Here is a 71,829-nt window from a genome sequence, read left to right as displayed (position 1 = left end):
CCTCCATGAAGGGAATCTGTCTCACTTGGCCCAAGCTGCCCACCATGCCCCTGCTGCTGACCGGAAGGGGCAGAGGAGAGAGAGGAAGCATGGGGTGCCCCAAGTTCATTAGCTTCCTGGAGAAACGTCTCCAAGTGCATGTCCTGTTTCAGGGCCACTAGGACTATCTTTTCAGACCCATGTGGAGATAAACAAAGACCAACCACAGGAGAAAAGCAAAGGCCATCTATTCAGAACTTGCTAGAACAAGGGAGTCAGCCAACATCACTTGCAGTTTGGAGGAAACTCACTGGCAGGGGAGCAGAAAAGCTTTCTGATGGAAAAAAGGGAGGGTTTCAGGTAAGCTCAGATGGGGGACTGTGGGCCTGGGGAAGCTGGAGGTGGCCAGTAGGAAGTGGGGTGTCCTATGATCGGTTAGGGGTACATATTTGATTCTTCTGGTTGGTCCTAAGTTGGAAGCAGGGACAAAAATTGGGGAAGTTGTCAGCTATTCGTCATGTCCTGGCTGTTTTGATTGTTACAGGTGTTGTTTGCCTTCCTGCATTGTCAGTAGAGACAGCAATCCGACTTCCCCCAGGTCTGACATAGTGCAGGCTGCCTTCCTGGGCCGGTTACCGTAGCTAAGGGCTTGGTTTCCTGGGCACGTTGCTGCAGGTTGTAGGTGAGAGCTCTATTTCTATATATGGTCTGGCCAAATCCTTTTATAGATTCAGTCTCTCACTGTGGGCAGCCTGCTGGTTGGTCCCCAGCAGGGCACTTAGGACGAGACCCAGGTGCTTCGCTGTCTTGTATGTACCCATTCCAGCCTCCCACACCTCCGCTTCTTACAAGATTTGTGTAGGGAGTGGCTGATTCTGATTTTTGTTTTCAGGGAAATTGTGGGTATAATGTAATTCTTTGCATAAATCTCTAAAGCTTCAAGATTTTACTTCGAAACTGAAGCCAGGGCTTCCCTGGTGGCGCAGTGGTTGAGAGTCTGCCTGCCGATGCAGGGGATGCGGGTTCGTGCCCCGGTCCAGGAAGATCCCACATACCGCAGAGCGGCTGGGCCCATGAGCCATGGCCGCTGGGCCTGCGCGTCTGGAGCCTGTGCTCCGCAACGGGAGAGGCCACAACAGTGAGAGGTCTGTGTACCAGAAAAAAAAAAACAAAAAAAAAATCCTGAAGCCAAAGTAACATTTGGGGCTAGAAGGAAACATTATTCCCCATTTTAGAGTTCCAGAAGGAAAAGACTTTAAGTGGAGGTAATATGTATAGATGAGGGCTTATTATATGGGTTTGGTTGCCATGAGCTCTTGATATGCAAATATATGTCCACGAAGGAATATGAATTTGGAGACTGGGATGTTCTTTCTGGCTGCATGATCCAGAATAAATGACTGATTTTCTTGAGGTCTCATAAATTAATGAAAGGCAACACTACTTGCCCTCATTGATTTTGCAGAGTTGCAACCCTCCTGGAGATTTCAGATGTACAGAAAGTGTTCTAAGTATTTGCTATGGTTGCAATGTCTTCATTGTGCAAATTTCTCCTTTGTGGGCTGCTGGCTCTGCAGAGTTCCTATCAAATACTGCTACGCAAGGCAGGCCCTGTCCTGGAAAGCCAGGAGTTCTATTCACGTTAGTCAGACGGGGAATAGATGAGAACGTTCTGGGGTGGGAGTGGGGTAATCTTGTTCTCAAGAATAAGGTAAAAGCCCAGATATTCCAGGCCTGAGTTAAAGGAAGGATAAGGAGTTTGGCAATGCTGCATGGGTGTGATGTAAGGAACCAAGGAGCAGAGAAGCAAAGTGATTTAAGTACCCGAAGTCATATTCCTCTTTGGCAGCAAATCTAGGCTTAGAGCCCAGTTCATGTGATTCTCCAGTCCAGAGGTAGAGTGTTTGTTCCCGCTTATCAGGGTCTTCATGGGAGCCCTCCATTTCTAGGGTGGCACCCTGAGGGCAGTTACAGCCGTGTGCTCTGGGAGCAACAGATTAAGGAGGAGGCGTGTAATGCCGGCAGATGTGCCTTTTCCTGTTTATTACTGAGGGGTTCTAGTAAGAGTTTGACTGAAAAATCTGCAGCTAAAAGAAAGTCTGACAATGACAGTGACCATTACAATTTCTATTCCTTTCTGAAGAGCTGGAGAGTAGAGAGAATAAAAGCCTGGAGTTCGACAGTGTGACCATGCACAAAAATCCATCAGAACAGGGAAAATTCTCCACAAAGGGTGACAACACAATATGCAGGAAAAAAATTGGGCCTTCAGCAAGGGATTTCACAAGGAGCTTCGGCATTTTCAGTTCTCAGGGCGTGGCATCGTCGTACCTCCATTGTGGTTTGCCCTTTAGGAAAGCAGTAGCACTTAGTGTGCTTCTTCAGGGTCCATTTTATATACTTTCATCTCTAGGAGCCAGAATAAAGGAATAGAAACCTGTTTAAGCTAGCTCAAATAGTAGAGGAGGGTGTGATATCTTTAGAACCCAAGGACAGAAAATGCAGGGCATCTTGGTGGAATCAGAAGTCCAGGAACCCAGGTTGCTCTCTGTCTTGCAAGGGCTTCCGTGGTCCCTGCTTCTCTTTGCTCCTCTCCAGCCACTCTCTGTCTCTTTCTTCCTCTCATCTACACTCCGACGTGGCTGACAGGTCGATTACATGCCATCACGCTGGGACTACGTTCTCTGAGAATCCCACAGTTGGATTTTTTAAGAGACAGACGCTGATGGACACAGCACAGCCTGCAGAACGATTTTCCACGAGGCAGACTTCTCCCAGCCCAGGCAACTCTGATGGAGGAGGAGGTCGTAAGGAAGCAAGGAAGCGAGGTGATGGTGGGGTCCACCCCCTGGGGAGCACTGCAGGCGGGGAGGCAGCAGTTGGTACCTCTACAGCAGACTGGCCCAGAGACAGCAATGACGATGTAACCGTGGCTCCCCAGGCTGCCACACAGGGTGCCATTCCCTGCCGCGCGTGCCTGAGAAGCTTTATCAGGCTCCCGTGCACGTCTTACCATTTCAGTGGACCCCATCCCTCAGCAATCCCGAGATCCCAGCGACTTCCTGGGCTGTCTGTCTTCCAGCTCCTTAACAACAGAAACAATTTTCCTACCAATGGGGTCCAGTTGGTCGGACAAACGATACTGGTTAAAGAAGAGCTGGGAGAACTCATCCATTTGGCCTTGCATTTCCTCCTCGTAGTTGTTGAGAGAGCGGGCTCTGGCATTGTACGCCTAAATCCAAATCCTGGTCCCACTGGGCAATAATCGTACAGCCTTGAGTGGGCTATTACTTATCCTCTCTAAGTCTCGGGTTCCCCATTTGTGAAAAGTGCGTAACAAACCCCGTGGTGGAAAATAAAACATACTCCAGTCTTAGTGAGGAGTATGCTCTGAGCACAGTTTTTGATCCCTGGGAAGTACTTGGTAAACGTCAACCTCGATTGCCGTCGTTATTGTTAGTCTCCCTTTCATGTCTTAGGGACCCAGATGAATTCAAGCCTTTGCATCAACGGGTTCCCCCCACTCCTCACAGCTTTGGCCCTAACTTCTCCCTCAGAGCTCTGCGTGCATTAAGTGTTAACACGGGTTTGACGGCTAATCAACTGACTTTTACCATGCTGTGCTTTGTGCTCCGAATTGAGCAGAAGTTCTCACAATCAAAGACAGAAAAGGATGCCTAAGGAGTAAAACTTTGACCTGCTTTTGAGCAATTTGCTGAGTACTGAGAGTATATCTTTCAAACCCTCCTTTTAAACGATCTGAGCATATGTCTAAAGTTCTGATTCCAATTCTGGCGGGGGGAGTCCACCCACCACAACCAAAGCAATGCTCCAACACCAGCTGGGTGTCCTACAACTCAACTCGGTTCTGATACTATATGTCTAGAGATAGTGTCAAATCCCACAGGTTAAGGGCTCAGTCCTACAAGACTATCCCCCTGCCACCACGCCAGACCCCAACTGCAAGTACATGTGGTCATCTGTGTTTCTGACTTGCACCCTCTTTGGGTTTGAGTAATTTGCTAGAGGGGCTCACAGAATTCATAGAAACATTTTACTTACTAAGCTCCCAGTTTATTATAAAAGGATATAACTCAGAAATGCATAGGGCAGGGCTTCCCTGGTGGTGCAGCGGTTGAGAGTCCGCCTGCCGATGCAGGGGACACAGGTTCGTGCCCTGGTCCGGGAAGATCCCACATGCCGCGGAGCGGCTGGGCCCGTGAGCCATGGCCGCTGAGCCTGCGCGTCCGGAGCCTGTGCTCCGCAACGGGAGAGGCCACAGCAGTGAGAGGCCCGCGTACCGCAAAAAAAAAAAAAAAGAAAGAAACGCATAGGGCAAGGTATGGGGAGGGGCCACGAAGCTTCCATGCCCTCTCCAGGCGAGCCACTACCCCTAAATCTCCACGTGTTCACCAACCTGGAAGCTCTCCCAGCCTTGTCCTTGGGGTTTTTATGGAGGCTTCGTTACACAGCCGTGACTGATTAAATCATTAGCCATTAATGGCTGGTTCAACCTCCAGCCCCTCTTCCCTCCCTGGAGGCTCAAGGAGGGGGGTGGGACTGAAAGTTCCAACCATCTAATCACAAGGCTGGGGCCCCTGACAACCAGTCCCCATCCTTAGGTGACCGAGGGGCTTTCCAAAAGTCACCTCATTAACATAACAAAAGACGGTTGTGACTCTCCTCACTTAGGAAGTTCCAAGAGTTTTAGCTTTGTGCCAGAAATGGAGCAAAGACCGTATATATATTTCTTATTATAAATCTTAATATCACAATGTCCCTCCCCTGAAGTGAAGGGAGAACTCCTGATGATTCCTCCAGTTTCCCTGATCCATGTCAACACTCTCTAAAGGTGTCATCGTCTATACCGAAAAACGGGCAATCTGTTCCTTGAGACTGTACACAAGGTCAGAGGGTCAGAAAGCCACACAAGAAACTTTAACACAGATTCATCCTTTCTCATTCTTTTCTCCTGCAGGATCCAAGTGCCCCCAAAGATCATGAACTTGTCTTCCGAGCACTGCAGCGCATCAGATTGGCTGAGGCTGGAAGCAACAGCGAAGGCTTCTGTATATGTGGTGGCTTTCTCCTTTGCTACATGTCATCATTATCACAATCGTGTCACAGAATTCAAAACTGAGGACAGAGGTCCGATACGTCCTCCTTTGCCCCCATCTGCTGTGCATGTCATCCTGTGGTCTGGGGGTGGTTTTCCAAGGGATGTGGGCCCTCCTGGCCAACAGCCCTGTGCTGGGTGGTGTTTGGGGCACAGCGAAGTGTTGGAGAAGGGATTCTCTTCACTCTGGGCTTGATGGCTGTCAACACCTACCTAGCAATTTGCTGGCCCTTGAAATCTCTGTCGTTTGTAGATTCAGTTAAGTAGAGGATTCTGGCTGGGACTTGGATAATTATTATACTGAAGAATGCTTGCTTATTGCTCATAGAGGGCACTAGCTCTACTCAGGGGGCTGTTTTAAAATCTGAACCCCTTTGCCCAGTGGTCTTGAATGACATTCCTGCCAGAGCCACTGGCATGGTTTTCCTTTTCTTTCTTCTGTCTATCATTCTAAGTTACTCTCTGATATACCAAGAAGGGAAACTGGCTGGCCATTTTAATAGGTCAAATATCAAAGCAAGGAAAACAGTCCTTATTCATTTAGTGCAGTTTGGCTTACATGTAATATCAACCTTGTTATTCGTAGGTTTGGGAAAGATGTGTGGAGTTTTTCTTTGCTCTAAATCTGGTGCTTTTTGGAGTCTTTGCATTTGCCCAGTGTTTTAACCCTCTGATCTATGGGCTCTGGAATAGAGAGTTGCAAAGCAGATTATACCATTGGATGTGCTGTCAACTGTGGTGTGGTCACACAGTGACCAGCAGAGGGCCAGTTTAAACAAAAACTCAGCCATTTTGAATCAGTTAACGCTAGTCCTAATGGACCATCAGCTAGGGATGGGGATTTGCTGTTTACTCAAGCTAATATTGATGCCTTGATTTGATTTTGAAAATAATATGAGTAAAACAAAGTCATCCATCTGGCTTACAAACTTTGCTACTGTATACACTGAATCGGCCTCAGTGAAATCATTTTATGTCTTTAATTCTAAACCCAGATTAGCATTTTGGGCAGCGTGCCTTACTGTGCTTCAGGAGTTGGGCAGCTTTTGAGAATGCACTTGTTTTTAGAAGCTGAGAAATAGTCCATGGCTGATAGAAAAAGAAGTTTGGCTGTTCCCCTTTATTAATTAGGGGTAGGTTTGTCTAATGTAATAACAACTCAGCAAATAACAGTGACTTTAAAAAGGTAGAGATTTATTTTTTTTTTTCTTATGTAAAAGAAATCTGGAGGTACACAGTCCAGGCCTATGTGGCAACTCTGTAGGCCACAGGCTCATTTTCTTCTACTCTGCCATGAGTACTGTACTACCTCATGACCCAAGATGGCTGTTAGTGCTCCTGTCACCACATTCACACTCCAGCCAACAGGAAGAAGAGAGGGGGAAAGAAGCCTCTGCACCATCCTTCTAAAGACACTTTCTAGAAGTTACAAAACACTTTTTCTTATATCTAACTGGCCAAAATTTAGTCATGTAGCTATGACCTAGCTTTAAGGGAGAGTAGCAGGGTAGCAATGTCCTCAGTTAAAACTTGGGGTTCTTAACACTAAGAAAGTAAAGAAGACTGGATATTGGGAGACAAAATTATTTCAGGAACCGATTTCCTCTCAACCAAATAAAATACAAAGAAACACAATGGATGGGTTATGGTCATCACAAAAATACAGTCTACCTTTTAATTTGATATATAAATACAGAGTTATCTGTTCTGGATCCCAGAAAACTTTAATTGTGTTATGTCAAAGAGAATGGCATTAATAAAGAGATCACTGAACTGCTTTAAACATAGGAACTCATAATTTAAATCTAAGTAAGTTTGGGGCAGTAGTATGAAATAAATTCTTTCACAGGAGTTTATATATGATATTTCTTTAGATAAAACACCCATTTCTGAATCGGTCAGGATTCAGTTCTAGAAACAGGAATCATTACTTTATATATTTTGAACAGACAGGATTTAATACAGGATTTTGATGTGTACAAAATCACTGGAAGGGCTAAAGGAGTGGAAATCAGGGGACATCTTTGACTGATGTCAAGAGCAAACCATTGCAGCTGTGATCTGGAGGTCAAGCAGGTGCTTCCACCACTGCGCCCCTCCCCCCCTCCCCCCATGCCACTTGTGTCTTTGTGACTTTATTTGGGAGCAAAACAGCGACAGGAGGATGGCCTCCATCTCCTCCATCTTCCAAATCTCACGTGATTGCCTCTAATTGGTAGAGCTTAGCTGGTACCCGGATCCTAAGAGCAAAGGGGTCTGGGAAATGTAGTTCCTAGTTTCACAGAATTGGCAGTACAGGAAGGTATCCTGAAAGGAGTGTAAAATGAGGATTGAATGAGCCAATCCATGGGATCCACCGTTATGATATTTAGTTATATTTACAGGTAACAAAAACAACAACAACAAGGACAACAGATGCCATGTATTGAGCAATTCTAAATCTCCTGATATTATGCAAGACGTTTTAACTACCCTAGGTCAAGTCCTCCCAACAATTTTATAATGTAGGTGTTATTATTCTTGACTTACAAATGAGAAAAGCTGAGGCTTATAAAGGCCTTACAGGAGCTTAGGAGGTCAGGACGTTCCCTTTAAATTTGCCAGATACATGACTTTGCCCAGGGTGATAATTTCATTGCTGTTGAGAGCTGGACAAATTGCTTGGGAACTTGGGGCCTTGGTTCTCCACTTTGCTTTGAGTGTGGAAAAGAGCCTTTTTTCACCAGTTGCTTTGACTATTCTCTCCATCCTTAGGCCGTCCTTGGTTTCAGATTCTAGTGGTTTCTAAATCATGTCTGGACTCCATTTTGGCTTCCAGTCCTTCTTGCCTCCTCTCTGGCTGTTCATTCTACGACTTCCCTCTTCCTCCAACCTCACCTCTAAGAATTCAAAGCACCACCTTCTCTTTTCCCTGCACAAGTCTCTCTCCAGGGCAGGCTTTTACCTTTGTCTCCCGGCACAGTATGCAGAGCCTGATAGACGGCAGACTCTCGACAAATGATAAAATGGATGCATCGGTCAGTAAGACATGCCTTTGTACAAACTACCACCCCACAAAAACCAAGCTCCTTGTTTTTGTTGAAATATTAAGCAATCTGAGAGCAGAAAAAAGAAGAAAAACTCAAAAAATTGACCAAGCTTAATTGTAAGTCCTAGATCTAATACTCAATTCAATTTATCCTTAGAACTTTTAAAACTCTATTTTCTGATATCAAAAGGTAACTTCTACTTGTACCCTTAATTGTTAGAATGGTAGTTTTATACTTTCAAATGTAAAGTATTACTTTTTAAAAATTAAATATTTTAAATTGGGAACATATAGTGTAAAATTCAAAAGGTTCAAAATGGTATTTAGTGAAAAGTAAGTCTTCCTCCTCCCCATTTTTCAAGGTCTTCCTTCTCTTCTAAGAGTCAACAACTGATCAGTTTCTGTGTTTTCCTCAAGACACGATCGATAAAGGGGAAATTATTCAGGATTTCTCATTTGTAAGATAATGTTGGTTTTGATATCCTAGACTTGGATTTGAAAGTTTAAACTGATATTAAGAATGATAGTTTATATCATGAATGACATCAACAATAATCTTTCTCATGATGTGAAAATTCTTTGAGAAACTTAAACTTGGGCAAGATACAGAAGGAAAGGGGAGGGAGGCAATGGTGGCTGAAGTTACTTGCAATTACTTGAGAGTTCTTGTAAAATGATTTTTTCCCCTATAGAAATGGTGCAATGCACCAGTCAGAATGGCCATCATCAAAATATCTAGAAACAATAAATGCTGGAGAGGGTGTGGAGAAAAGGGAACACTCTTGCACTGCTCGTGGGAATGTGAATTGGTTCAGCCACTATGGAGAACAGTATGGAGGTTCCTTAAAAAACTACAAATAGAATTACCATATGACCCAGCAATCCCACTACTGGGCATATACCCTGAGAAAACCAAAATTCAAAAAGAGTCATGTACCAAAATGTTCATTGCAGCTCTATTTACAATAGCCCGGAGATGGAAACAACCTAAGCGCCCATCATCGGATGAATGGATAAAGAAGATGTGGCACATATATACAATGGAATATTACTCAGCCTTAAAAGGAAATGAAATTGAGCTATTTGTAATGAGATGGATAGACCTAGAGTCTGTCATACAGAGTGAAGTAAGTCAGAAAGAAAAAGACAAATACCGTATGCTAACACATATATATATGGAATTTAAGGAAAAAAAAATGTCATGAAGAACCTAGGGGTAAGACAGGAATAAAGACGCAGACCTACTGGAGAACGGACTTGAGGATATGGGGGGGGGAAGGGTGAGCTTTGACAGGGCGAGAGAGAGTCATGAACATATACACACTAACAAACGTAGTAAGGTAGATAGCTAGGGGGAAGCAGCCGCAAGGCACAGGGATATTAGCTCGGTGCTTTGTGACAGCCTGGAGGGGTGGGATAGGGAGAGTGGGAGGGAGGGAGACGCAAGAGGGAAGACATATGGGAGCATATGTATATGTATAACTGATTCACTTTGTTATAAAGCAGAAACTAACACACCATTGTAAAGCAATTATACCCCAATAAAGATGTTTAAAAAAAAAAAAAAGAAAAGAAATGGTGCAATGATATTGACTTTAAAGTCAGAAAGGATAGGGGTTCAGGGAAAATGTTCAAATAGCTCTAAAAGAATAAATTAGTTAAGAAAAAAATGTGAATTATCTCAAAATTCCTGAGTTCTTTTGAACATTTCATTTACTGTAACTGTAACCATATTATCACTGCATGAAACTATTTCTGGCTTATATGTAGATATGTTCTATAAACACATATTGATTAACTAAGAATGAACTTGGGCAAAATTTTCAAAAGCAAGGACAGAAAAGTAGTTTATAATATCCATCAGAAGAAAATGGTGAATGAATCCAGACCACTGTTTCAAAGAATTTCAAGATTGTAAAATCAGCCACAGTAATGAATTTTAAGCATATTTTTCCCTCTCTGGGAAGGTCAAAGATCGTGGCTAAAACTGCCTTCCTGGTGACCAAGAAAAGACATATCTTTGCAATGGAGAGAAAATTGCACATCTACCCCTGGTGGGGGTGGGGAAAGGATTCCAGAGCACTCTTGTGAACCAAGAGGACCGTGGGAAGGATCTGGTCTTGGGATTGTTGGAAAAGACCTGTCCGAAAAGGCTTCGTGCCTAAGGGGATGGACTTTCATCAGAAAGAGACTGGAGGTTACCGTCGGCTACAGAGGATGAAGATGGGGTGAGAAGCAGTTGGCCAGAGACAAGGATTGCCCAAGGGCCCAGAGGGGATAACTTTGAGGATCCCACAGAGTTTGCTATAGAAGAGAAAGGATAATCACTGGGATTCTGCCCCACCCAGAAGAAGCAAACATCATACTATATCCGCCTTCGTTGACAAGGATGGTTTCTCCTGCCCCTTACATCTCCTCCCAGCTTCCATCTCTTCTAGCTCTGGAAAAGTTACTGGCAACCTGGGGGCTGAGGGAGCTGTAGAAACCTTAATTCCATCTGCAAACTTAATTCACCCTTGCAATGTAGCAAGACATCCACAGGTTTCTGTGGTTAGGGCATCTTTGCCAGAGAAAGGGGTGTTACTCTGCCTATCACATTTATAAAATGAGATTGTTCTTTGGAGCTGAAAATGAACAAAGGACTTTTATTAGTTAAGAATGACTAGACAGGGACTTTCTTGGTGGTCCAGTGGTTAAGACTCCATGCTTCCACTGCAGGGGGCACGGGTTCAATCCCTGGTTGGGGAACTAAGATCTCACATGCCGAGTGGCATAGCCAAAAGAAAGAAAGAATGACTAGACAAAATGCACATCAAAATAGCAATGAAATAACACTTCATACTCATTTGGATGGCTACTATAAAAATAACAGAAAATAAGCATTGGCAAAGATGTGGAGAAATTGGAACCCTTGTGATCTCTTGGTGAGATTGTAAAATGGTACAATCACTACAGAAAACAGTATGAAAGTTCCACAGAAAATTAAAACTAGAACTATTACATGATCCAGCAATCTCACTTCTGGGTATAAATCCAAAAGAACTGAAAGCAGAGTCTAGAAAATATATTTGCACATCCATGTTTATGGTAGCACTATTCACAATAAACCAAGAGAGGTGGAAGCAACCCAAAAGTCCATCAATGGATGGATAAACAAGATGTGGTATATTCATACAATGGAATATCATTCAGCCTTCAAAAGGAAAGAAATTCTGCACATGCTCCAATATGAATGAACCTTGAGGGTATTAAACTAAGTGAAATAAACCAGTCACAAAGAGACAAATGCTGTCTGATTCCACTTATACGAGATACACAAAGTAGTCAAATTCATAGAAACAGAAAGTAGAATGGTGGTTACCAGGAGCTGAGGGGAGGGGAAAATGGGAATTGTTTAATGGGAATAGAGTTTCAGATGAACTTTTTTTTCAGATGAAAAAGTTCTGGAGATCTGTTCCACAACAATGTGAATATACTTAATACTACTGAACTGTACACTTAAAAATGGTTACGATGGTAAATTTTATATGTTTTTTACAAACACATAATAAAAAAAAGTGATAGGCAAAAGTATGAGATCCAAGATCTCACCCGAATTTTTGTCTAAGGGGAGGTAAAGGTTGAATCCACTAATGTAGTTTGAATGAGCCCCGGGGAAAAGAATTAAGTTGTTTCCTGCTCAAATCCTATCATGTCCTGTGATTTACTATAAACTTAACTATAAAAAACACCAGCATTTACCACTAATAATTTGTTAAGGGCTAGTTTTAAAGGGAATTTCATTTCTAGCTATGACATATGGATGTACACATTACCTAACGTTAAGTATACTGTATATACTCTACTCTCTGTGTGTCTGTAGTGAGAGAGAGAGAAATTTATATTTCTCTCTCTATACATATACAGTTATAAGACCATTCTTGGCCAATTAAATCCAATCTATTTTAATAAGTTAAGGTCAGACTGACCTTAGTTGTAATCAATGTACCTATAGTTTATGTTGCATTAAAATTTATTTTTTAATTCATAAAAATCACTCAATCATTTGAATCACATACTGAATCTTTGTGTCCCCCCACAAGTTTGTATGTTGAAAACTAACCCCCTATGTTATAGTATTTGGAGGTGGGATCCTTAGGAGGTTATTAGGTTATGAGAATGGTGCCCTTATAAATGGGATTAGTGCCCTGATAAAAGAGACCCCAGAGAGATTCCTTGCCCCATCTACCATGTGAGGACACAGCCAGAAGACTGCCATCTATGAAATAGGAAGCAGGTCCTCACCAGACACTGAATCTGCCAGCGCCTTGATCCTGGACTTCCCAGCCTTCAGAACTGTGAGAAATAAATTGTTGTTTAAGCCACTCAGTCTATGGATTTTAAAAATAATTATTAAATAGCAGCCTGAATGGACTAAGACAACGTGCTTTGCTTTGAATATGAAGACTTTCTACTCATGTTCTCTTTTTATCTCCAAACCTACCACCTCAGATCTCCCAGATAAAGGCAAATAACTACAACACAGGCAGAAATAAGAGAGCATGTGACTGAAAACACAGTGATATGCCATTTCCATTAATTCCAAGATGCTTATTCTTTTGCGCTTTAATATTTCTGAAATCTGGACGTTTTTCAGCAATGGCGTTTAAAAATTTCTAATGTGTTATTGCTGCACATCTATGAACTTGGATATTATTCCTGGTGGTACCTTGGGACGGGAGCAATCCCTTGATTTTTCAGATGACAACTATCTATGAACCATCAAAGGAAGGAGTGTGAGTCCTGGTTTTTGTCTGAAAACTGCTCATTGATAAGTTCTTCCAGTAAGATCAGGATACTTGCCTGTAACTAGCTTCTCCCATCTCTAGGCCAGTGGGACCCTTAGATTTCCCCATCCTCTTGAGATTAGGTGAAGCCACGTGTATGTTAGAGTTCTAATGCTGCATAACAAACCACCCCCAAAACTTAGAGGCTTAAAACAACAGTAATCATTTATCATCTCACAGTTTCTGTGGATCAGGAATTCAGACAGGACATGGGAGTGAGGGAGGATTTAGACAGGACACAGTCCTACGATCGATGTCTGGAGCCTCAGCTGGAATACTTGCAGGTTTGGGGGCTGGAATCACCTGAAGGCTTGATTGAGGCTGGAGGATCCACTCACATGGTCAGCAAGTTGGTGCTGGTGCATTGGTTCCTGTCCACATGGACTTGGCCACGTGTGGACCTCTCAAAGGGCTGATTGTGTGTCCTCATGACACGGTGGCTGGCCTTCACCAGACTGAGCTATCCAAGAGAGAAAGAGAGAGTGCACCAGGTGAAGATATCCTTTTTATGACCTAGTGCTATGGTCTGAATATTTGTGAGCCCCTACAATTCAAATGTTGAAATACTAATGCCTGCTGTGATAGTATTAGTGGGGGGGAGCTTAAGCCATGGAATTAGTGCCTTATAAAAGAGGCTCCAGCAAGGTCCCTAGGCCCATCCTCCATGTGAGGATATAACAAGAAATTTCAGAACAAACAGAACCATGACTTATGTTTCATAACTGTCATAGCTGATTTCATGGACAGTCCTATCATGTTTTTGGCATTTACAAAAAATTTTTTTCTCTGGGAATTCTTAGGAGTGGGAGCATATGGAACCCCATTTCTCTCCTCACCTTCTATACACACTCAGCATTTCCGATGGCTGTGGAATTCGTGGCTCGTGGGCTCGGGTGTCCTTGACAGTTCTGAACTTGAAGGAAGCTGTAAAAAGACCCCCCTGGTTCATCCTTCTTGCTTCTTTGGGGTGGGGTAGGCATCTCCTTGGGAACATTTAAGAAGAAGGCATATTAAGGAGGGGAAGTAATCCTTGGGCTGATGGGGTAAAGGTCAGAAATTGAAGGCAGGACTGGACATAGCAGGTCAATTCTAGACAGATGCGATGCAGGGGTAGAGGGTGTGGGGTTAGGGCCCAGACAGGACTGGGATCTGACTGGTAGACAGGAAAGGAATAAGCTCAAACCGTGGAACCTCAGGCAGCTCACAGCACGTGCCACTTAACCTAGGAATCTGCCTATTTGTAGCCCATGCCCCCCATGTGGCTCTCTCAGTGGGGCCGTTATCAGAAGAGACCCGTTAAGAAGTGGGACCTAATGTGAAAATATCCAGCTTGGCTCATAGACCAGCCCCGTCTTTGGAATGAATCAGAGGGCAGAGACAGATCAACAGATGAGATGGAGTCTTGAATTCTTAATCCATTTCTTTCCTAAATAAAAATGAGAGTTGCAGCCGCTAAGCTTACTGAGTTTAAAGCCTCTTTTTATTATTATTATTTTACATCTTTATTAGAGTATAATTGCTTTACAATGGTGTGTTAGTTTTTGCTTTATAACAAAGTGAATCAGTTATACATATACATATGTTCCCATATCTCTTCCCTCTTGCGTCTCCCTCCCTCCCACCCTCCCTATCCCACCCCTCTAGGTGGTCACAAAGCACCGAGCTGATCTCCCTGTGCTATGTGGCTGCTTCCCACTAGCTATTTATTTTACATTTGGTAGTGTATATATGTCCATGCCACTCTCTCACTTCTTCCCAGCTTACCCTTCTCCCTCCCCGTGTCCTCAAGTCCATTCTCTAGTAGGTCTGTGTCTTTATTCCTGTCTTACCCCTAGGTTCTTCATGACATTTTTTTTCTTAAATTCCATATATATGTGTTAGCATACGGTATTTGTCTTTCTCTTTCTGACTTACTTCACTCTGTATGACAGACTCTAGGTCTATCCACCTCATTACAAATAGCTCAATTTCGTTTATTTTTATGGCTGAGTAATATTCCATTGTATATATGTGCCACATCTTCTTTATCCATTCATCCGATGATGGACACTTAGGTTGTTTCCATCTCCGGGTTAAAAGCCTCTTGTTCCTTCCTCACAATCTGTGGGCAAAACAGCCTGAGGTAATTGTCTCCAAGCCGGGATCAGAACTGAAGGTGGCCACAGGGGCTGGGGACCTGAGGTGGCCCCTGGGATTTCAGCTGGGGCCACAAAGAACTGCCAAGTCTCCCAGTGATTGAGTGTTTCTTGAGGCACCTGGGCTTGCCCTGGGCTGGCATTCTGGCTCCCCAGCAGTCGGGCTCTGCTCTGTCCCACCCCGTCACCCACAGCGTTATGTGGAGGCTGTGGGGAGTGGACAGCTAGGGCTGGGTGGAAGCAAGGTCCTCACGCCTGCAGGCCGTTCTTGCCGTGTCTTGACTGGTCTGGGCTGTTAAAGGCAGGGCAGTAGGGGTGGACCAGGCCCTGCAGCCAGATCACGTAACGTAGGTATAAGTGGTGCCAGCAAAGTGTTCTGCTCCCCAAGGTGGGGATGAAGGCCCTCCCATTGACCAAATCATAGTCAGGCTCCTCTAAGCCTTCTTCTCAACTAGGCTTTGACCTTGGACTTCAGTATCCATCCTTGGTGGGCCTGTGTTGCTCAGTTTCAGTGAGAATCCTGCTAAGTCAATTTAGAGAGAACCCCCCATCATTGGTACCTGATCACCCTTGATATGCGATCACCTCGACAGCTGGCCACATCCTTCATCCCCCATTTTTGGTATCTGATCACCCTGCTTGCCTTCAGTAAGAATCCTGTTCTGGTTAACCAGAATCCACTCTCCACCCCCTGACCATTGTTGTTTCCTGTTAGTAATTTTCCATCCACAGAACCCCCGACCTGCTCCCCCGCTATAAATCCCCACTTGTTTTTTTTTTTTTTTATTCATTCATTTATTATTTATTTTGGCCGCGCTGGGTCTTAGTTGCAGCATGCGGGATCTTTTTTTTCCCTTCTTTTTTTTTAGCTGTGGCAACGCGGACTTCTTAGTTGCGGCATGCAGGCTTCTTGGTTGTGGCACGCATGTGGGATCTAGTTCCCCAAGCAGGGATTGAACCTGGGCCCCCTGCACTGGGAGTGCGGAGTCTTACCCTCTGGCCACCAGGGAAGGTTCCCCACCCCCCATTCTGCAACTTGTTCTTGTTAGATTCAGACCTGAGCTCCACTCTATACTGAGGTCTCTTTCCCCCTAATGCAGTAATTTCTGAATAAATTCTGTTTTCCCTTCACTAGCCACTGCTAGCCTCTGGTTTGCTCTAATATTGGGAATACCTCTCAGCCGGAGCTCAGGTATCAGGGAGGACAGGGAGAAGTAGCACAGGTTCTCATAGCCGCCCAGAGCCCAGCGGGAACCCACGGCAGGACAGGGGGAGATGGATCCATCGAGTGAAGCAAGGCTCTGGGCGGGGAGGGAACTGGGTCCAGACAAGACGGGTATGGGCAGAAGGGGGTCTAGAGCAGAACCGGTGGAGAAGCCCAGCTTACGACATGAGGGTTTGGCCTGGGTGCTGGGGAGTGAGACCGTCACTAACTAATGGTGGGGAGCACAGGAAGGCAGGATGCTGCTCAGAGAAGCTGTGGACCCCACAGCCCAGCTGGCTCAGACTAGCTGGGAGGACAGAGGCATCCATTCAACAAATATTTATGAAACGCCTAAGAGCTCGAGAGGGATATACTGGCAAACAAAATAGACAGAATATTGTCTTTGAGGAACTTACATTATAGTGGCAAGAGGCAGACACCGAACACAATAAACAGACAACATGGAGTGCTGGAACATGATCAAAGGGGCCCTATGGAAAGCAAGCCACAGGTGAGAGGGAGTGGTAGAGAGATGAGAGGCTTGCAAGGTTGGCCTCCCCAAAAGGTGACATTTGAGCGAAAACCTTAAGGATGGGAGAGTGAACCACAGACAATTCCAGGAGGAGGAACCTTCTAGACACAGGGACGTGCTGGTGCAAAGGCTTTGAGCAGGTGCGGCCTGGTGCTCCAGGCACAGTGAGGGGGCTGGAGGAAGAGTGAGAAGGGGAAAGCCCACCAGGGGAGAAGACGAGAAGAGGGCCCCCCGTGAGGACCCTGGGGCTTTCGCCCTGTGGGCGGAGTAGATAAGAGCAGACTGGCTGCTGCCTGGGAAAAGGTTCTGGGATTGGGGTCGGGCAGTGTAGAAGCAGGGAGACAAGGAAGGCTACTGCACACACAGGTGATGGTGGCTTCCAGAGAGGTGGGGACGTGTGGGCCGCTCTCCATGAGTGTCACTTAAAGGCAGAGCCAGCAAATCAGGGGCCAGCTCTTTGGGGGCTGTGGCTGTCGGCTGTCTTCTGGCTTCTGGTCTGGAATGTAACCGGGGCTGGGGGAGGGATGGAGTCGGAAGCCAGCAGGGATGATGCCTGGCTCTGAATGTCTCTGAGAAAAACTTCCCCTTTCGCCCCTTTAAAAAAATGTTTAAAGGAAAATGAAGAACAAGAGACAGCCAATCTCAGGAATTCCACCCTTGCAGCTTCCCTCAGTCCCTAGTCCCCTGGGCTGGGGTCCCTGTTCTCTTTGGAAGTGCCCCTGCCTGAGCTCAGCGGGGGTTGTGGATTCTGGCCAGCATGACAGAAGCTGGTCACTCGTGCTGTGCCTGGGCCAAAGCGTGATGGGACCTCAGCTCCATGGGCCACTGATGGGCAGGGTGGTGGGGGAGGCCCTGGGACACACAGGTCAAGGGCAAGGAGCTCTGGCGGATCTCCAGGATGGCAATGACTTGGCTTTAGTGAGCTGCCACTGCGTGCCAGGCACTTGGCATACATGGTTGGATTGGATGATGTTTCTTCCCTTCTGGGAAACTGGGATGATTAATTTGGGGCTGGGCAGCCTCCATTATCTGTCAGTGAAGGAAAACTTGACATACTCCAGCACTGGAGGCAGTGCTGTTCTTAGCAGAATAAAGCCCAAACCAGGCTTACTAGTTCTCAAGAAATGACTTCCGTAAAGAGAAGAAACTTTAAGTAGAAGGACTCTGCCAGTTCGATAGAACTATGAATCTTGCCTGGGGGTCAGGGGTGGGTGTCAGAAGGAAATGAGTTCTTCAGGGTAAGGTGTGCTTTGATTTTAGGACAGAAGCTGAAGCCTAGAGTAGACACCCCCCCCCCACATACATCACGTCTCACTCCCTTCTCACGCTACAGTATTCCTTCTCTCCCATCCCCACTTCACCCCCTGAAAAGCCCAGACAGTGGAGCTTGATCCTCTGAAGCACTGAAGAGGTGGTTATACTAGTGCAACCTCCAGCTCCTGTCTTCCCTCCTCACCTGGTCCCTAGAGGGTGGGTGTCACCAGTGCTTCTGTCAAGACGTCGCTGCTTCAGTGCTTCCTTGGGGTCTCTGGTCCTTGGCTCTCGGCCCCTCCTGTCTTTACTCCTTGCTTCCCTGTGCGGTCACTGCAGTAAAACATTTCTACCCCGGGACCTGTCAATATTCTGAATTCCTTGTTTTTCATAACTGCCTGTAGCCCACAGATAACGGGGGTGCCTGGTGGCCACCTCAGGGTGATTTCACATGCAAGTATGATACCAGCCCAACATCCAAAAAAAGCCTCAGAATGAATGTAAACATCTCAAGTCTCTTGAGATTGACCCACAGTAAAACATCGTAAAGATCCATCTTTCTGAAGTCCTGTTGACAGATGCTCATGGATGATCTGTTTTTCCTCTCTCGTGTGCTTCTGCCCTCCCCCCTCCCCCAGTCTGGCCCACTGGGCTGCCTTTTCTTCTAGTTCTCCCTTCCCCCTTACTCTCAGTTGCTTTCTCTTCCTGGCTTAGTTTTTTCTTCTGCAAATGGCTTCATTCTTCTCTTCTTACTAATTCTGAAAACCAATTATACTGAAATAAATGCTTAAGTAAACTACAAAACATTAAAGTTAAACAAAATAACCACAAAACCAACCAAAACACAAACAGAGGGCTGAGCCAGCTCTCGCTATTAAGTTGCAGGTTCCACCGCTACTGCTGGCACCACGGATGCGTTGGTTAGATTTGTTTCTTTGTCAAAAGATAAAGACCAGTCTTATCTTAGGAAAATGGACGCCAAACTCAATTGGGGCAGAAAAGGGTCACTTAGAAAACTTGTTGAAAACACCACTTCCTGGTGCTCAATCATAGACATTCTCCTCCAGGACCAGGGACCTCGGAATCTGCGTCCTCAGGAGCTCCTTGGTGATTCTGAAGCCGTGGTCCATGGACCCTTTCAACGGGAAACAGTCAGATGGGCAGCCATCTCAGGGGACCCCTCTTCAAACACCATCTGGTCAAATTTACTTTACTGGGACCAAAGACCGCTTTACCGGTGCAGCTTCCTCATCAGATCCCCACCTTTCAGCCTCCTGGAGAGCAGGTCTCGTGAGACATTCTTAGAAACGAGAGCTTCTAGAATACAAGTCTGAGGATGCCACTGGCCATCTCCAGGGTGGGCCTACCACCAGACCCCAACCCGTTTAAATGAAAAACTAGACTGCACGGCCGTCTCTCCAGCCACGTTGCTTATCACACCTCCGTTGTTACATTTTGCTAGCTGTGAGGTTGGAAGCTTGTGGTTAAAGGACAGAAGGGCCCTCCTGTCACCGTAAGGAAATCTCCACTGAAATGTCAGAGGCCCAAGCGTGTGCCTAACCGTGACAATCCAGCTGGCATTCTTAGCTCACCTAATCTGAGGACGACCTGGCACACGTCCTTGGTTGGCTTTCCTGCTACTGGATGCTCAATTACAGAGACTCTCAGAGCACCTCTGCCCCCTTAAAAGCCCTCACTACTTCTTCTAGTTCCTAGCTCCTGCGGGAGCTTTACTACCTAGTGCCTCTGGAGAGGGTTCAGACTGCCCTCTGGTGGTCGGGCAGCCTTGTACCATCGCCTGCCGAAGTCCAGAGAGCCTGCTGGGTTCTGAGAGGGAGTAGGAAAACCTCTCTGCGTTCTGCTCTGTCCGAGCTCTCCAAAGAGCTCAGAACCAGGGCTAGAGGGTCCAGGGAAAACTGCTTTGAGCAACTGGAAACTGAGATGGCGTTGATATCAGGCACTGGCTACGCAAAAAAAACAGGGTCACGGTGCAGATACAGAAATAGCTAGATCTGCCCTTTGGCTGCATCCGGGAAAATTTAGGCTGCATTGGCACTTGTAGGTGCCGAGGGGCGGCCCGCCTGCTTCATGTAAGGACCGATCCTCTATCTTACTTTTTAAGAGGATGTGCTTCTCACACTGGAATACTCCTACCCTCAGGATGTGCCGGAGCATCTCCGGCATCTCTTACTTCCGGTAAGTACTAACATGTACCCATGAACCTGAAGGCCCTTTCACTGGCCGCCAGAGCCCACCTGCTTGGGGGCAGAGAGACTGGGCTCCCCTGCTCCCCAGGGCACTTTCATGGGCCCATGAATCAGTCCAGAACCTATTCATAGGGCCAGCTGAGGCAGCCCCTCCACCCGCACCTCGACAGCTGGGCACAGTTGCAGCCCTGGATCTGAATAATGCAAACGCAGTGCCTGGTTGCTCTGCCTCTGCCCCAGGGCTGTGGAGCCTGGAGAACCTCACTGTTGCCCTTGTGAAATAAGGATGTTTCTGCCTCATCCCACCCCCTAGATGCTACAGCATTTGGCGTATCAAACAGTCATTCCACATTAAACGGACACTGTCCCAGGGCGGCGGGACAGATGAGTTCTGGTAACAGCTGACATTCTGGACATGCAGCCACTCCTTCCTGCTGATCCTCAAGCCCTGTGTCCAGGTCTGGGTCACTGTCCTCGCCACTGAGCTCTTGCTTGAGGCCCCGTGCTGTCTTCTGGAAAATTGGCCTCCGTGTGACATCTGGGTGATGGAGGAGAGAGTTCCTGTGCCGTCTCTGCTCAACCTATCTGTATATAATCAGATGCCAGTGGCTGCTCGTGGGGCTAGGTGTCTCCAGTGCCAATGTGTCCTAGCTCTGGTTCTATCTAGCTAGGATGGCCATTGGCACGTGGCCCGAGGAGTCCAGCCTGGGAGGGCCTCACTGAGTGGTACTCCCTTTTCTAGATGGCTCCTGAGATGCAACAGACCACTGAACCAGGGAAAAGTGTGTAAGACAATGGCTTCCTTGGATTTCATTATCTCAAGTGTCACTCCACAGTGGCAAAGTGAATAGTGTTTGTGCTTTTCTTTTTTTCTTTTTTTTAGAACAAGAGCAAGGGAGTTCGATTTTTATTTAATTAATTAATTAATTTATTAAAATTTTTGGCTGTGTTGGGTCTTCATTGCTGTGCCCGGGCTTTCTCTATTTGTGGAGAGCAGGGGCTACTCTTCATTGCGGTGCGCGGGCTACCCTTCATTGTGGTGTGCGGGCTTCTCACAGTGGTGGCTTCTCTTCTTGCAGATCACAGTCTCTAGGCTCTCAGGCTTCAGTAGTTGCAGCACGCGAGCGCAGTAGTTGAAGTACGCAGGCCCTAGAGCACACGGGCTTAAGTAGTTGTGGTGCACAGGCTGAGTTGCTCCACGGCATGTGGGATTTTCCTGGACCAGGGCTCGAGCCCGTGCCCCTGCATTGGCAGGCAGATTCTTAACCACTGCACCACCAGGGAAGCCCACAATTAGCACTGTTAAAATGCTAAAAGATTGTTAGGTTTAAAATATTGACCATAGAATTGCAATTGTTTTAATTTAGTATATTTAAGTCTCATACTAATGGCCTAAGAGGAAGAGTGCTTTCTGAAATACCTTCTCCTTTTTAAAATGATAAATAGGGAGGACAGAGCATGGATAAAGATATTCTTGAAAGTAAGCCCAGAACAAATGGATCAGAAAGATTTAATGGAGCTGAAAACAGAACCAGATATGTATATTGAAAAGGCTCAGTGTGCCAGGCAATATCAGTGGTAAGAATATTACGCTGAACCCTATTCTGTCAAAAATAACTAAACACATAATTACAAAGATAAAGGGGGAATTTCATACGTTTTCACACACTAGCGAAGAAACAGAATTCTGACTGAACTCAGACATTAGAGTTGTAGAACAAAATGCTCAAAGACAGTGGAACAAAGTCTAAATCAATTTTGAAGATGAGAAGTTGTGATAAAATATATATTGTAGTGCACTATGTTGTTAGTTAATGAAAACAACAGAAGACATTCTGAGATATGCAAAGACTCAGAAAACACACCAACCACGTACTCTTCTTTTAAAATTACTTAAAGATATACTTCAGTCAACAGAAAGATGGATCAAAAAAGGAAGTATGGAGATATCATGGCAAGAAAAGACCAGCGGGGAAACTTAAATAGTAAGAACAGAAAACATTAATATTGTTCTCATGAATATGGATTATCATAACACAAATTTTTAATTTTTGCTTTTGAATTATGTTATATGATATTTGACATGATTATAATTTATATATAATATAAAAATAGCAAAACAATGACATATAAATAATTGAATAAAATTAAAATAATTAATATAGAGTAAAAGACAGAAAAATTAATAATGATAATGAATATCCATATTATTATACAGTGGATAGACCAGAATTAGGGAGCTGGTGGGTATAAAAGTGACACACCTTGGCTTAAATATGTGACACATTAAAATATTTTATTTTTAGCTATGACATTTGAAGAATAAATTAAAAATACATTTGGAAAACTTGCAGGTAAATAGAAGAATTACTGTTACAATGCTTTCCAGAAAAGAAGATGAAAACAAAGAAAATGTAGACAAAAAATACAAACATATTCAAAAGAGAAAGAATAAAATGATAGAAATAAGACCAACTATAAACAATAAATGCAGTAGATGACTTTTAGAAAAATATAAAAGTGGAACTGATTCAAAAAGCAGTAGAGTGTTTTTCCTATGTTTTCCTCTAAGAGTTTTATAGTGTCTGGTCTTACATTTAGATCTTTAATCCATTTGGCTTTTATTTTTGTGTATGGTGTTAGGGATACATTTCATTCTTTTACATGCAGCTGTCCAGTTTTCCCAGCACCACTTATTGAAGAGGCTGTCTTTTCTCTATTGTATGTTCTTGCCTCCTTTGTCGTAAATTAGGTGACCATACGTGTGTGGGTTTATCTCTGGGCATTCTATCCTGTACCATTGATCTATATTTCTGTTTTTGTGTCAGTACCATACTGTCTTGATTACTGTAGCTTTGTGGTATAGTTTGAAGTTGGGGAGCCTGATTCCTCCAACTCCATTTTTCTTTCTCAAGATTGCTTTGGCTATTTGGGGTCTTTTGTGTTTCCATACAAATTGTAAAATTTTTTGTTCTAATTCTGTGAAGAATGCCATTGGTAGTTTGATAAGGATTGCATTGTATCTGTAGATTGCTTTGGGTAGTATAGTCATTTTAACAATATTGATTCTTCCAATCCAAGAACGTGGTATATTTCTCCACCTGTTATATCATCTTTGATTTCTTTCATCAGTGTTTTATAGTTTTCTGAGTATGAGTCTCTAGTCTCCTTAGGCAGGTTTATTCCTAGGTATTTTATTCTTTTTGTTGCGATGGTAAATGGATCGTTTCCTTAATTTCTGTTCTGAATTTTCGTTGCTGTTGTATAGGAATGCCAGAGATTTCTGTGCATTAATTTTGTATCCTGCAACCTTACCAAATTCATTGATTAGTTCTAGTACTTTTCTGGTGGCATCTTTAGGATTTTCTATGTATTGTATCATGTCATCTGCAAAGAGTGACAGTTTTACTTCTTCGTTTCCAATTTGTATGCCTTTTATTTCTTTTTCTTCTCTGATCGCCATGGCTAGGACTTCCAAAACTATGTTGAATAAGAGTGGTGAGAGTGGACATCCTTGTCTTGTTCCTGATCTTAGTGGAAATGCTTTCAGTTTTTCACCATTGAGTATGATGCTTGCTAACACTCTTTGACATAAACCACAGCAGGGTCTTTTTTGACCCACCTCCTAGAGTGACAGAAATAAAAACAAAAATAAACAAATGGGACTTAATTAAACTTAAAAGTTTTTGCACAGCAAAGGAAACCATAAATAAGACAAAAAGACAACCCTCAGAATGGGAGAAAATACTTGCAAATGAAACAACAGACAGAGGATTAATCTCCAAAGTATACTAACAGCTCATGGAGCTCAATATCAAAAAAACAAACAATCTAATTAAAAAATGGGCAGAAGACCTAAACAGACATTTCACCAAGGAAGACATACAGATGGCCAAGAGGCACATGAAAAGATGCTCAACATCACTAATTATTAGAGAAATGCAAATCAAAACTGCAATGAGGTATCACTTCATACTGGTCAGAATGGCCATAATCAAAAAATCTACAAACAATAAATGCTGGAGAGGGTGTGGTGAAAAGGGGACCCTCCTGCACTGTTGGTGGGAATGTAAATTGATAAAACCACTATGGAAAACAGTATGGAGATTCCTTAAAAAACTGAAAATAGAACTACCATATGACCCAGCAATCCCACTGCTGGGCATATACCCTGAGAAAACCGTAATTCAAAAACAGAGATGTACCACAATGTTCATTGCAGCAGTATTTACAATAGCCAGGACATGGAACCAACCTAAATGTCCATCGACAGATGAATGGATAAAGAAGATGTGGTACATATATACAATGGAATATTACTCAGCCATAAAAGAAATGTAATTGAGTTATTTGTAGTGAGGTGGATGGACCTAGAGTCTGTCATGCAGAGTGAAGTATGTCAGAAAGAGAAAAACAAATACCATATGCTAACACATATATATGGAATCTAAAAAAAAAAAAAATGGTACTGATGAACCTAGTTGCAGGGCAGGAATAAAGATGTAGACATAGAGAATGGACTTGAGGGCATGAGGTGGGAGGGGGAAGCTGGGGCAAAGTGAGAGTAGCATCGACATATATACGCTACCGAATGTAAAACAGTTAGCTAGTGGGAAGCAGCCGCATAGCACAGGGAGATCAGCTCCGTGCTGTGCAATGACCTAGGGGGGTGGGATAGGGAGGGTGGGCAGGAGACGCAAGAGGGAGGGGATGTGGGGACATATGTATGCATATGGCTGATTCAGTTTGGTGTACAACAGAAACTAACACAGTATTGTGAAGCAATTATACTCCAATAAAGGTCTATTTTTAAAAAAAGAGCAGTAGAATATCTGAATAGTCTAATCACCATGGGAAGACAGAGAATGTGGTCAATATTATCTCCCCAAAGTACTCTAGTCTATATCATTTTAAGAGTTGGTTAATTTAAAATGCTGTAAACTATTTCAGAACATATAAAAAGGTATAAAGTTTCATGAGTTATTTTACCAAGCTAGGCTAACTCTAAATCTGACTATGGCAATATATGAAAACTTACAGAACTATTTCATTTATAAATACAAATGCAAAATCCTGAAAAAATACTCTCTGCAATAGTATATTGAATATATAACAGAAAAAAAATAAATTCCACTCAAATTTAGAATTCAGCTTAGTTTTGTTTTCATAGTGGTATGAGTAGAGAAATTCTGAAACTATTATTGTTGTAGTTTAGATTTGGGCAAATGAGTAAACATACTGCTGGAGAAGAGAGACACAGATATTGCCTAGAGGAAAATATGGAAGAAGCCTGTGGTGTTGGATGGGAATTAGAGGGATATAATATTTATAACTCATGGGATTATCAAGGAATGTTCTCTGTCCTGGGATTGGGGGACCTGGCAACATGCACCTCACTTGACTTCTGAATTGCTGTGGACCAGTGACTGCTATGTGCTACCCATTTCCCACTGTTTGAATGCAAGTGTCTGCAGTGGTTATTCTATATCATCATTATATTTGGAAAGTGGGGGAGACTAACTTGTCCGTCAATTCACAGGTCTTTGGTTCCAGAGGAGGTGCACCTGAGGGGACACATCCAATGAACCACATCTAAGGAAACTTATCTCATCTGAACCTGATTTAGATGCTGAGGTCCTGGACTTTGATCCAGTGCTGCAATGAGTGAGACTTCTTGGGGTGGGAGGTGGGCAGTGAGTGTCCTTTGCATGTGGGAAGGATGTGAATGGCTGTGGTCAGAGGGTGGGCTATGGTAGGGTGTTTCTGAAGACGGTGGCAACATTTCTTCCCAAGCAACATTCCCTTTGTAATGTGACTTTGACATTCATCTCATCAAGAGGTACAGCCTATTTCCCCTCCTTTCGAATTTGGCCCAGTGATCTGCTTGGACCGATGGTATGTGGCAGAGGTGATACTGTGCAAGCATGAAAGGGCTTAATCAATAAGATGTGGAGCAAAGATAAGGCATCCACATGGAGCACTGCCTGAATTGCTGACCCACAGAATAGTGAGCCATAAAATGATTGTTCCTTGAAGCCACTAAACTTTGGGGTCATTTGTTACACACCAATAGGTAGCTAATACACTATATCAAAGAGTGCTGGGGTCATTTCAAAACAACTCAAGAACCAACTTGAAGAGATTCTCACTCCCTGAAGATAAGCAATTTGAGCTGCAATAAAGACGTTAACTGCAATGGTCTAGAGCATATTAAATATATTTAAATCCATGAGCTCAAGATACGTTAAAGGAAAAAACCTCCTTGCCTATCTTTAGAGGCTATTAGGAAAACAATTCATTAATCTGAACACTTTAAATAAAGATCCATCATTTATCTTGCATTTCCTATACAAACTGTATTTCAAGCTAACCAAATATTATCGAAGGGAAGCTCTTTGCAGAAGAATTCTGACTAATAAATATAGAATGAATAACAGAATCTAAATATCATCATTTTGGGGACTTCCCTGGTGGTGCAGTGGTTGAGAATCCACCTGCCAATGCAGGGGACATGGGTTCGATCCCTGGTCCAGAAAGATCCCACATGCCGCGGAACAACTAAGTCCGTGTGCCACAACTACCGACCCTGCGACCTAGAGCCTGCGAGCCACAGCTACTGAGCCCATGAGCCACAACTACTGAAACCCACGCACTCTAGTGGCTGCGTGCCGCAACTACTGAGCCCGCACACCTAGATCCTATGCTCCACAACAAGAGAAGCCACCGCAATGAGAAGCCCGCACACCGCAACGAAGAGTAACCCCCGCTTGCAGCAACTAGAGAAAACCCGCGCACAGCAACGAAGACCCAACGCGGCCAAAAAAAAATAATTTTGCAAACCCTAGTGAAATGTGTTTAGGCAATGAGCATCAGTGGCTGCTAAAATCATTAGGGGAAAGGGTGATGTATAACAGATGGGTCAGGCTGGTAACACCTGAACCTGCTGGACGATCTTAACATTACAAATGAATACACAGCTCCCCCTGCGAAGTCTCTTTACTAAAAAGCCAAATCGAAGTACCCCTCCACCCCCCGCCCACCCAAACCTGAATCTAAGCAAGCCTCTAGATCTAACTTCTACTTTACAAAAAACGCCAGGGAGAAAAAAACATGCCATTAAGGGGATGTAGAAAAATCCAGAATATGAAAAATGTTATAGGACAAAGACCCCAGGTTATCCAAAAAGTAGACAGCAAGGAAAAAAGGCAGTGGGGAATTTACAGATTAAAAGAGCCTTAAGAGATAGATTAGCCAAATTCAGTGTGTGGAAGCTGTTTGGATCCCAATTCAAACAACAATTGTAAAAAGATTTATGAGACAATGGGGAGAATATGAACTGTGATGGGGTATTTAATAGTATTAAGCAAATATTTAATCTTTTTGAGGTGCGAAATATAAAAAGAAACAATAAAAGGCGGTGGAGGGTGTGACAATGCTCTGAAGGGTCTGGATTTGAGTCAAGAGGCAGCCAATAACATTCCAGACTCGTTGGCAATCTAAGGAGGGCCAGGGCCACATCATCTGGATCCTGAAGTTGGGATGCCTTAGTTCGTCCAGAACAGGATCAAGGAGGAACCTGGAAGCTGTTCTCGCTGGCTTCCTGAAACATAAGCACTTCTTTGAGGTCCTTTTCAAATTCTGCCTCTAAATCCAGTCCTACCTGACCAAAGTCGGAGGCCTGAAAGAGAAAAAAAGCAAACACAGAGGTCTAAGGACGAAGGATTAGGGCCAGCAAATCACTCGTGCTTTTTTAGGAGCCATGTCCTCCCTTTCCCGAACGCTGTGTTTCCCCCGCCGTCCGGCAGAATAGGTGGGAAGATGCTGCCTGCCGCTCAAATGTTCAAATGCATGAGACTCTGCCTGGCTGTTAACTTAGACCTGACAGGCGATCTTGACCGATGAGCCGATTTTGACGCCTGCAAAGCCTGAGTTTGGTGCAAAACAGAGAAAGATAAAGCTTTTCTTGAAAGCCCACTCTTTGAAGAAAGGTTGACCCTTCTGTTCTCCAAGGCTAAGACTGTGCCAGGCATCAAGGGGCTCCCTGGGTTGACTCTTTCCCCTCCAGCTCCGTGGATGGACACCAGTTTACAGTCTGTGGCTCATGAACATGCCAACTTGTGGAACGCAGGAGAGGAAGGAGGCTGGGTGGAGATAAGAATCTACCCTAGATGTGTCCCGAGAAATACCTGTATAAGTAAGAGTAAAAATCAGGGAAACTCAATAAACTAAAGCTAAGAATGCCTTGGATTGCAAGGTAGCTCAACTCATTGACTCTCCCTACTAATGAAGGGTGGAGGCAACACCAGCTGAAGGCAAATCCGGATGTTCGAGTCCACTGGGAAATTCAAGAGTAAAAATCCAAGCATGAGCATCCTGAATGTTTAATTTATTTCATTTAAATTAATTAATTCATTTATTTCTGTGTTTCTGAGGCACGAAGGACCATGTAAGCATGAACTGCCTTCCCCCTAGTTTGAACAGGGAGGCAGGATGAAATTGACTCCTCGGTGGGAGGAGCGTATCTTTCTGAAACTGAGGATGGATTTTTTTTTTCAGGCACCGTTTACAAGGATCCTTCCCTGTCCTGCTTGCTGTTCTTTCGGACATCCTCCTCTCCACCTCTGGGATTTGGAGGCAGTATCCTTCTACAATCCTTGTCTTTCTGAGCTCTCCCCGGGACAAGACTGGGTAAGCTTCTTGCAAGGCTCTGCTGCGCCAGAAATGAGGGGAAAGCAGAAAGCATGTGAAACGGAGGCAGGAAATGCCCTTTACCTTGTAAAATGTTTTATGGTTGCGAAATATCAGGCGCATGTCCCGTAGAAACCAGGCCACTGTGTACACTTTCTCAGCCAGCCTTTCCTTAACCAGGTCCAACCACATGGCTTCCCTAAAGGGCTCACCATAATCTCGAATCTAGGGGCAAAGCCATCAAAGAGGTGATGTTAGCATAGCCATCATCGCTGAAATAGATCCAACACAAGCCTTTATTTCCAGGGTAATACTGATAATAACATCCGACATCTATGTGCCAGGCATTGTTCTAAGCTTTGCCACTAATTAACATAGGATCTCCACAACAACCCTAAGAGATTGGTACTATAATTACCCGTTTTATTGATGAGAAACCAAGGGATGGAGAAGTTAAGTAACCTACCCAAGATTTCACAGCTAAAAACTGGCAGAGCTACACTGAACCCACAGTTCAAGTCTCCTGAGTCTGTACCCTCAACGCTATGCTCTCTCTAAGAAAGACATTCCCACAGAAGAGAAGGAGAAACTGAGATACAGGGCAGGAGAAGCAACTCGTCTGTGTCCCAGAGCTGGTATGCAGTGGGGTCGAGTTTGAACCCCATTCAACTCTGGCAGCGCCACTCTGGAGTCCGCAGCTAAACTTTCTGTTCCCTGCAAACAGAGGTACCTGCAGGACGCACGCTCCACGTTTCCAGAATGAGTTTAACATCAGAGAGATGCCCAGAGGATGAGAAACATCTAATAGGGCTTACATTACATGGGGTCTCCGTGAAGAAAGAGCTTTGTGGATGACAGTAGGCTTTCAAGAGGAGAAACTCACATTTCTGTAAAGTGCGAAGAGGGATTTAAAGGGAAATGTTATTTGGAGAAAGTGAAGCCAAGCTTTTGCCCAGGTACCACAAACAGGGGCAGCCAAGCACAGCGGACTTCCGACCCTGTTTGCCAATATGCACCATGATGGCGTGGGGTGGGGGTTGAATTCTGTTTGTCCTCCATGTTTGGGCACTGAAGCTGCATCCTCTGAAGTGAGACACTGAAGGCTTCCTTTGGGTGCACTTTCCTGGACCCTTTGCCTCTTTGAGGGGAAAGGGGTAGGCTTGGGGTTCCCATCCGACTCACCAACTGCTCCTCGGGCTGCATCTGCCTTGCCAGGACCCCAGATTCCCCGAGACACTGCTGGCTTCCAGAAGACTCCTTCATCCTGCAGAAGGTGCAACTCCACGCGCTCCTGAGGGGCCGGACATAAGTGAGCGAGGGCAAGGTCCCTGGAAACAGTCACCGTTTTCCTTTCGGGAATGGCTGATGGGCGCGGCCAGGGATGAAGGGGACACCTCCCAAGGGGGGGTCTCCCATCAAGGCAGCGACAAAGGGGTCAGTGTGGTGTCAGGGTAAGTGGTGGGCTCTCCTTCCCCCCTCAGAGCTGCTGGGAGAACAGGGAGCCCTGCCCACCAGCCCCAAGTATTGGAAACTGGGTCTTAAGCCCCTGGGGGACCCAGGCTCCATCAGCCTGTCGAGACCCTGGGGAAATGGGAGAAGCAGGCCACGTTTCCTGTCTTTTCTGAATACTCACAGACAACTGGTGTTTTTCGTCCCTTACCCTCCTTGGACAGGAGTCTGGGTTACGAAACTAGGAAAGGCCATCTCCCGGAGGCAGTGGCAGTCAGGGTGGCTCAGCCACGGACTCAGACACTGATACCAGAGGGAACACAGGCTGCGGCCCCGCTGGGCTGTGCTGGGCCACCCGAGCCCAGGATGCTCTTCCACGTGGAGAGGAGCGACCTGGGCGAAGTGTACGCGCACGAGGCGGACTGCGTCTCACTAACCTCTTGGCCTCTGCAGGTGGGATGTGACAGTCCTCATGAAAGGCCCTTGGACAAGTGTCACAGCAGAGCAGCGGCCCCCCTCTACAGCATACCTCACATTCCCTGGAGTTTTCCTGCTAGAAAGGGAGATAATGCGGGCACCGCTGGGGTCCGAAGGAACCGCGGACACTGACACTGCGGGAATCTGGAACACGGCGTTCGTGTCCCACTAGACGCTTCGGCCTGACCCAGCTGGGCGCGCACTGGGAACGCCCGCAGACCGAGGACCAGCCCGGCCTTGCGATCGCGGAAGAGCAGGCGGCAAGAACTGCCACATCACTGCCTGAACCACAGATCGTCAGAGCTGGAAGGGGCTGGAAGGTCGTTTAAGTCCTTACTGCACCAAGTGTGGACTAAGGACCAGCGGCATCAGCGTTATCTGGGAGCTGGTTAGAATCGCAGACCTACTGAATCGAAATTTGCCTTTTAACAGGATCCCAGGGAGGGTTTGTAAGTACACGAAATTGGAGAAAACACAGCTTTGGGCAACTGTCTCATCTGACAAGCCTTGGAAAGGAGGAATGCTTTTTCTCTGCAGTCAAAGTAAGTTAGTACCTGAGTTAGGTTGGCCCCAAGGCTGCCCGTGCCTGGGTCAGAGCTGTCCTCATCCAATGTGCGCCGTGCCAGGCAAACGTGTTGGCAGCTCAGAGAACAGTCTCTGACGTTATGCTGACACACAGAAAGAAAGATATACAAAGACAGAGAGTTGCTGTGTAAATGTGTTGTTTTGGGGGCCTGAGGAACCATAGGGGTCTTTCCCATGGCCTTTAAATGTAGTAAATTCTCCAAGTGATTTATGTGAGGAACACGGTCTTTACAGATGGATAAATATTCACAGGCAGGAACCCCGGTTCCGCTCCCAGCCCCACAAGACAGACAGTGCTGGGCTCCACGCGCCCAAGGGAACATTTTCTCTGCACTAAAGGTGGGAGTCAGGAAGAGGGGTCCTTCTGCCTTTGCCCGACTGTGATACTGTCCCCACCAGATGGATGGAAGGTGGTCAGGAAATAGACCATCAAGAGCTGGAGCAAAGCCTCGAAGGGCCTGGGAATCAGTTACACCCAAGGAAAGAAACCCTGCCACTACCCTCAACCGTCCATAATACAAATAATGAGGACCTGCGCAAGGGCATAAAGGATGGACATGTTTTGTCCATTTGCAAAACTAGCCACTCAGCCAGAGTGAAAAATCTTCTTGATCTGGGACTCTGTTCACCTCTCTTAACTGGGCGGGGGGCTTCCTGCTCACCCTCTCCACTTACTAGGCCCCAGGGCCTCATAAGGAGGACTCTCCAACCCTGAATGTCAGGGAACCTTTCTGGCCTTCCCATCCTGAACTTGTCAGTCTGCCTTTCTCTGTTCTTGGGGTTGACACTCTACGGCCATTCTTGCCTCTGACTGGACACGTGGCCTGCCCTGGTCCAGAGTACAGATGCCAGTTCCCGGAGAGCCCAGACCGGCCCACTCCTCCTGGCTGAGACATCGGTTGGGTCCAGAGCCTTGAGCACCATTGCTACTCCTCACTCCACCACTCTTGCCGTACTCTGGAGTGAAAGTTTCCAGCACACATGATATGATAAAGAAATGGTAGAGAAAGGACATACAACCCCACAATCACATTCTGTAATAGTTTGACTCCGGTTTTCATGTTTGACTGTTGATGGCTTCAAGCCCAACTTCCCCTCTTGGCACATCTGGGCAAGGTGATGGGAAAGCACATGCCCTCCCTCCCTCGACCACAGTGAGAAGTTCAAGCCAGACACACCCCGCCCCAGCAAGGGAGTCCTCACCTTGCCCCACCAGAATAAAACGTCGGGCTACACCCTCTATTAGCTCAAGCCATTTTCAGATCAGCTTGGGTGGCCTACCTTGCCTCTTCCCAGAAAGACTCTGTATGTGGGTAATAAATCTTTCATTCTCTCTTAGTACATGTGTTGCATCATTGGTTTCACTATCTGAACCCACTTGGGTTAGCAAGCAGGAGTCTGGGTGACCACCCCGCCTGCCCAGGGGTCTTTCTTCTTTTGCTATGGATTGCTAACTGGCTCTGCTCCCTCCTGGCTTATGCTTTGAGCTGTGTGGTTGGCTGCTGGGCCACGGCACTGAGATTGCGGGCATCCACCATGAGGCACCATTCCCTCTTTCCAAGTTTAAGAACAGGCCAAATTGGGCAGTTAAATGCCCACTCTTGCTCTAAATATATAGATCGTGTATTATAAGTTTCTATCCTCGAAGGCCTTGTTTTAATTTATACTGAGTTCTGTTAACTATTTTAACAGAGAGGAAGGTCCATTTTATAAAGCTGATTGTGCCAAAGATTTAATTTTATTTTACTTTATTATTTGTTGGATCAGAGCATCAATGCCCACTACAGGATATTTTAGGGCAATGAGTGTTATGACCTTGGGGCATTTAGGTAAGGCAACAGTTTTGATGGTTAAGGTAAGGTATACCAGTTTGTCCTCTGTTATATGTTTGGTAAATACCCTAAGAGGATAGCGGGTACCTTGTTTAAATTTAGTGGCATACCGTTACTCACAAAGGCGCCCCACCCATGAAGGTCCCTATACCCAATATTATTGCAATTACTGATGCCATCCACTTAGCGAGTGGTAAATGCTTTACTGTCACAGATTTGGCTAATATGTTCTGTTTAGTGCTTATTTCAATAGCATCTCAGCTGCAGCTGGCCTCCACCTTTGCAGGGATACAACACGCCTTTACCTGGCTACCATGGGGTACCTCTACAGCTTTGCCGTCACGCACAGTCTCTGCAGGCAAAATTGTGACTGCATCCGACTTCCCCCGGGAGCACAGGTATGACACCACACTGATGACATCCTTCTCCTTTGACATACTCATTCAGAATATACAACTACTCAGAAAGGAACTCAGGGAAAGGGAAGGGTCATCACCCCACACGCAGTACGAGGCCCTACCAGCTCAGCAAATCTCTGGGCTTTGTTTGGTCAGCTGAGGGCTGCTCTATTCCTGACACTGTCAAGAAACGATAACTGACCCTCTGAATACTCAATCCCACAACAACTGCCCAACATTTTTACCCCTTTTGAGCTCTGAGGGTAACATAGTCCTCATTCACAGGTTTTACTTGTACCCGTTTAAGTTGTTATTTGCAACTCAGCCCACTTTGAATGGGGACTCCTCAACAAAAGGCTCTAGAATTTGTCCAAACCCCCACCCCCAAAAAACAAAAGCAAAAACTATCAGTCCCCCACTACATGCCATTAGGGTAGCAACTTTTGGCTGCATACTGGGCCCTTCTGGAAGTAGAGGCTCTCACAGGCCCTGAGCTGCCCATTTTGCCTTGGGTCAAGGGAGCAGCGCCTGCAGGGCAGCCACAAAACACGTGCTTATAGTATTAGCATCAGATCTCTTGCTGGTACACATAAACAGAGCTAGACACCAGTGGAGACTGGGTATACTGCAGAGTGACAGTGACATGTTAAAAAATGTTGCTGGGGGAAAGGCCTGCACTGGTCCATTCATGATCAGAACTAAACTTTGTTTTCTTTATCTCAACGTGGCTCCTGATGGAGGGACTGAATGGTCAGGTCAAGTGTGCCCCTGGCTCTCATTTGCTGACTTGTAGCATTATGAATAAGAAGGAACTATAATACTGGGGCCATTAAGGATCTGGATTTTAAATATCTTTATTTTGTTTCTGGTTACAAAAGTAATTAATGATCATTATAAAAATTCCACCTGTACATAAATATATCATATGGAATCCCATCCCAGAATAACTGATTCTTTCAGATATTTTTTTAGTCATAGCCTTACATATTCACGTAAGCAATGTCCTTCCATACATGTTCTTCCCAGTTTAAGCTTCCTGAAGCTTTCTTGACCTTAAAACCCTTGGGTGGTTTTCCACTGACTGAAGGATGGGTCTATACCTGCAAACCATCCATTTTTAAAAAGTATTATTCTGTTGATGTATCAGTTTATTTTACAATACTGATGGACATCCGTATTCTTCCCTATTTTTTGCCATGACAAGGAGCCTCCCTAAACATACCAAGATACTTCAAATCAGCATGGAAAAGATGGTTTATACAATAAACAGCTTTGGGGGATCATTGCCTTATAAACATTGAATGAATCCAGCCAAGTGTCAGGCTAACCTCCAGGGCAAGATGGGAGAGGCACCACTGCCTCTGCTGGAGGTTCGTATCTAACGGGACTGGAAGTTGTATTTACAGAAGTAAAGACAGCTGGGGAGGGGCAGCGGGTACAGCCAATGGATGACTGCCATTTTCACCTGGAGGGAGGTTGTGCAGAGACAAAGCTCAGTTCAAACACATTATTCCATTCTGGTGCTACCAGTAATGAGCATGTTGAATTGAGGAATACGTGGAGTTCAATCAGCGATGATCTTCTTATTCTTTCTTATTCTGTTCTTGTCTATTTCAATACCGTATCTACTTTTCAAACTAGGGCACTCTATTTCTGACGTCTTTTGTTAGTAATCATCCAAATATACAGATCTTTTCCTAAAACACACGCTTTTGTCCTAATCTTTACTTTAAAGAGTTATTTGCTTCCCCTTCTTAAAATTAACTTTGAAAATAATGGTGGCATGTACATGTACCAGTGTGCTAAAGCAGTTGTCATGAAGATGCAGTGCTGAAACGGGAAGGTGACTTGAGGCTGGGAAAGTTGAGAACTCCCAGGCAAGCCTTGGGACACAGAAAGTTGGCAACATGACGACTGAGAATGCGGTATAAGTTCACCTGCTATTTACCTCTCTCTTGAGACTTCTTCTTGGAGGACAGAGCAGAAGTCCTTTCTGAAAGAGAGGGTGGGTCAATGAATGGGGTTGTTCTCGAGGTTCTTCTTTGGTAAATATCCAAGTTTCCACTTCCTAATGAAACAAGACAGGTGTCTCTGTCTCCATCTAGTTTCCTTCCAGCCCACCCCCTCTGATACCACCAGGCTAAGCTTCTTGAATCCCTCCTTGCATTTAAAGTTCCCCACCGTTAGCACCAATCTATGTTCCTAAATTTCTCACGCACAATGTTCTTCTATGATCGTTTAGCTTTTTCTCAATCATGCTGTGGAAGCCTAATGGGAATTTCTTCACCCTTCTGTTATTGAAATTCCACTCATCCTTCAAGGAATTAAACTCATCACCTATGTGTCCCGTGTTATTCCAATACCTCCAGCAGCTGTTCTAGGGTCTTTCCTCTGCAAAGCACACTCCTCTTCCAGTTCTTTGATTGTTTCCGTTTTCCTTCGATTTCAAATTCTCTTGGTGTGAACCAAAGTCCCTTCTTGTTCTGAATACACTTCTCTGAGGAGCCTGTAAGGTAAAGACAGCCCATTCCTGGATCCACTTCCGTCCTCTGTGAATTCACCCTAAACCTCCAACCCCCTACTTGTGATGCTCTACCTTTCTGGGTCCAGAGACTCCCTGTGAGGTGGAAGCAGTAGCAGGGGGGTCTGATTCCTCCTCTCTCAGACTGAAGGAAGACCTAAAACCTGCCCTACTGGTGAAGGACTGGGACAGAATTTGCCTTTTATGTGGCAAGGACATGTGTCACAGGGTCCATGGGTGACTTCCATGTGGGACGGGAGTGGCCTGGTCATCAGATGTACCATGACATTGAAAAGGTTGAAAATTCCTTCTTAAAAACCGTTGCTTTTTCTGCAGCCTAGCCTGGAGGACCCATTTCCTGGACAATGACACATGTGGATATTTCCTTCCCTTCTAGTGATTCCTTCATCTAGGGTTTCCAAAGAGCAGAAGATCGAGGAACTCACCTCGTTTCATTTTCTCCTTATATAAAATCCCCTTTGCCTCACCACAGGTCACAGGAAGTTTAGGGGAGTGAAAATCCAGAGTTTCACCTTCAGGTTTTCCTGAAAGTAGAAAAGAACAGATTAGCGTTCCTCAGTCTTCATTCTGTCTCCCTCAGGAATTTTTCATGAATTCTAACTAGTAATGATATGTTACTATTATTACTAATAATAGTAATAATAATAACATGAGTGGCAGTAGGGAGCATCCTCTGGTTAATTTACAGGAAGTCTTCCATTTTGAGAAGCAGATGAGATATGTGAACAGAGGGGTCTCTAAAAAACAAAACTACCCCTGCCAACACTACATCAAATAAAATAATTTAATAAAACATACTGTGCTTCTTCAGTGAATGTGTTTAAATTCACAAATTCATTGACTGTCACCTAAAGTTCCTTTATTCCATAAACATCCTGTTTATCCCTCTGTGCTGATGGGAGTTGCCGACCCAAAATATTTATTTGCATTCACGTAGCTGGAGAAAATTTCTCTCTGATTTTATTGCCTGATTCAAACCAAGATGGGGATGAGTGAGGCAGTTAGCACTGAAGGGATAGTGTAAGTCTTCATCGTTTGATTGTTTCCCTGCTTCTTCCTCTATGAGTAAAAGAAAACCCTGGAGAGCTCTAGGGTTTGCACATTGCCTATGGAGGGATTTGGCAACTCACAGCCCCTGAGTAGGGAGCTGGGGTTCTGATTCAGGAGAAGGAATTGTAAAAGGGTTAACATCAGCAATTCCTGCTTCCCCTCCCCGCAGCCTCGTTGTGGGTGAATTCATTAGAGACAGACCGCAGGAGCTGCTTCTTTTTTTTTGGACTTTTTTTTAAACATCTTTATTGGAGTATAATTGCTTTACAATGGTGTGCTAGTTTCTGCTTTATAACAAAGTGAATCAGTTATACATATACATGTGTTCCCATATCTCTTCGCTCTTGCATCTCCCTTCCTCCCCCCCTCCCTATCCCACCACTTTAGGTGGTCACAAAGCACCAAGCTGATCTCCCTGTGCTATGCAGCTGCTTCCCACTAGCTATCTACCTTAACGTTTGGTAGTGTATATATGTCCATGCCACTCTCTCACTTTGTCCCAGCTTACCCTTTCCCCTCCCCATATCCTCAAGTCCATTCTCTAGTAGGTCTGCATCTTTATCCCCATCTTGCCCGTAGGTTCTTCAATGACCATTTTTTTTTCTTAGATTCCATATACATGTGTTGGCATATGGTATTTGTTTTTCTCTTCTGACTTACTTCACTCTGTATGACAGACTCTAGTTCCATCCACCTCACTACAAATAGCTCAATTTTGTTTCTTTTTATAGCTAATATTCCATTTATATATGTGCCATATCTCCTTTATCCATTCATCTGTTGATGGACACTTAGGCTGTTTCCATGTCCTGGCTATTGTAAATAGAGCTGCAATGAACATTGTGGTACATGACTCTTTTTGAATGATGGTTTTCTCAGGGTATATGCCCAGTAGTGGGATTGCTGGTTGTATGGTAGTTCTACTGTTAGGTTCTTTTTTTTTTTTTTTTTTGCGGTACTCGGGCCTCTCACTGTTGTGGCCTCTCCCATTGCAGAGCACAGGCCCCGGACGTGCAGGCTCTGCAGCCACGGCTCACAGGCCCAGCCGCTCGGTGGCATGTGGGATCTTCCTGGACCGGGGCACGAACCCGTGTCCCCTGCATCGGCAGGCGGACTCTCAACCACTGCGCCACCAGGGAAGCCCCTACTGTTAGTTTTTTAAGGAACCACCATACTGTTCTCCATAGTGGCTGTATCAATCTACATTCCCACCAAAAGTGCAAGAGGGTTCCCTTTTCTCCACACTTACTGTTTGTAGATTTTTTGATGATGGCCATTCTGACTGGTGTGAGATGATACCACATTGCAGTTTTGATTTGCATTTCTCTAATGATTAGTGATGTTGAGCATCCTTTCATGTGTTTGTTGGCAATCTGTATATCTTCTTTGGAGAAATGTCTAGGTCTTCAGCCCATTTTTGGATTGCATTGTTTATTTTTTTGATATTGAGCTGCATGAGCTGCTTGTAAATTTTGGAGATTAATCCTTTGTCAGTTGCTTCATTTGCAAATATTTTCTCCCATTCTGAGGGTTGTCTTTTCATCTTGTTTATGGTTTCCTTTGCTGGGCAAAAGCTTTTAAGTTTCATTAGGTCCCATTTGTTTATTTTTGTTTTTATTTCCATTTCTCTAGGAGGTGGGTCAAAAAGGATCTTGCTGTGATTTATGTCATGGAGTGTTCTGCCTATATTTCCTCTAAGAGTTTGATGGTGTCTGGCCTTACATTTAGGTCTTTAATCCATTTTGAGTTTATTTTTGTGTATGGTGTTAGGGAGTGTTCTAGTTTCATTCTTTTACATGTAGCTGTCCAGTTTTCCTAGCACCACTTATTGAAGCAGCTGTCTTTTCTCCACTGTATATTCTTGCCTCCTTTATCAAAGATAATGTGACCATATGTGTGTGGGTTTATCTCTGGGCTTTCTATCCTGTACCATTGATCTATATTTCTGTTTTTGTGCCGGTACCATACTGTCTTGATTACTGTAGGTTTGTAGTATAGTCTGAAGTCTGGGAGCCTGATTCCTCCAGCTCTGTTTTTCTTTCTCAAGATTGCTTTGGCTATTCAGGGTCTTTTGTGTTTCCACACAAATTGTGAGATTTTTTGTTCTAGTTCTGTGAAAAATGCCAGTGGTAGTTATATAGGGATTGCACTGAATCTGTAGATTGCTTTGGGTAGTAGAGTCATTTTCACAATGTTGATTCTTCCAATCCAAGAACATGGTATATCTCTCCATCTATTTGTATCATCTTTAATTTCTTTCATCAGTGTCTTATCATTTTCTGCATATGGGTCTCTTGTCTCCTTAGGTAGGTTTACTCCTACATATGTTCTTCTTTTTGTTGCAGTGGTAAATGGGAGTGCTTTCTTAATTTCACTTTCAGATTTTTCATCATTAGTGTATAGGAATGCCAGAAATTTCTGTTCATCAGTTTTGTATCCTGCTACTTTACCAAATTCATTGATTAGATCTAGTAGTTTTCTGGTAGCATCTTTAGGATTCTCTATGTATAGTAACATGTCATCTGCAAAAAGTGACAGCTTTATTTCTTCTTTTCCAATTTGGATTCCTTTATTTCTTTTTCTTCTCTTGTTGCTGTGGCTAAAACTCCCAAAACTATGTTGAATAATAGTGGTAAGAGTGGGCAACCTTGTCTTGTTCCTGATCTTAGTGGAAATGGTTTCAGTTTTTCACCATTGTGGACGATGTTGGCTGTGGGTTTGTCATAAATGGCCTTTATTATGTTGAGGTAAGTTCCCTCTATGCCTACTTTCTGGAAGGTTTTTATCCTAAATGGGTGTTGAATTTTGTCGAAAGCTTTCTCTGCATCTATTTACATGATCATATGGTTTTTCTCCTTCAATTTGTTAATATGGTGTATCACATTGATTGATTTGCATATACTGAAGAATCCTTGCATTCCTGGGATAAACCCCACTTGATCATGGTGTATGATCCTTTTAATGTGCTGTCGGATTCTGTTTGCTAGTAGTTTGTTGAGGATTTTGCATCTATGTTCATCAGTGATATTGGCAAAAACCCCCGAAAGTTAGCAGAAGGAAAGAAATCATAAAGATCAGATCAGAAATAAATGAAAAAGAAATGAAGCAAATAATAGCAAAGATCAATAAAACTAAAAGCTGGTTCTTTGAGAAGATAAACAAAATTGATAAACCATTAGGCAGACTTATCAAGAACGAAAGGGAGAAGACTCAAATCAATAGGATTAGAAATGAAAAAGGAGAAGTAACAACTGACACTGCAGAAATACGAAGGATCATGAGAGATTACTACAAGCAACTCTATGCCAATAAAATGGACAACCTGGAAGAAATGGACAAATTCTTAGAAAAGCACAACCTTCCGAGACTGAACAAGGAAGAAATAGAAAATATAAACAGACCAATCACAAGCACTGAAATTGAAACTGTGATTAAAAATCTTCCAACACACAAAAGCCCAGGACCAGACGGCTTCACAGGCGAATTCTATCAAACATTTAGAGAAGAGCTAACACCTACCCTTCTCAAACTCTTCCAAAATATAGCAGAGGGAGGAACACTCCCAAACTCATTGTACGAGGCCACCATCACCCTGATACCAAAAGCAGACAAAGATGTCGCAAAGGAAGGGAGACAGCTTTCCGATGTGGTCCTGATGATACTGCATTTGGCTCCATCTCACCCCTCATCTCAGTAAACAAGCCTCTAAGGATGGAAGCCTGAGGGCGAGGCCTGTGTGGAGCTCTCCTGCATCTATTAGGTCACTTCTAGTAAATGTGAGCAAACGTGGGAAGTCTGCTAGAAGTCAGCAATTAAAGAACAAAGGGCGGGACTTCCCTGGCGGTCCAGTGGTTAAGGCTTGGAGCTTCCAATGCATGGGGCCCAGGTGCGACCCCTGGTGAGGGAACTAAGATCCCACATGCTGCACGGCCGGGGCGGGGGAAGAACAAAGGGAGTTCATAGAGATGAAAAGCCTGGTGGAGGAAATGAAAAGAACAAGGAAAAGCAGAATGGAAAAAAACCTAGTGAGCGATTGGGAAGACTAAGTACAGGGGTTCTTACAGAACATAGAGAAAAGGCACAGGGTGAAACTATGCCTGCAAAGACATGGCCTGGGGAGAAGGCCGGAGCTCTATGATTTGTACACAAGGGGCCTGGCGGGGGATGGAGTGGCTGGAGGAGAAGCGCTAGTTATGGGAATAGTAAAAGCAGCACACACATTCTATTGTTTATTTTCACTACAACCTGTAACAAAAGAAAGGCAATGGCAATGATCCTCATGTTATAGATGGGGGCTCAGGCGCAGATTTGGAGAGAGAATTGCTGGCGGTCACCACACTGTGTGAGACGGAGGTAGCACTGGAATCCGGACGTGCCGGCCCCTAGTCTCGTGCTCTTTCCATGGCATCAGAAACACCGCAACAAGACTCCACATCATATGATGGATAACAGCACAGAGGCATGACGTTAAATCAGAAGTCACAGCCAGGGTGGAGGTGCTAAGGAGACAGGAGAAGCTGGTGCAGATGGAGAGCTCTCAGCCTTTGCCTGGACTATTTGCTTCCTACTTGTGTTTCCTAAAAACACCAGGAGTTTTTTTTAGTGTAAAGGACAAAGGACTTGGGACTAAAACACCTAGGTTGATTTTAGCTCATGCAAGTCTTTTATGCTCTAATTGAATCTGGAAAATGGACCGAAAAATACCTCTTTGAGGATTAAATGGCAAAATGTGGAACAAAGTGCTTTGCCAACTGTAAAGTGCTGTACACACTTATATATTGTTGGCAGGGCCTCTGCATATGGTAGTGTGGGATGTGCACTGAATAAGGATTTCCTCTTTACGGTGGGAGGGTGGGGAGCTCCTAGTCACATCAGAGCTGTAATCCATTTGCACCCTTCCTACGTTCTTCCAGCAGAGGGCAGCAAAGGGCCTGGTCTCAAGAATCAGCTCTGACAGACGTAGGTCAAGTGTATGGTGGAAGGGGCACTTTTTCAATTTCATGAAGTTTACTGTATGCGTCGCTGGAGGCCCTGATATTGGTATTCATACTTGACGAGAAAGAATGAATAATGTATTGATTTGACAGCTATTTAAGCACAAACCGCAAGGCACAGAGGAGACATTGAGCAATGAGCAAGATGGACCCATGTTCTGACCTCATTTGAGTTTCGCTCAGTGAACAGGATGTACACAGACAGTTAATTACACTTGTGATAAAACAGAAACAGACTCACAGTCTTAGAGAACGAACTTATGGTTACCAGGGGGGAAGGGTCCGGGGGAGGGATAGTTTGGGAGTTTGGGATTGACATTAACACGCCACTATATTTAAAATGGATAACCTAGAGACGGTCATACAGAGTGAAGTAAGTCAGAAAGAGAAAAACAAATACTGTATGCTAATACATATATATGGAATCTAAAAAAAAAGGTTCTGAGGAACCTAGGGGCAGGACAGGAATAAAGACACAGACTTAGAGAATGGACCTGAGGACGGGGGGTGGGGAAGGGTAAGCTGGGGTGAAGTGAGAGAGTGGCGTGGACATATATGTACACTACCAAATGTAAAATAGCTAGCTAGTGGGAAGCAGCCACATAGCACGGGGAGAGCAGCTTGGTGCTTTGTGACCACTTAGGGGGGTGGGATAGGGAGGGTGGGAGGGAGACACAAAAAGGAGGACATATGGGGATATATGTATATGTATAGCTGATTCACTTTGTTATAAAGCAGAAACTAACACACCATTGTAAAGCAATTATACTCCAATAAAGATGTTAAAATAAGTAAATAGAAAAACATAAAATGGATAACCAACAAGAACCTACTGTCTAGAACAGGGAACTCTGCTCAATATTATCTAACAACCTAAATGAGAAAAAAATTTGAAAAAGAATAGATACATGTACGTGTATACCTAACTGAATCACTTTGCTGTACAGTAGAAATTAACACAATATTGTAAGCCAACTATACTTCAATAAAATAAATTTTTAAAAAAGAGATCTGATACTATCAGAAACAAATGATGTGACATTTGTGACATCAAGAAAAAATGTGACAAGTGCCACCAAGAAAAAATACCCTGCCTGCTGGGTCAGAGAAGGCTTTGTTCAAGGTGACTCGGAGGCTGTGTAACAAAGGAGGGAGGGTGAGGGGGTTGGCTTTGGGGACGGAGCGTGTGAAGGAGGGAGGAGACATACTGAGCAGGCCCTGAGAAGGATGGAGGGTGAAGCGTTCATGTCAAAGTGACGATGCTCAGAGAAATCAGGCTGCTGGCGACCCTTGGGGCTCTGGGTAGGGATTGGAATATGGGTGTGGATTATGTTCTATTTCTTGACCTGGGTGCTGGGTACGTGTGGCCTTTCCCTTTGTGTTCATTCCTGAAGCTGTGCAGTATATACTTGCATTTTTCCACAAGCACGGTGCATCAGTGCTCCTCAAGGTGCCGGCCTGCGATGAGACAGGAATCTGACCAGAATAGAAATCAATGTGCTGCTGTTTCCACTGGGGCCTTGCTATGAAACCAGTGTGCTCAGAGTCACAGCTGATTTACAAGCTCCTGATTTTTGCAGACCTGCAGTGAGCGGGCTTGTAGATGTCACCAGTCTGTGGACCCCAGATTTGGTAGCACCTGTTATACTTCAGTAATAAGTTAACGGAGGAAAAAGGCCAGTGTGGCTGGCGCCTAAAGAGGGAAGGGAGAGTGACCAGAGATAATGCCCAAGAAGTATGTTATAAAAGCAGAGGGAGGGACGTCCCCGTTGGCACAGTGGATAAGACTCCATGCTCCCAATGCAGGGGGCCCGCGTTCGATCCCTGGTCAGGGAACTAGATCCCACATTCATGCCGCAACTAGTAGTTCTCGTGCCACAACTAAGGAGCCCGCAAGCTGCAACTAAGGAACCTGCCTGCCGTAACTAACACCAAGCGCAACCAAATAAATGAATAAATAAATATTTTAAAAATAGGGCAATTCTTTAAGAAAAAAAAGGAGAGGGAAAATGAATTCAAGGAGCGGAGGAAGAGGGGAAGGAGAAGGAGGGAAAGGAGGACTGTGTCCCCAAGAGACACACCAGAGCACAGGGGGGCAGAAGCAACGGGGTGCTCACCCCCAGAGACCAGGCGTGCAGCCCTGACCAGCACAGCAGGCCAGGGCCCTGGGGAGCCTGAGGGCGAGGCCCTGCCTCTCACTTACTTACTCTTTATGCGAATATTTCTGTGACAACTTGTTGTTGCACTTGAACAGACATCTTTTATCCTTTCCTTTTCTAAAAAGAAAACAATTAATAGTCATTTATAACTGGAAACATAGATTTACGTGCTTTATACGTCACTATCTCAAAGTAATTTTTTCTGTCTTTCTACCAGTTTGGAGAGCAAGAGAGACAGGAGTTCTTATGAAAGAAAAATTACAGCATTGACCAAAAAAAATACAGCAAGCTCCAGGTAATAGATGGGAAGGTTAAAAGTATTACAGAAGGCAAATTTTCACAAATTAATATATATTAATATAACATATAACAATATTATATATATATATATATATACTTAATACAAATACTAGAAGTAAATAAAGGATGTAGCCTTATAAATATTACATAGAAAGGGCTTTTTAAGGCAGAAGTACAGGGCATAAAGCAATGATGGGTGATTTTGCCCCCAGAGGATATCTGGAAATGTCAGGAAATCTTTTTGCCAGATTGGGAGGTGGGCGCTACTGCCATCTGATGGGTGGACACCAGGGATGCTGCTGAACGTGTCACAATGCATAGCACAGCCTCTGCAACCAAGAATTAACTGGCCCCAAATAACAACAGTGCAAAAGTTGAGAAACTCTGACATAAACCATACTGGAAAAAATAAACTGATGTGCCTAAGACTCTCGGGAATTCCCTGGCGGTCCAGTGGCTAGGACTCCACGCTTTCACTGCCACGGGCCCAGGTTCAATCCCTGGTCCGGGAACTAAGATCCCACAAGCCGCACAGCATGGCCAAAAAAACCCAAAAACCAAACCAAACCCAAAAAATCGAAACCCTCCACAGCCAAAAACTTCTCAAGTAAAAGACAAAAACAAAATAAGAAAATTGCAGCAACAAGGGGTTAATCTCCCAAATTGATTAAACAACAAAAAAAGAAGAGTCATATATAAAAATAGGCAAATATGAATAGGGGACCTTCAATGTTTCAAAGAAAACATTCTGAAGAAAAATTTGTTTAAAAAACAGGCATCTTAGTAAATACAGGCTAGATAATGCTGTAGTCATTTATGATCCTCCTTAATCTCAGTGGTTTATTATAGGTGTCGGCAAACTACGGCCCAAGGGCCAAGTCAGCCCAATGCCTGTTTTTTTCTTTTTTAATAAATTTATTTATTATTTATTTTTGGCTGCTTTGGGTCTTCGTTGCTGTGCGCGGGCTTCCTCTGGTTGCGGCGAGCAGGGGCTACTCTTCGTTGCGGTGTGCGGGCTTCTCATTGTGGTGGCTTCTCTTGCTGTGGAGCACGGGCTCTAGGCGTGCGGGCTTCAGTAGTTGCGACACGTGGGCTCAGTAGTTGTGGCTCGCGGGCTCTAGAACGCAGGCCTAGTAGTTGGGGCGCACGGACTTAGCTGCTCCGCAGCATGTGGGATCTTCCCAGGCCAGGGCTCAAACCCGTGTCCCCTGCATTGGCAGGCGGATTCTTAACCACTGCGCCACCAGGGGGGCCCCCAATGCCTGTTTTGGTATTAACGTTTTATTAGAGCACAGCCAGGCCCACTTGTTTATATTTTTGTCTCTGCTGCTTTCACGCTACAATGGCAGCGTTGAATAGTTGCAGTAGAGACTTTATGGCCAGCAAAGCCTAAATTATTCACTCTCTGGCCCTTTTTAGAAAAAGTTCTTCAAGCTTTGGCTTGGAAGTAGCCCTCTCACTTCCACCCACATTTCTTTGGCCAAGTCACGAAGCCATTCCTGAGTCCACAGGGCAGGGGTGTGTGACCTTCTGAGATGCTGGTGAGCAGTACTGTGACCTTCCAAAGCGTATTTAACCACTCACAGAGCACAAAGAAATTCCAAGGAAAACACTGGCGGACTAACATTCTTGGCCTTTATGTTCGACAAACGGAAAAGTCTTGTTATTTCTGGTGCTCGTGAAGATGTAGGGAAGAGGGTGTCCACACCGCATTCATGGGAGTCTAAACTGGCAACAGTTTGATCATCAGTATGGGATTAGTTTATTATTTTAGTTTAGTTTCGTTTTTGGCCTTGGCGCTTGTGGGATTTTATTTCCCCAACCAGGGACTGAACCCAGGCCCTCTGGAGTGAGAGCACAGAGTCAGACCGCCAGGGAGTTCCCAGTATGGGATAATTTTAAATATGCAGACCCACTGACCAATCTACTTCACTTCCAGAAATAAACCATTAAGAAATAAAACAGAGAATGTGTCCACTTCGAAGTCTAACGCCACTCCCGTCACTGGATCGGCCCGAATCAGAGAGGAGCCCCCAGACTCTGTGGAGCAGAGGTGGCTCTGCTGATAGAAATGTAAACAGTAGACCCAGGGGAGTGGGGATGGGGTTTTGCAGGGCACAGCTAAGGCGACCTGCACCCTGAGAACACGGTTACCTCTCCCAACAGCCACCCCCAGACCAAGAGACTCTTGCTCTGTCTTCACGCCCATTCGTCTGCCCCCTCCCTCCTTCTATTAGTAACTTTATGCATCTGCGTCGTCACCCTGTGCCTGCTCCACGGGAGCCCCTCCCACACGGAGCATCCAGGTGACAAATTCCATCGCCAGCCTTACCCTCTGGTGCAGGCTTTGGGGCACGTTCAGCCCTTGCTTTCTGGGCCCGTGTCATGACCTTCGATCTTCTGGTTGAGTCGTCCTTCCTTTCAGTCACCTGCTCCACCACTTGGAGCATCTCTTGGGTTCTGTGTCCAGGTGAGGCTGACCCTGGGCCAAAGAGCGATTTGTGAAGAGTTTTCATTGGGGTCCCAGTGGCCCTCCCCCTCCCCGAAGCTTCTCGCACTCCCAGTTCCCTCACTTTGAGATCTCTGTACCCACTGCCTCACTTTTATCGTGTTATTTCTCCATAATTCTCCTCTTCTCTTGTGGGTATCTTTCTTTCTCCCCCAAACTCCTGTTTCTCTTTTCCCCCTTCAACTTCTCTTTCTGACTATTAATTACATGTGTATCAACAAGAATCTAAGCTCCATGAGGGCAGGGAGTTTTCTGTTTTGCTCACTGCTGAGTCCTCAGAACTTAGGACATGTGCCAGCACACCACTCAACTCAATTCATCTCTGTGGAATGAATGTGTAACAGGCAGCATATTTTAGAAAACATTCAAATTATGTATTTTTCACGCTTATACATTGTAATGTCCAGGGTTCCCTAATTATTAAATCAATAAATTTCAGGGAAGGGGCAGATGCCGGCTAGATCTGAGAAGAAACTGCTCAGCTGAGGCCGTTTTGGAGATGTTACACTAAATCTTGAAACACAAATTTGTTGAGAGTGAAAGAGATTTCGTTGTTTCTCTTTTATATACCAACAGGAGAAGCTTAGAGGTCTGAGTGTCAAGTTTTCCTAGAAGTCGTTGGTGGAGAGAACTCAGCATATGACAAGGAGACAGTGGCGCTGGGGACTGAGAGAAAGTGACAAGAGGAGGAGAAGGGTGACCAAGGAGGTCCTAGCCCTCACCCAGGTCAAACCACAAGATTAAGGGGTGTTGGAAACAAACAGAAAAATTCGGGGAATGTCCAAAGCAGTGGAACACATGTCATGATTCATGTTTGGGGGCTGACAGGAGATTCCCTCTCAGGGTGCTGCATTCAAGGTCTGGAAATCCAAGGGAATCCCTACCAACTGGCACACCTTGAACTAAAGCAAAAAGAAGGAGAAAGGAGAGGGGAAGGGGAAGAGGAAGAGAATGCAGAAGAGAAGGAGAAAAGGTGATGAGCACAAAAAGGAATAAAGCAGAGGATCCAGAAAAATGCAGAGCTACATACATTTCTGTTTCTTGTACTGCAAATAACATGATTTTCCTGCATGGAGTCAATGCATGCTGAGCATCGCTTCAGGTGGTTTTCAACACTCAGTGACAACAAATCTAACTCCAGTTTGGGATTGGGAGTCTGAATCCTGCCTGCACATTCAGGTTTGCTTTGTCTATTCTTCCTGGCTCTGAACTTGCACTGGACACAGTCCTAATCTCAAAATTGACTGATGCGTTCTGCCCACCTCCACCCCATTCCTTCCCAATGATAAGAGAAAAGAAACCTGTTGGAATCAACATGGTTCTCCTTTTGTGAGGAGGGGCCTTTGATGGGATGACCTAGGGGTCGAGATGGGGCTGGCCGTGCTCTAGTGACACCCGGGTGGCCGTGTGGCTGGAGAGAAGAACCCTGATGAACATTAAGGGAATGACGACTTCACCCTTCTTGCTTACCTCTTGGGAGACTTTTTTTCTGTCTTTTTTTTGAACTTGACCAGCTATGTATTTTTCTCTTCCTTCCTAAAACAGAAAAGAAAATCATCTCTTATGGCTATATATATTGATCTACAAGCTTGAAATGTCAATACGTTTTAAGTAAAATTTTTTTCTATCTTCCTGTCACTTTGGGGAGGCAAGAAAACCAGGAGACCTATGTGAAGAAAGTACTCGGAAATGAAAAAGGATTGAATAAAGAAGTAATAGAGATATACTAAATTATTAACATTAAAATATATCATTTTCTAATTAATAACCAGTTTTTTCAAGACTAGAAGAAAATATATAGAGAGATTGTTATAAGCCATAGATATAAAAGATCTTCTTAGCCAAAGAAGGAAGGTCCTTAGCCAAGGACCCAAATTGTAAAGGCAAAAGATGAACAAATTTGACTGCTTAAAAAATTTAAATGCCCATACTTCAAAAATCATCCACACAATGTTAAAACAAAAAAGGGGAAAATTGCAATATATGTAACCTTAGGGGGTTACTGTCCTTAATAGATAAAGCAAAAGGTGAACAGTACGCTAGGAAAGTGGGCAAAAAGCATAAATTGGAAGTGCTTTTAAAAGAGGAAATACAAATGACACATTTATTTTAAAAGTGTCTTGTTTTAAAAGTTTTTTTTGATGTGGACCATTTTTTTAACATCTTTGTTCAATATGTTACAATATTGCTTCTGTTTCATGTTTTAGGGTTTTTTTGGCCCCGAGGCATGTGGGATCTTAGCTCCCCGACAAGGGATCGAACCTGCACCCCCTGCACTGGAAAGCGAAGTCTTAACCACTGGACTGCCAGGGACATCCCTAAAAAGCATCTTTAGATCACCAATAATCCCCTGAAAATGCATTGTTTAGTTTTAATTATACCCAAACTTTTAAAAAGTTTTATCATGTCTGGGTTGATGAGGATGTAGTTAATGAACACTCGTGTGTTATTAAAGGAAATGTAAACAAATACATTTTCTGGAGAACAGTTTGGTAACAAATATGAAATTTAAGATATATAGACCCTAACCAAGTAATCTCGCATTTAGAAATTAAACCTGAGGAAATTATTGGACAAGTGTGCAAAGATACCAACACACACAATATGATTTCTATTTTCAGATAACAACTGGATATAGCCTAACTTACTACCAATAGGTTATTATTGAAACCAATTGTTAATCACACAATAACGAAAAAGGTGTTTAAAAGTGTTTATAGGATGGACTAGGTAGTATGAGCATGTATATATATACATAAAGAATGCATACATATAAAGGGTACATATATATGAGAATGTATGTGTTTTTGTAAGGTATAAAAATAAGGTGGGGGAAGGAGATTAAATAGGTATTTAAATTCCTGATTAATAACTTTCTGTACTGTTTGCAGATTTTATGAGGAACATTGTATCGGGCAGGGCAGGGGAGGCTATGCTGCAGTACAAGCAAAACCAAATCTTGGCGGCTTAACATACAACAGTGTATTTCTCTGTCATGCAGAGTTCTCTGCAGGACGCGGACGGGGTCTCCAGGGCAGCTGTCCGCTATGAGTGGTGCTGAGATCCACACTGCTTGGCCTTTTGCGACCTCCCTCTTCCACACACTTCTACAATCAGGGGAAGAAAGTGTGAAGAGCTAAGCAGTATCTCGTGTGTTTTGACTCAGGAATGACACCCATCTCACCAGCTCCTTGGTCAGAACTAGCATCATGGCCCTGTCTCCTGCGAGGAGCTGGGAAATGCAGCTTTCCAAGTGTCTGGGAAGAGGGGAGGAGAACCGGAAATAGTGGAGAGCGGTAGTACCGCCCACCACACAGTGTGCAGGGCTGGTTGTTCCTCTTTCTTTCCTTTTCCTTAGTAGTAAAGCTGCTGATTTCGAGCTGGATACTTGTCCTTCTAAAATAAAGACTGCATTACCCAGCCTCCTTTGCAGTCAGGTGAGACCATGTAACTAGTCCTGGCAATGAAATGGTAACAATTACTAAAATGCGACATACAGATAGTGTCTTTCGGGAGAGGAGGTATGCCTCTCCTTGACCTTGCCTCTTTCCTTTGGATGGAAGGCACACTTGCTGGCTGGACCCCAGGGAAGGAGATGCTGCGGATGAGGGAGCAACAGCCAGAGTGAGCTGCGTACGGCACGAGCCCCGACCACCTATTTCTGTATGAGGCAGAACTAAGCTCTCTAATTTCAGCCACTATATTTGGGGGCATGATGCAGTTTTCTGTCACACACAGCAAGCTAATTTCAAAGGCTACAGCATAGTGCTTTTATAGTATGAAAACATTTCTATGTTGAAAAAAGCACACATCTTTTTCTGGCTTAGATGTCTTTTGTAGCCCGAAGGGCATAAAAACCAGCAAAAATAATATCAAACCCACCCTAATAGAGACCAAATAAGTTCTTTACACTTACGTTTTTCCCCAGGAGACTCTCCAAAAGGCAGTTTGCTTCCCTTATCCATGGGATCTAGAAGGTATGAGAAAGAAAGTGATTTTTAAATAAGCAATCTTTATGTTTCGTGACCACATTCATTTCAGACAATACTGAGTTGGTAAAGCTTTGACAGTATTATTTCTATCCCTTTCATTATAAAGGAGGATGATGGTTCCTGAAGAGGGTTCTAGGGACCAAGATGCTAGTCCTGTGCCAGCCAGCCTTTATCCACAGGATCTTGGGAAAACCCATTAATCCTTTACATCTCAAATTTGAATAAATCATTCAACTTTCTCCAAAGGTGGTTGTGAAAATAAAATATATTATTCAGGATAAAATTAGAAATATACATTGTATGAGTCAGTGTAATGCAGGAAAAACTTGTTAAAAATGATAGTTTGTATTTTAATACGGTCAAATGTAATTCATTCTTTCTGACAATAATTAGATATTTGTCATTTGAAAGTCACATTTGTTGTGTGGGAGTTCTGTGAAGATGTGACACAGTGACTGAATTACCAGCAAACAGAAGAATGCTCTGCTTTTTTTTTCCCTCCAAGGATAACAGTAACAATGTGAGTAACAGTGGCCATGGTGAGGGGTGAATTAACGTGCACCATTTTTCCAGCGTATGCCCACAACAATGTCAGACGCTCGTGCTCAGTCATAGTATTACATTTGTGTTTATGATGAGCTGTTCTCATCTCAGTTTTCACAGAAAGGTCATGTGAGAAACATGGAGATTGGGATCGTAGGAAAAACCTGGATGGCTTGGCACTGCAATAAAGTACCATGAATATACTTAGAGCATGAATACTTGGCAGTGGTAAGTTGCCCCAAAATTGGTTCTTGGGGGTGAAAAAAACTTACTCTTTTTATGTATAAAGCACAAATAAATATATCCAGTACAGAAATGGATATATAATATACTTGTGGGATTGAAATATCCTGGGGGGTAGGGTTCATGATTAGAAAAAAAAATCTAAATGGGCAGTGATAATGAAAAAATGGTTGAGGAACTCTGACTCAGAGTAAAACAGCTCTAAGTTTGGGCTCCTGATGCCCATACTGAGAGACTTGCAATCCCTCACCCTTACCGTGGGTGAGTCTTGGTGGTGTGCTGGGTGGCTCCTGGGGTCTCTTTCCTTCATCCATCTCTGAAGTGTCATCACTGACCTCTGAAAAAAGAAACAACATTCATCTTATATCTCAGTAAATGCCCCCTAGTAAGTCCACGCGGAATCTCCCAGAGACCCAGGAAGGACCTTGCACACTCTGGAGCTGAAGGCTGGAGGTTCCAGTCCTGATGAGACCCTGCGACTACCTCCTGAGAATAATTCTACCGCTGGTCCTGTCTGCCACTCAGGGGAGGAGCAGAGCAAGGCTGGTCAGCAGTGGTTCCTCCACTAATGGAATGTCCAGTGGGGGGCAGTCATCTGAGCCCCTGGACCAGAGGTTTCGGTGAGCCCCAGCAATACTTTCAGGAGACCTTCAAGGTCAGAATTGTTTTTATAATTAGATGTTCTTTGCCTTTTTTCGCTATGTTGACTTTTGCACAGATGAAGCAACAGCCAAGGCAGGTGAAAATGCTGGTGCCTCAGTACAAATCAAAGCGATGTCCCCAAACCTTAGAAGGTAGCATGGCATTCTTCACTACCACTTACTCAACATGGAAAAAAAAAGCCAGTTTCATTTAAGAATGTTCTTGATGAAACAGTTAAAATTATTAATTTAATTAAATTTCTACCCTTAAGGACACATCTTTTTAATAGCATACATAAAAAACTGGGTAGAACATGTAAAGCAGTTTGCTGCATCTTGAAGTACCATGTTGTCTCAAGACTAATACTCAAGTGATTGTTTGAGTTGCAAGCTCACTGTAAAATTAAGTGAACCAAAATTTTCTAATTGTTTATGAGATTATAAAATCATGAGTAGAGGATCCACTCAAAACACAAGATAGCATAAGACATTTGATTACAACAGAGTATATGGTCTCAGACTCTATGTTACAACTAACCTTTAAGAAACTGTCCCTTGTTGAGTTTTGGTGTAGTATCAAAAGTGAATATCCACAGATATCTCAAAAGACTGTTAAAATACTCCACCTTTTTCAGCTACAGATCTGTGTGAGGCTGGATTTTCTTCCTATGCTTCAACCAAAGCAACAAATCACAATTGACTGAATACAGAAGCAGGGATAAGAGCCCAGCTGTCCTTGATGGTGGAGGTGGGGGAGCAGGGAATAGGTAAAGGAGATTAAGAGGTATTGGGCTGGCCAAAAAGTTTGTTTGGGTTTCCTGTAAGATGTTAAGGAAATACCTGAACAAACTTTTTGGCCAACCCCAAACAAACCTCCAGTTATAAAATAAATAGGCTATGGGGATATAATATCCAGCATAAGAAATAAGGTCAATAATATTGTAATAACTTTGTATGGGGACAGATTCTTCCTACACTTATTATGGTGATCATTTCACGGTGTATGCAAATGTCAAACCACTATATAGTGTACCTGAAATTAACATAATACTGTACAACAAACATATTTCAATTAAGAAAAAAATTTCAAAAGAACCTTTAAAAATAGAAAGCAATTGTTAACAAGATATAGATTGATGCTATTAAGAATGTTCCCTCTCAGCTTTCAATATAATACAATGAAGACAGATACAAAAATATTAAGAAAGCACATGGAAAAGATAGTGAAAAAATGTTGTTTTTTTTTTAAGAATCCAGCCATCTTTGATAAAGGTAGACATTAAAGAGATTTGCAAAAATGTACAATGATACCACTCACCTAATTTTTTTATTTGAAAAATATATTTATTTTTCATAAAAATATGTTATTTATGGTAATAGGTAATTGATTTATTGTGGGCTGCAGGAGAGACCCTCCCACGCTGAGCATTCAGACGACAAATTCCATCACCAGCCTTACCCTCTGGTGCAGGCATTTGGGCACATTCTGTCCTTCTCTTTTTTGCTCTTGTCTTGACCTTTGTGTTCCTGGTTGAGTCGTCCTCCCTGTGAGTCACCTGCTCCGCCACGTGGAGCGTCGTTTGGATTCCATGCCCAGGTAAGGCTGCCCCTGGCCAAACAGTGATTTGTGAGTAGTTTTTACTGGGGTCCCAGTGGCGCTCCTCCTCCCCCTGACAGTGACCTCCTTCTCACACTCCCAGTCCCCTCACTTTAAGATCGCTATACCCCTGTGCCTCACTTTTCTCCTCCTATTTCTCCGTAATTACATATTTTTTCTTGTGTACACCTTTCTTTCCCCCTCCCCCGCCCCCAAACTCACCATCTGCTCTCGCTCTCTGTGCAACCTTTTGAAATCAATCAGATAAATCTGGGGGAATCCCAGAGCACTGGGGCTGATTTCCTGTTTCCTGGCTTGAGACCCCTGCTGCCAGAGAGTGCCACATCCAAGTAAACATGGCCGGATGCTCTGTTTTAGCAGAGGAGGAGTCTTGTAAAGCACTTTTCCAGGTTCCCTAGGGCCTGTGTGTGATACAGGAGACAGGAGAGATCCAGGGGTCCCTGGGTGCCTCTAGTAGGGAAAGTGAAAGGTATCAAAGAATTGAGAGGCAGGGGCCCTGCAATGGGGAGTGAGGCTGGGACCTAGAGGATTTGCAATGCCAGGTGAGGGGTGGTGGTGTTGGCGTTAGGGTTCTCTTCTCCCTTTATTTTGCCAATGAATTTTATATCTGTATCTTTGGACCAGATTTTTTATTGAGTGTGTCAAATTGGCATACTGTGGGGAAATTAAGTTTCCTTGATTTCTCAGTGCTTCTGTAAAAAGCCCGAGCCTCCTGAGACACAAAAGTGTATACGGTATAAAGATAGGGGAAAGCAGCAAAAAAAATGTTTTCTCTTTTCAGGAGGAGAGGATGGCTGTCCTAGTCCTGTATATACACAGGGCAGAAAATCCATCATTCTTTCTCCTGTGTCTGTAGGTTATAATCTGCCACTCACACAGAAAGATTTCATCAGCTCTCTTCTCCAGCCTGTGGGTCTGCGTGTGGGGGAGAAACGCTGCCGTGTTGAGCTGGTTGTGAACAACAATAAAGAATTCTTTTCCCTGACCCAGGGGCTTTGTGTTTCTGCAATATTCATATATATAAAGAACATCACTCTGCAGGAGGGGGTAATATCTCAGAGCCTCACAGTACTTGACGAAGCACATACCTGGCACACGTGCATAGAAGGTTAGCACTAATCTAGAAACGAGCAGGTCAAAAATTGAATTCTAAAAATTTCCTCCCAATATATTTGCATCCTTTCTCAGCAACGGCATCACCACTCACCCAGCCATTTAAGCCAGAACTTGAAGAGCAAGCCTTGATTTCTCTCTCTCATCCCCAGCTTCCAATTTACCAAGTCTTATCAACTCTACCTTCAACTGACCTCGAATAGACCCTCTTCTTCTATCTCCACTGCCAGATCTGAATCCAGGCTACTATCAACTCCCATGGCACCTGCCCTCACAAGAGGTTAACCTGTTTCCATTCTTTTCCAGTTCATTCTTTATGTAACACCAATATTGGTCTCGTCGTTTAAAATTGGATCATGTCACTTCACTGATTAGATCTCTTCAATGGCTCCCCATTGCATTTAGAATAAAATCCCACCTCCCACATCATGGCCGACAAGCATGAGCTGTCTCTAGCCTCCAGCCCCCTCTTGTGCTCTCATCTTACCTCTCGGGAGGCTTTTTTTCTGGTGTCTCTTCCTTGGGGTTAACCAGATATTTCTTTTTCTCTTCTTTCCTAAAAAGAAAAGACACAGATCATCTTTTATAAATACAAACATTGATCTACTAACCTCATATGTCAACAATTTTTAGCTTTTACGTTGGGTCCTCAAACCACAGTGGCCAGAAGGTCATTGGTGACCTTAGGTGATGCTGAAATTCTAAAGTGGCAGAGGAGAGAAAGAAGTGAAGAAATGGAGACAATAAGTTTAGGTAACTCATTTCTAGAAGTTTGGTTGTGAAACGGAGGGGAGAGCTATGGAGGCTGCTGAAGTGAGATGAAGATCAAGAGAAAGTTCCTTTTATGAACTGTGATAGGCTTGGGCATTGATTGAATGAATGTCCTTGTGAGAGGGAGATGCTGAATTCTCAGGGAAGAGAAGGGACCATGGATACTGTCAGAAGAGGTGGAAGGATTGCCTTGGAGAAAAAGAAGGAGCTGGAAAGGAGAGGAAAGAAGCAGTTGGGGTTTGCAGGGTGGGAGCAGGAAGTGACGGAATTCCCATCTGATTTTTTCTATGAAAGAGGAGGAAAGGTCATCTGTCATGCAAAAAAGGAGGCAGTGAGGCATCAGAGGTTTGGAAAAAATTGCTCAAGGTCTGAAAGGATTGTCACAGGAAGTGGAGCTGTGACACAGTGTAGAGGGATCATTTGTGCTGGAATTATGAAGACACAGTGGGTACGCACTGCTCAGCTGTGTGCCTGTCCCCAGCAGTGCCTGATTTCAAATGCAGTGTGCAGGAAGAAGACAACAGTTTCCTTGAACATCTGCCAGAGAGTTCTAGGAAAAGACAGAGAGGCAAGGCAGGTGAAGATAGCAGAAGGTTACTGAAACGATGGATCTTCAACTCTGAACTGGTAAGAAGGGTCATGAAAGAAATGCAGATGAGGGGTTGGAGAAGCAAAAGGCCAGTGCACTGGTCACCCAAATGAGACTGAAGGACAGTTGCAGAGGAAACAAATTGTAAGGAAGAAATCGGGGGGGGGGATTTTTTGAATTAATTTTTATAGATTGGGCTGAGAAGGAGAGATCAGAAGTTGAGCAATCGTTATAGAAGGAGCAAATTTCAAGCATTAAATGTCAAAAAAAAAAAAAAAGGAAATCTCAAATTAACTATTGGGAAGTTGAGCCAGGTTTAAATGATGAAAAGGCCTGTGGATCACCTTTGGGTTCGGGAGGGCAAGAATGGGTGGGGAGAAAAGGTCACTGGAAAGAAGCAGAAGAAGGATTTGAGAGGTCAGGATATTGGATGGGTCTGTTATCCACATGTACCTTGAAGATGTCCAGGATGATGGCAGGACTTGAAGTGACAGAAAGACTCTAAGTCAGCCTTGAGCTCTTCCAGGGAGCAGTGGGAAAGTCAAGAGATGATAGTGATGAAAAGGGAGTGAGCATTTCACTTGAATGGCTAAGCCTCGAAGGAGGGGACGGGGAGCAAGGGGCTGGGTGGGGCAGCGTGTAGCAAGGGGTGGCATCCAACCTGCCTTCAGCCATGGGGTGAGTGGTAGCAGAAAATATGCAGCCTTGTCTTAAGAGGAAGCAGAGTCCTCTTGGGGAACAAACTTTCAGTTAAAGAGGGAAGTGAGACTAACCCTATAAGAAGCTGTGTGTGTAGGAGACCTTGATGATTTCAGAACAAACAATTCCGATGGGTGCATATTTCAATGGCCATAAATGCCTTCTCGTTTCCCTATAATATTCATGAAGGCCTTAGAGGAAGACGCAGTGAATGGGAAACAAACTGTATTGGGCATGATGACTATAACCACCTAGTGGGTGCTTATGATAAGATGCAGCTCCAAATTCACCCTCCTGAGGTCTTCAAGAGAAAGGCAATCCTTACCTTTCTTGCTGGCAGGTGCCCTGGATGCCTCTTGGAGCTCCTTTGGGTCACTTTGTTCAGGAGCATCATCTCTTATCACTGACAAAAAATATATAATTCACTTTAGAACTGAGAACAGGCTGACGAGAAAGTGCTGAGGGAGATTGGTGGGAGAACCAGAGGGTGGAGAGCACCTGCAGCACAGGTCTGGGGACTCGTCAGGGTTCCCTGGCTCTGCCTTGGTTTGATCAACTTGTGATTACTGCTACCTGTGTGATTATCACAGTGAACCAGGGAACAACTGCTCCGCAGAGGAGGGCTCAGTTTGAGCCCTTTAGAAAGGTTTCCCTTTCTAAGACTCTCAGCAGTTAGTGTGTGTGGTGATCTTGAATTCTGACGGCCACAATGAGGATGAATGCTTTTGCCACATGAAAAGTACATGCTATTGCTTAGACGTCTGTGATGTGATCTTTCTAAACTGCTGTATCTGTGATTATTTCATCTTGAGAAATAGTGAAGGAGGTTAAGTGCCTTATGTATTTCCACCTATTTGCCGTCGAAGAAAGCAGGGGTCAGCTTGTACTTATCAGCACTTGTTAGCAGCAAGAACATACAAAGTTCCTCTAGCTTTTGCTGCACGAAGAAAGACAGAAGGACTTGAAGCCATGACAGATAAAGACCCATCTCACAAAAGGCAGTCACTTCCTTGTTCACACAAGGCTGTGAGATCTGTCTCAAATTCCATCTTACATAGGAATAGCTAACTGAGGCAGCTAGCAAGCAGTCGTTAGACTTTAAAAATGATTTGTTTCATTTCAAATTATTTAAATATCTTAAAAATCCAAATGATGTACAAATGACGAGGGTTGAATGTGAAAGTTCCCCCAGTCAGGGTGAGGGCTGGGAGTGAGGACCGTCCATGTCTGAGCACCAACTCAGTGTCTCTGTTTGCTTTGCATTTTGATGCAGCAGTTTGGACATCTGCCTTCTTGAAGTGGCCTCAGAGAGTGGCTGAGTCAAATAGTCCTGCCATGACTCAGCCCCTTGTCCTTTCCCCAGGGTTCCCACCACATTGCCTCCTGGCAGATGAATGTTCTCCCTCTGTAGACCCCTTAGTGGTGTTTGGAGTCCAGGTCATGATACTGAGCAGGACACTGTGGGGCTCGTGGGCACAAAAGCCTTTCTGTGTCCCCCCCATTTCTTGAGTATAGGAAATAGGCTTCATTCAGCCTCCATGACCTTTCCTGAGTTCCAACCAGCAGGTTCAAACAGATGCTAATTAGGGAAGGGAGGGGATGTGGAGACAAGGGAGGACCGGGTGAAAGAAACAATAGTGCAGCCTTGGGGCAGGGTCCTGGTTCCCCCTCAAGGGATACACATAAGGGTAGCTTTGAGCTGTTTTGCTGAAACCCCCACCAGGTGGAAGAAGTTAACAGGATGCTGCCCACAACCACGTAGACCCCAGACCGGTTGAAGCCAGAAGGTTGATGATGCTGACTCCCACTTACCACCAACCAATCAGAAGAATGTCCACGAGCTGATCACGCCCCCTTTGAACTATTACTATGAAACTTCTCACTACCCCCTCCAAGCTGGGACACACAGTTTTGAGGGCACTAACCTGCTGTGGCCCCCTTTGCTTGGCAAAGCAATAAAACTATTCTTTTCTGCTTCACCCCAAACTCTGTCTCTGAGATATAACTCGATGTCTGGGTATAGAGGCTGGATTTGGCTTCACTTGGGCAAGTACTAATAGGGCTCCTGTCCCCTCGCCCTCAGTGCCGCCTCCCGGTCCACCTTTCCCAGACCTGTCTCCCTCACCCTTCCCAGGGACTCTCTCTCCCTCTCCAAGCTCCTGAGGACGGGGTGAGCAGCATGAGCTGGGCCAAGATGGTGATGGAGAGCGGAGAGGAGAGCCCTGTGCCCGGATGACCCAAATGGCTTCTCTTCGTGGTAGATGCGAAAGCTAACATGAGCCTAAGTTGTCCAAATCAAGATTACCTGGCACGGGGCCTGATGGAGCGCAGGACATCTCTTGAGTGTCTTCTTTATCTTTTTTTGGGGGGATCAGGTTGTCACTGGACACTGAGCAGAGGAAGAAAAGGAATTTCAGATCCGAGGACCCAAGAGCAGGAACCAGAAGTGGGAGGAACAAGAACAATCTATTCCAGCAGGTAACAATGATGGGCCAACCAAGCACCAAGGTCCCTCGAGGGTGGGGTAGAGGGGGACAGGGAACAATTATTTCCTTTCTTTTTTTTCCTTTTTGGCTGTGTTGTGTGGCTTGCAGAATCTTAGTTCCCCCAAAAGGGATCGAACCTGGGCCCATTGCAGTGAAAGTGCCAAGTCTTAACCACTGGACGGCCAGGGAATTCCCCAATCATTTCCTTTCAATCAGTCACTTACTGATTTAATAACACAGGCACTTTTTTTTTTCCTTTGAAAATCTAGAGGATGGACTCTTTCATTGTTACTGCCTTCTGGTTATGCTAACCTTATTTGGATGGTACTTTTTAGATGGGTGGAGAAAACATCCGGACCAAATAGGGCCCCTTATTCTCGGTATTGGAGAGCTCAGAACCCATGATACCATTTTTGACAGCGGCCAATAATATTCCACATTTACATTTAATGTAATCAAAGTCCTTTATCCTGATGGTTGGGGGAGATAAATGACACAAGTTTAGAAGCTAATCAGGTCCAGCAACCTTTAAACATTTTATCATCTTTTCTAATAATTTTGATAACCTCCAAACCATATAAAAATGAATATGGTTGAAACTGAAAGGTCCCTGTAATCAGAGGGTGAGCAGTCAGTAAGCACTGAGGGTGGGTGTGTTGCACAAGTTACTTTCCAGTTCAGAACAGTGTGTTTTGAGTGTTGGTTTGACAGGGCTCTTGGACGTGATAGCATCAAAGTGGCTGTGATGGCATCCCTGACAAGAGGTCCTGAGCCGTGCATCGGCCCCCCTCTCGTTTTTTTCCTTGTCACTCCCAGTTCTTTTTCCTGGGGCTCCTGCCACAGCCCTCTTGGCTTGTAGGTGTGTGTCCTCCCTTCACAGCCACCTTGAGCTGGGCAAGTCGGCCCCAAGCAACACTGCCTGAACAGGAATGGGGTAGCTTGGGCGTCTCTTGTGAATTTTCATCACTTATTTGGGATATCAAGTTGTCATTGGTCATTGAAGACAAGAAGAAAAATCACAGGTTACAGGGACAGGGTGTCAGGGAGGAGAGTGGAAAAAATGTCAGGGGCAGGCAGAGTACCAAGGGCCAAAGGGCAGAGGGTTGGGCTGTTCAAGGGGTGAGAAGCAGGTGTTCTGGGTTCTGGGGCTTACCCAGGTCCCTGGCAGTGCCCACATCCTTCTTGGAAAGAGCTGTGTATGGTGGTGCATGCATGGGAAGGAGTAGATCAAAAAGACAGGACCCTGAGGTTCTAGGGCCACAGGCACCCTAGGCTGGGGCTGCACAGGTGTTGGACAGGGTCTGTTTCTCACCTGGAGTGAGCCTTCCTTCCTGGATGATTCCGGGCAGAGCCACGGTGAGGTCAGCAGGGCTGGGATGCTCGTGCAGGATCTCAGCGCTGGGCTGGGCAGGTGCTCCGGGCTTGCTGACACTGGGTGTGCAGGGTGGGTGGCTCGATGGGGGGTGTTGGCAGGTGGGCAGCGGCAGCAGTGCCCAGACGGAGCTCCTTCCTGCTGGGTTGGCTGCGGCTTCGAGAGGAATCGTTGTGATTCTGCCCCACCCTCCATTGGAAGTGACAACTGGGATTGGCGAAGGATCACACATTAGTACCTCGGAATTATTTGGAGAAGGGGATTTCTTTATACTTGACATTCAGTAGGACAAGGACATGGAGTCTTTCACTCTCTCACAGGTGCGCAGGACTGCGCATCGACCATTTGTGGCCCCTTTAGACTTTCTTTCTTCAATTTGAATGTTTAGTGCTATAACACCTGCTTCTAACCTCTGATCTCATACCAGAGTGGTTTCACACATGAAGTTGAGATTGACTTTGTACCCAGGGGTTTATTTTCTTTAGTTTTGGCTTCAGAATTTAGACAATTACGTACAATGCTATAATGTTAAATGTCACCCTTGTTTTAAGAAATAAATATCTCACACCTCCCTGGAGCAAATAAGAGACAATATAAATTCCTTCGCACAGTGTATTAGGACCTCTATATTCTGGTTTCTGCTCATTTCTGCAGACTCGGTTTCCATGTCTTTTCACCTTGCACCCTGTGATCTGGCCACACCAAACTTCTCTCCCATCCCCAATACCCCAGGCCCTGGGCTTTCTGCATGCCATTCCCCTGCAAGGCCAGGGTCGGGTTTCTTTTATGATTCTACTCTATTTATTTCAGAAGTAAAGTTGTCTCAACCAGTGAACAAAAAGAGGAAAGTAAGGCCAGATTTTGGAGTGGGTCCCAGAGCAAAATCGCAGAGTTGGATCCAGAAAGATGCTTGAGCTCAGCCAGGCCAGGGGTGTGGGGTGGGTTGGAGGTACATATCAGTGTGTGGGTCCCTCTGACTCTTAGATTTACTTAGCCTGGACTTTGAACACATATTTCTCCCAGCACTGCCCTGATCCTGCCAAGAGCTCAGGCCCACGTGCAGCTGTGCCTGCCTGGGGGAGGACTCTTCTCTTTTGCTGCTCCTTTAGCTCAAGGAATCATTTCTCCCGTTGAGGAGGAGCCTCTTAATGGGAAAATATCAAAGACCAGATGAAGAGCCGTCAACAGTGGTGACTCCACTAATAAGAATGTCACAATTCAGTGTGATCTCCTGGTCCTTCCCTTGTTGTTCTCAGATAAATGAACCACGTACTTTGACTCAACTAAGTGATTTTACTGCCTGCTCCTCTTACTCTTGCTACTTTCTTCCCAGCAATGTCACTGCTCTTTTAATACTCCTTTACTTATTCAGCTCTTTCTCTTTCCTCAAGGAACTTCATTCTCTACTTCTTTCTCATACTCTCTCTTTCTATCTCTATGTCCGCAGTTCCCCTTCCTTCCTCTTTAGCTACCTTTCTTCCCTCCTCTAGCTTTACAATCTGTCCTCCAGCTGTCCTAGTTTAAAATAGTGACCATAATCTTGGAACCTGGTATTAGGAGACCCAAGTAGGACACTTGGCTCTGCACTTAACAGACAAGTAACTTTGGGAAAGTTCTTCTGAGCCTTAATTTCCTTATGTGTCGTATGGGGATAATAATGATTTCATAGGATTGTTTTAAAGATGACATAAGAAAATCATATAAAGTGCCTAGGATAATGCCTGGCACATAGTAAGCACTCAAAAAACAAACAAACAAAAACCAAACCAAAACAAACCAACAACAAGGACCTACTGTGTAGCACAGGGAACTATACTCAATATCTTACAACAATCTATAATGGAAAAGAATCTGAAAAAGAATATATATATATATATATATATATATATATATATATATATATCTGAGTCACTTTGCTGTACACCTGAGGCTAACACAACATTGTATATCAACCATACTTCAAAAAAAAAGATACTTAGTATTATCCATCCCTATTCATTTCTCTTCCTCTCTAGCTCTCCTTGTCCTTCTGCCAGACTTGGTCTCTGTCACTTTATGCATTCCCTTCCCTAGAGACTGTCCAGTATGCTAAATTGTACAATTTCCCCCCAACTCATAGAACAGGTAAGACAGAAATGTTTGTGTCCTCTAGAAATTCATCTTAAAGAACCAGGGCCAGGGGCTGCTTTTCCTGTCACACTCGTGAGAGAGAATGGTCCATCTCTTCCCAAAGAGAAAGTGGGCAGTTCAAGTGCATGTTCCACAAGGCAGAAAACCAGCCCAAACTTTTAGCGTAGCAACTTCTATCATGTTTCTATAGCCCCAAAGTTATTCAAGAAGCCTCATACCCCTTTTGAAGCTCTTGAGGGTCGTCATCAAGTTGGGGTATTCACTCAGGTTTATTCGGCTGAACAACGTCTCCAGAAATGACAGACTAAACGTATTCTCCAGTTGAGTGAGGATGTTGTACACGACCCTGGATAAAGGGACCATATTTCTACAGGCTTCCAGAGATTCCTTTAAAAGCGAAGTAAAGGATTATTATAAATGGTTATAAAATGGAATGGAGATTTATTACACACTTGTGGTTTTCTAAGCTGTAAGAAAGTGATTCTGCTCTCTTAAGAAGGAATTTAGTGCAAAATGTCAATAGTAAAATTCTCTAACATAGAGAAATCACAGTTCCACATGTTTACTTTTGGAGCTTCATATATATATGGATGGTCACAGGAATTCAGCATTCTTGAAAATAAGGTTCTTGTGAACCTTATTTTAGGTATATTTGAGGGAAGAGAGAAATGTTAAGGAAGGAAAGTGGAGTCAAAGGCTGCTACTGTGTAATTCTCCAAGGCTTTGGGCAGGACTCTTCAGCAATGGACCTAAGAGTTGGTCACAAGTGGCAATTCTGTGGGTTGCTTGTTAGCCTCTGCTCTCTCTTTCCTTCTCCCTTGGACTTGAAATGGCCTAAATGGGAAATCAGAGAAGTCCTCCTGATGAGAGGTTGGCCAAAAGGAGAAACATGGCAGGAGAGAATCAACTACAAAATACTTATTGAGAAATGACTAGGCTCAGTGAGCTCACCCTAGGGTACCTAGCAACAGATAAGACCAGCATGGTGCTACCCGTGTTGGGGGAGAGGCACTGTCAGGTGGAGAAGATGGGCATTAAATAATAAACACAAATTTAAAAAATACTCAATTCCTATTGATAGCAGTGTTATGAAGGGAAAGCATGGATTGCTATGGGGAAGAATAATGAGGGGGTCTTAATTAGATGAGTGGGCCAAGGACCCTCTCTGAGGAGTGACATCTGAGTTATGATATGAAAAAGGGTTGGATCCAAACAGGCCAAGACTGGGGGAAGATTGTTCTACCAGTGCTAGCACTTTTCTGGGCTTGGGGCTCAGGAAACACTTTAAACAACCAAAATTACATGAAAAGAGTGCCATTTTTGTCCACATAGCCATATCTCCCACTGCCTGTCTTGCTTCACATCAGAATGGACTGTGGGTCACAAGCTCTTAAGTGTTGAGATGGTACCCTTAGTGGGTTGAATGGTGCCTCCTCATATCCAAAGATATGTCCGCTTGAAACCTGTGAAAGTGACCTGATTTGGGAAAAGGGTCTTTGCAGATGTAATTAAGGATCTTGGGATGAGGCCATCCTGGATTACGGTGGGCCCTAAATCACAGTGACGAGTGTCCTTGTAAGGGAAGAGAAAGGGAGAAGACACAGAGAGGAGAAGGCAGTGTAGAGATGGAAACAGCGAGTTAAGTGATGTTTCTGTGAGCCAGGTTTACCACGGATTGCTGGCACCACCAGAAGACAGGAGAAAGTCTCGAGAAGGAATCAACCCAGTCAACACCTTGAGTTTGGACTTCTAGCCTCCAGAACTGTGAGAGAACACATTTCCTTGTTTTAAGCCATCTGGTGTGAGGTCACCTACCCTGGACACCTTCTTTCCCTGGTAATGACCATTTTTGTCTGGAACTTCCAAATTTTAAAAGCCCTGGGGTCTTGTGGTTTGAGACCTCAATGATCCGGCATTCTTGGTGGGGGCTGGGTTGCCGTGGCAAAGCGGTCAATGTGACTTACCTGGTACAGTCTCTCGGTGATGAAGAAGTTGTCTCGGAGACCTTCGAAGAAGGGAAATGGCTTGTTTATGGCATAAGCAATCTCCAGCTTCTGATGTATAAAGTGCTGTAGAAGAACCTCTTTCAAGGTCCTGGTCATGGTGAATCTCCTACGGAAGAGGCACAAGAAGAAAAGAGAAGCAAAGACTTTGAGGAGTTAGGGGAGCTGCTCTCCGTGTTGTACAGCATCTCGAGACAGGCATCCTGGTCCCAACGGCATCCCTTAGCAGTCTGAAAAGCCGCATCTGCCAAAAAGACTCATGGGTATAGGAAGCAGTGACAATGCCCAGCAACAACAGAAGCTGAAAGTGACCCACAATGTGACACTGAAATCCCAAAGGGGCTGCTGGTACTAAATAGAGCTACTATTTACCGTGTGCTTCCTGCATGCCAGACTGTGTACTAAGGGTTTCACATGCAGTAACTTATTTGATCTTCACAAAACCCTTTCAGTCTGGATTGCACCTATTTATACTGTCAAGGACGCTGAGACATAGAAAGGTTTAATAACTCGCCCTAAGTTGCAAAACTTGGAAGTGGTAGAGAGGGACGAATTCCAATTTTCTGGTTCCAGGTGTGTAGTCTTAAATACTATGGTCTGTGGCTACATTGAGCTGAGTTAACCAAGATTGCCGGGACTCAGTTTAAGTATACACTAGCAATGCTCACACAAAAGGGAACGCTCAAAGACGAGTAGGAAGATGGAAACCTGATAATATTTAGAAACTTTATTAAACCACCTACAATCTCTGACACACAAACAGGCCTGACATACATAAGGACATGAAGGATGTGAAAGGCATGATTAGCAAAGGTGACTTGACTGATTTATTTTATGTATCAATTTCACATCTCAGAATAGACATGTCTTTTCCCGTGCCCATGCGACATTACAATATTTGACCATTGGTAGGCCGTGAGAAAATATTGATAAATTATAATAGGAAGAAAATGTACCTATGATATTCTTGACAAATTGTCAAGAAAAGGGAGTGATTAACAAAAAACTTCGATCACCTAGAGATTTCTTTAAAAACAAAACAAACATGGATCCCATTTTTCCAACTTCACCTTGTGTCGAAGAAAAAGTTGAACTGTTAATTAATGACTATTTCTAGGGATTTAATCCCAGTGGCAGATTGAGCGACCCTGTCTCTTCCTCCTCATTCCCAAATAGTTAAGGTTAACCGGAAAAAATATACATTGTATAAAACAATCATCCACAACAGTACTAGAAAACAAGAGACGATGCCATAGGGGGTCTAGAGTTGTGATGAAATCCTAGAAGATAGAGAACAGATGGGAAAGAAATCTACCGTTCACTATCTGCATAGGGGAAGGATATTGCAAAGATCAGCACAGAGCCAGAAAACACGAGAATGAGCACATGCTAAGAAGAGGAAGGGGCCCTAGATGACTAATTATACTACAGCATTCAGAATAGAACATCCTCCATAACCCTCATTCTTCATCTGTTATGATTGCCAAGGATGAACATGAAGCACAGAGAGGTTAGGCAACTAGCCCAAGGTATTTTGGTGGCAAGACAGAGCTCATCTGACCAAAGTCCCATTTCTCACTAGTGCATTTTACCATGTCTCATATATGAGCATTCAGGTTTGTATTATGTAAAAGGGTCTGAGAAATGAATAGGTAAAGATAAACATTCAGTGCAAAAGACATAAGCAGGCAATTGAGTCAAATGCACAATTAATATGTAAAAAACATGGTAAGTCACTAGTCAGAACAGTGCAAACAAAAATAATTTAATAACGTTTGCCTATCAAATTAGTCACGATAAAAATAATAGCAATAATCATAGACAGTCCTGGTGAAGATGTAAATAGGTCCAAACTTTCTGGAGGTTAACTTAGTAATCAGTACCAAATACCCTAAAATATGTATTCCCTTGAGTCCTAAATTCCACTTCTGGGAATTTATTTCAAGAAAATTATCATGAATGTGCTTAAAGAAAAGATATTAAAAAGTTAATACACTCTAGAGGAAATTAAATGTACTCTCCTCATTTTCTCTTTTCTGCTAGCTTCCCAACTACCTCTAGTCTCTTGTACAATGAATAATGGATGAGTTGCCCTTTGGCGGCAGAGTGCAGGATCACTCTGCATGGACAAGGAAGGTACAGAGCAAATCTCAAGTTCCATCCACAATAACAGGCTAGAGTTTAGGGAAAAAAGGACTGAACTGTGTATTTGCTCCCCCTCTTCATCCGTCTTCTTTTTAAGTCTCCTATTAAATCCCATATCCCCTCTCTACCTCTTTGGAAAACATTATTTTACCAAGAAAGAGCCTCACAGTTTAAACTGTTGAGTTTCACCCTGCGGCTGCTGCCAGGGCATTAACTGTAAAAGCCAATCACCAAAAGTGAATAAAGCAGCCGAGACGAAAACCCACCTGGACGCTGAGATTGCTACCTGTTCCTGCCTTCTTCTGGGTCCAGGGGCTGGCCGGGGATGGCTCCTGGGAGACTGAGAGAAGGGCAGGGAGATACCAGTGGACGAAACAGGAAGTCTGTGCTTTTCCACACACGATGAGGGCCTGGCTTCTGAGGAAAGGAAAGTGAAAGTAATTGGGCAGATCGAGCAGAGCTAAAGACAAGGCCGCCGCGCAGTGCCTGCAGCCTCCCTCCACCTCCGGAAACTCGTGAGATTCCCAGGGCATTTGGGGGTCGGGGGCGGGGGTTGCTGCCTATCGGGCCCATCCTGGGGAGGTGAGTACAAAGGGGAGGAGGCATAGGGTCCAGCCCCAGGGTTCCCGGGAACTGGGAATCCACCATCTATTGGCCTCCTTACCCACTTTTATTTCCCCAGGACGCGTCCTCCTTCTGTACTTTTTGGGGTGATGAAAATGAACCTAAACTGAATTGTGGTGTTGGTGATTGTTACACAACTGAAAAAATTTACTAGAAATCATCAAACTTAAAAAAACAAACAAAAAGACAAAGGGGAGGCTTGGTGACTCAGAAATGCCTGTACTTTGTTAGGATGAAATGATTACCAAAGAAAATTGAAATCAAAGGAAGCCTGAATATAAGCTGATAGCATGCAGTGGTAGACAGCAGAACTCCAGGCAGGAAAGTGTGTCGGAGCCAGGCTGGCAGTTGGGAGCTGGAAGTGTGTGGAAACTGGATCTAGGGCAGAACCAGGGCCAGGAGAAGACTCTAGGGCAGCCACTCCAGGGAAGCAGGGAATGCCCCCTCTATACATCCGATTAAAGATTTCTAATGTGTGTTGGCATGTAGGGTCTGTGAGAAACCCTTTAATGTAGAAATCTGTTTAACTTTATTTAAATCAATGATTCTCAAATGTATTCGATCCATGGGTTCCCCCTCCAGGACACCTATAAGGTATCCTATCCCTCAGAAAAAAAGATGGGAAACAACAGTTCTAGGGTCCAAGAATCCTTGTAACTAAGGCTAACTTACATTGGGCAAGAGCTCAATTTTATTGAAGTATAAAATGCATTCAACTTAAGTGTGCATGTTGATGAATTTTAACAAATGTATTGGGTTGTCCAAAGTGTTCATTCAGGCTTTTTCATAACATCTTAAGGAAAAAGCCAAACGAAGTTTTCGGCTAACCTGATAATTACAACCACAATTAAGATATAGACCATTTCCATCACCCCAGAAAGTTCCCTTGTGCCCTTTGCAGATAGCTTCCTCCCCAACCCAGCGTCAGGCACTCACTGATCTATGATGTCTATGATATCTATGACTATCACTTTTCTATGACTACAGATTTGTTTTGCCTGTATTAAAGTTTTACATGAATGAAAACACACGGCATGCACTTTTTGATGTATGGCTTCTTTTGCTGTATGGCTTCTTTTGCTCACCATAATGTCTGATCACCAGGATGTCACCAACATAACCGATCCATGTGATGTTCTTTGAGAGGTCCAGGTGATACAGATATCTTGGGACTATGTTACCCCAAAGGGTGGGTGAGTTAATATAACCGCAAGACAAAACTGTAAATGAATAATCTTATCTGTCAAGCGAGAATGAAAATGGTTTCTGATCCTCCTTTTTAATCAGGATGGAAAAAAACACATTTGTCAAATCGATGGCCACATACCATGACCTGGGCTGGGGATCTTTCTGCCTGGACTGCCTATTTTCTGCTTTCAGTCCTCCAGCCTTCTTATAAATTCTTTGAGCTACCCAATATACTTCTAAGAAATTGATTTTCTGTCTGAGTGAGTCCGAGTCAGTTTCGGTCACTTGTACCTCCAAATTCCAACTGAGTAAAAAGTGGGTAACAGAGAGTGAATTGTGGGCAACAGATCTTCACAGAAATGTGATCCATCTGGGATGGGTTATCTGACCTGGTAGCGAGCATCCCACTAGCGCTCAAAGATGGGAGTTTGGTAGACTATGGCGAGTTAATAGCAAATTAACTCATAGCACTGGATTGTGATCAGGACTCTGCAATTCACACCTATATTCCAAGTGTCAGATCTCAGCACACTTAACGAAGTGGAAAGAAATTTTTCAGGTGGAAAGAAAGCGCTGACTCGCCTTCAGAGATTATCACCTACTTGACCTAAATCTGGGTGGGAGAACAGAGCAAGGAGGCAGGTCAGAATCTTCTCATCCCTCAGGTCTTACGGAAGAAAAAGGAGACAACTCCCCCCCTCCATTAGGAGCCAGGGATCAACTGATGGTTCATCAGTGGGCTTGGTCCAGGCATCCCTGATCTTATCCCAGAGAGAATGATTCTCTAGTGAACACAGAGAAAAAAAGACAGTGGAAAACAGAAGCTACAGTTCCTATTGTTATCTGGGCTAATGCAGGATATTGCCAAGTAAGATTTTCTTGTAAATTTGACAGCAATACCCTGTAAGTCCTAGTCTTACCACCATCAGCTGAGGAACACCAAAGGCCTTGTGCTCATAAGCAAAGAAGCTGGCATATTTATGTCAGCTGGTCTAGTCTGTGTCAGGCCTTGTCGGGGACATTGTGCCCAACGGAGGCCCAAAGCTGGGAACAGTGGTGTCCAACGGAGACATAGCTTACTAGCCTCTTTGCCCACCAAAGTGAGGGAGAGAGAGAGGCAGGCAGTCCCACGTGTGTGTAGCAGCTGGTAGGCACACGAACACTGCCCACTGGCCTCATCGTGTGCTGGAATTTGGAATCTGTCCCAGCCAGATTTGGGTTCACTTTTTTGGGGGAAAGAGAACAGACAAGGGCAGAAGCGTAGAAATCTTTTGTCCCCTCCACTTGGCAAACATATTTATGCAAATTTTCTAGCACATCTATAATGAGCCAGAAGAAGACAGATTCAGTGGAACATACTTTCGAAACATACTACTTTGAGGCTTCCCAGCTCTCACCTACTTTGGCCCACGGCCCTGACCAAGACCTTGGATTCTACAGATACCTTGACTCCCGTTCATCTCTGATTTGACCCATGGTCCTGCCTGGATTTCTAGTCTTCTGGTTTTGTGTATTTATTTTATTTGTGCTTTGCTCCCATTTCTTTATCTTTCAACTTTATGCTGATGTAGTGTGTTTTTCTCAGTTGCTTCAAATCCTTTACAAAATGAGGGTTGGGTGTAAGTGAAAAAATTATGTACAAACATAAATGTAACACACTTGTTAGCTAGCATCATCACATTGTTCTTTAAGGTGTAGGTAGTCTCAGTTCCAAACTTTTCCCCATCTAATGAGAAGCCCGTCACTTTCTTTGAGATTTCAGTGACTATTTGGAGCTCAGTTTTTTCCCAAGCACTGCTGGCTACATTTGTAAAGTGCCCACATATTCAAGAAAACTTAGACTTGCACATCAGGCTTCTCTGCCCAAACTTAGCACTTCCTTCTGATTGTAGGAATTGGGAGGGTTCTTTCTGGCCTCTGGTTGCTTTCCAGAAATTTGAAGAATATTTTCCCCAGCATTTCGGCTCTCTCCAGTCCTGTGTCTGAACACTGGGTCTAACTTGTCCAGTCCAGGCTCACTACTGTGCTTGGCCAGCCCATGGGCCTAAGAGAAGATCTGAAATGTCTGCCTTTTTCTTTTTTCATCTCACAGTCACCTTGGCAAGACGCAGGAGCAAACGTGGCATTTTCTTCCTCCCCGTCGCCACTATGCCATGTCACCTCAAAGCAAATTTGATCTGTTTGAGTTCAAGAGACTTTCCTGCCCCCTTTCCTTTGCGGAAACAAGTGGTCCCCTCTCTTCCGTGGATGCCAGGAAATGGCCCTGCTCCTCCCCCCACCCCACCCCCCGGGGCTGAGAGTGGGTGGAGGGAAGACCAGCGTGTTGGTGCAGCTATTTCACTTTCCTTTTACCCTTTAGGTGCCGCACCCGAGGGATCCATCAATGGGCAAACTTTCTTGTCAGAGCTCCT

The 71,829-nt window shown here is 44.4% G+C and overlaps 1 protein-coding gene across 10 annotated transcripts; it reads right to left on the bottom strand.

Annotated features, from left to right (window-relative positions):
- Positions 1–27,585: 27,585 nt before the first annotated feature.
- SP110 (SP110 nuclear body protein) lies at positions 27,586–68,064 on the bottom strand. 10 transcript variants are annotated; one of them, XR_003793970.1, is made up of 22 exons: positions 67,873–68,064; positions 65,423–65,570; positions 63,677–63,845; positions 61,269–61,535; positions 59,776–59,859; positions 57,796–57,873; positions 55,899–55,967; positions 54,140–54,289; positions 52,296–52,376; positions 51,178–51,231; positions 48,732–48,797; positions 47,085–47,234; positions 44,501–44,569; positions 36,675–36,773; positions 36,071–36,213; positions 35,656–35,775; positions 31,447–31,560; positions 30,853–30,968; positions 30,149–30,257; positions 29,850–29,853; positions 29,051–29,191; positions 27,586–27,956 (listed from the first exon to the last, which is right to left on the bottom strand). XR_003793970.1 is itself a non-coding variant. In XM_029225453.1 (22 exons), the coding sequence occupies exons 2-22, from the start codon at positions 65,558–65,560 to the stop codon at positions 27,843–27,845; spliced, it is 2,403 nt and encodes an 800-aa protein (XP_029081286.1). In that variant the 5' UTR covers positions 65,561–65,570; positions 67,873–68,064; the 3' UTR covers positions 27,633–27,842. The 10 variants fall into 10 exon arrangements, 9 of the variants coding, with proteins under 9 accessions (XP_029081286.1, XP_029081287.1, XP_029081290.1 ...); XM_029225453.1 differs by having other exon boundaries at positions 27,633–27,956; positions 29,782–29,853; XM_029225454.1 differs by having other exon boundaries at positions 27,698–27,956; positions 29,782–29,853; positions 30,853–30,965.
- Positions 68,065–71,829: the final 3,765 nt, after the last annotated feature.

Source organism: Monodon monoceros, unplaced genomic scaffold, assembly GCF_005190385.1.
Source record: "Monodon monoceros isolate NGI ecotype Baffin Bay Population unplaced genomic scaffold, NGI_Narwhal_1 Super_Scaffold_16, whole genome shotgun sequence".
Taxonomy (NCBI): Eukaryota; Metazoa; Chordata; class Mammalia; order Artiodactyla; family Monodontidae; genus Monodon; species Monodon monoceros.
This window is presented reverse-complemented; position numbering and strand designations above follow the sequence as displayed.

Bases quoted from the DNA above. Each gene is read 5' to 3' on its own strand.
- SP110 (XM_029225453.1), bottom strand. From the start codon at position 65,560: ATGACCAGGACCTTGAAAGAGGTTCTTCTACAGCACTTTATACATCAG. The intron at 55,968-57,795 runs GTAAGGATTGCC...TTTTCTTTTTAG, and splicing joins GGCACCTGCCAGCAAGAAAG to GAAAGAAGAGAAAAAGAAAT. The intron at 29,854-30,148 runs GTGAGTCGGATG...CGCACTTTACAG, and splicing joins TGCAGCCCGAGGAGCAGTTG to AAATGTGAGTTTCTCCTCTT.